General features: G+C 35.6%; 3 protein-coding genes and 1 non-coding gene across 4 annotated transcripts; 3 read left to right on the top strand and 1 right to left on the bottom strand.

Annotated features, from left to right (window-relative positions):
- Positions 1 to 6402: 6402 nt before the first annotated feature.
- LOC108451167 (aspartic proteinase CDR1-like) lies at positions 6403 to 8007 on the top strand. The gene has a single exon (XM_017748898.2). It carries the CDS (start codon positions 6482 to 6484, stop codon positions 7778 to 7780), a length of 1299 nt encoding a protein of 432 aa, XP_017604387.2. The 5' UTR covers positions 6403 to 6481; the 3' UTR covers positions 7781 to 8007.
- A 10988-nt stretch (positions 8008 to 18995) lies between these two features.
- Positions 18996 to 23458, top strand: LOC108450692 (uncharacterized). The gene is made up of 7 exons (XM_017748427.2): positions 18996 to 19557; positions 21049 to 21108; positions 21194 to 21442; positions 21665 to 21741; positions 22416 to 22492; positions 22936 to 23068; positions 23153 to 23458. The coding sequence occupies exons 1-7, from the start codon at positions 19107 to 19109 to the stop codon at positions 23306 to 23308; spliced, it is 1203 nt and encodes a 400-aa protein (XP_017603916.1). The 5' UTR covers positions 18996 to 19106; the 3' UTR covers positions 23309 to 23458.
- Positions 23459 to 24914: 1456 nt separating this feature from the next.
- LOC108450082 (uncharacterized) lies at positions 24915 to 37298 on the bottom strand. Its single transcript, XM_053028341.1, has 5 exons — positions 36944 to 37298; positions 35891 to 36117; positions 34925 to 35143; positions 25634 to 25904; positions 24915 to 25106 (listed from the first exon to the last, which is right to left on the bottom strand). The coding sequence occupies exons 1-4, from the start codon at positions 37041 to 37043 to the stop codon at positions 25698 to 25700; spliced, it is 753 nt and encodes a 250-aa protein (XP_052884301.1). The 5' UTR covers positions 37044 to 37298; the 3' UTR covers positions 24915 to 25106; positions 25634 to 25697.
- Positions 37299 to 54631: 17333 nt separating this feature from the next.
- On the top strand, positions 54632 to 54737 carry LOC128293604 (small nucleolar RNA R71). Its single transcript, XR_008283784.1, has one exon. It is a non-coding gene; the product is annotated as a small nucleolar RNA R71 (small nucleolar RNA).
- The last annotated feature ends 17352 nt before the right edge of the window (positions 54738 to 72089 follow it).

The following is a 72089-nucleotide window of genomic DNA, read 5'->3' on the forward strand; positions in this document are numbered from 1 at the left end:
GGCATTCCACCCACAGGCTGATGGTCAGTCTGAGCGGACGATTCAGACTCTCGAGGACATGTTAAGGTGTTGTGTCCTTGAATATCAAGGCAGTTGGGAAAAATATTTATCATTGGTGGAATTCGCCAACAACAACAGTTTCCAGACGAGTTTAAAAATGGCATCTTACGAGGCATTGTATGGCCGAAAGTGTTGGACTCCACTGTATTGGGCAAAGCTCAAGGAAAGCCAAATTCACGGAGTTGATTTAGTCAGGGAAACTGAAGAAAAGGTTAAAGTGACACGCGACTGTTTGAAAGCGGCGTTAGATAGACAGAAGTCATATGCTGATTTGGAAAGAAAAGAGATCGAATTTCAAGTTGGAGATAAAGTGTTCTTAAAAGTGTCTCTATGGAAAAAGGTATTGAGATTTGGCCGGAAAGGCAAATTGAGTCCAGGATTTATCGGACCATATGAGATCACCGAAAGAGTTAGACCACTAGCCTACCGTTTAGCGTTACTTTCCGAATTGGAAAAGATTCACGATGTATTCCATGTGTCCATGTTGCGTAGATATAGGTCAGAACCCTCTCATGTGATTTCACCGACAGAAATTCAAATCAGACCGGATATGACTTATGGTGAAGAACCGGTTAAGATTTTGTATTGGGAAGTCAGACAGTTGAGGAACAAAAATATAGCCTTGGTGAAGGTTTTATGGCATCAACACGGGGTGGAATAGGCTATATAGGAGGCCGAAGAAACCATGAGAAGTTAATATCCAAACCTATTTACTGGTAAGACTTTCTAGGACGAAAGTCCCTAAGGGGGAGAAATGTAACATCCCGATATAGGGCCTAGTTGGAATAGTGATTTTGGGACCATAAATATGACTTTAAAATAATTATTTCATGATCATTATTAGGTCTAGGGTATGAAAATAAGCATGTGTTAAAGTTTCATAAGGAAATTCTATGTGTAAGGTGTCCAATTGGATATTAAGGACCAAATTGAATAAATTGTAAAACTTGAGTTCTAGAAGCAATTTGTATGAAATTTCTTTGGAATGTTAATTAGAGGTCCTTAAAGAGTAATTTTCCCAATTTCTAAGTTTTTGGACAAAAATGGGCATGCATGGAAAAAATTTGAAGGTTTAGTACGAGAAGGCATTTTGGTCATTTGGTAATAAAATTAACAAAAAGGGAAAAAAGAAGCAAATTTCAGCCATTTCTTCTCCATGGCTACCGAAAATTAAAGAGTCTCCATAGCTAGGGTTTTCAACATTTTCAAGCTCAATAGTAAGTGCTCCCTAGCCCTATTTTTAACGTTCTTCTTATTTTTGAGATCTTCGTAACATGCTCTCTCTATTTCTACCTATATTTCAAGCTAGGGTTCATTTTTAAAAATTTACCCATGCATGAGATAGTTGTGTTTTGATGATTTATGGAGGAATATGAGATTTTAAAGGATAGTAAACAACTTTTATTAAGTTGTTTTTCATGGAAATGGCTTAAGGGACCATTTTGTAAAAGTTGTGAAAATGGGTAGAAAAATGTGAAATAAAAGAAAATGTGGGTTTCTATAGGCAAGAAAAATATTCGGCTAGGCTTGGGTAACTTAGAAATTTCATGCATTTCATTATACGAGCCTTAGGATTAAATTGTAAATGTGTGAAAAATTAGGGGCAAATTGGATATTTTGCCCGGGGGTGAGTCTTAAGCCGAAAATGAACAATGGGAGATATTAAAAAGTTATTTTTACTAATATAGACCCCGAGAAAGAGGTCGATCGTAGAAAACGAAAGGTTTCGGAATAACCGAGACACGAATCCGAAATGACTACCAGGTAAGTTCGTATAACCCAAAATAAACTCTTAATATACTTAAATATACATGTTCTTAAATGTTTGAAAATTTAGATATTCATTGCATGATAATCTATGAAATGTGCTAGTGTAAATGAAAAACGATAAATGTCCCGGTTGAAATAGAAAGGAAAATCCGATGGATAAATTATGGCTTAAATAACATGAAATCCTACATGTGTTACAGAAAGGGATTTATCCCAGGTGGGTAATTCGATAATCTCAAAATAGAAAGGATCTAGCCCAGACCGGTGTTCCTTAAGTGATCGAGCCTCCTAAAAAATATGGGTGCATTAAAGATTTAGCCCGGACGGGTAATCTGATTTAGGACTGAATTTAGCCTGGATTGGCAATTCAGATCCGAGCTTATGAGAGCAATTGTCATTAAAAGGGATTTAGTCTGGATTGGTAATCCTGACATTGCTCTATGGGTTATTACTACGAGGGATTTAGCCTAGACTGGTAATCCCGCCTAAGTTGTACAGTTCACAGTAGTGCGTACTTGAGATGATCACTGGTGTGACTTGACGGTAATTTGGGCTATCCATCGAGATTTCTGATAAATTCAATGGGATTAACATGAGAAATTGAGATGGAAATATTGAGTTGATGAACTCATCTAAGACTAGTGACATGATGTATTGTTATGAGACTAACTTGATGATCAAGTGCATGTGATAGGGAAACTATTTCATGCTTGTTAGAATTATTGCCTAAATATGGTTGTATGTTAATTAACCGGTAAATTTACTTTCCAGTTATCCAGACTTACTAAGCATATAAATGCTTACCCCTTTCTCTTTTCCCTGTCTTCTAGAGCTCGTGGACTCGTGAAGATTGGAAGATGGTTGGAGAATCAACACACTATCAACTTGTCCCTCTTTGGTATATAGATACTTTTATTTTGTTTAATGGCATGTATAGGGCTTTGGTTATTTTGTTATATGTGTCATTTTGCTTGCCAATGTAAAGGCTTAAATGGTATACTTATTCTTTTGTATATGGTCATGAGAAATGCTCATATTGATGTAGGTTGTTAACCTACTAATGATGCAAATGCTTCATGAGATATGATGATGAGGTTTATCATAGATGGATGATTGAAATGGGGTCTAATAAATTGGGAGTGGACATAGCATATAATGGTATATGGTTATAATATGGCCTAAGGGTAAAATGTAAAATGTGCTATGTTAATCCCTAATTCGAAAAGGATAATCTACAATGTACTAAATCGATGATATGAGGTCAACATACAATAAGTTGTGCCAAGGTTGTTTAAGAGTATAATTAGATCATATTAAATACCATTGAAGTCTTTAAGTGTGTATGGGTGATAGAGGTGACCAAATGCTTAGAAAACAGCCTTAATAAGGTCCACACAAGTAGATACACGGGCATGTATGTAGGTTGTGATGACACACGGTCAGACTCATGGGCGTGTTGCCTGGCCGTGTGTCCCCTGCACCTAAAATTTTAAGTCAGTTTGCATGGTAGTAAACACACGAGTAGAGACACGGACGTGTGTCTCAACCGTAGCCGTGTGCCTCAAAATGAATGATAATGTCATAAATAGAATGTCTGGGTTTTTGGACACGGGCGTGTCTAGGCCGTGTGAGGGACACGGGCCAAGGACATAGACGTGTACTTAGCTGTGTGAAAGCCCCTGTAGGTTCGAAATGAAAAATAAATTCAAATAATTCAACACGGGTGTGTCCCTAAGCACATGGGCGTGTGCTTTGCCTTTACACGGGCGTGTTAGGCATCACCCTAGAAATTTTACTAAAATTTTCAATAGTTCTCGGTTTAGTCCCGAATCGATTTCAATGTATATTTTGGACCTTGTAGGTCCATAAAAGGGACACTATGATGCTGTTTGATTGGTTTTAAATTAGAATGAAATTTTATAACCCGTATTTTTTGAAATGTCTGAGTATGTGTTCGGTAACGCCTCGTACTTTGTCCCGATCTTGGGTACGGGTAAAGGGTCTTACATTTAGTGGTATCGGAGCTACGGTTTAGCCGGTTCAGTCTCAAAGTCTACTGTTTAATTCAATATTGTCTTTGAATTTATCTTCTCCACTCAAAACCTCCAACATATATGTTATTGAAGTATGTTTTGGCATGTGCAACATGTTTTGAGAAATATGCTTTTTGGAAATATGTTTTTGTATGTGGAATATGTTTCGTATAAATTAAGGCACAATCAATATAATCCCATCTTTCTGTATTTCAAAATTTGCTCCTAATACGCTATGTTCTAATGCCACATATGGGAGTTAAATATCGGTCATGTCAACATGTATTCCATTTTGGAAACAGTTTCAACTGTACCACTAGTTTAAAATAGTGGTATAATTTGGACAGATACCACTAGGGTAATTTTGTTTCCAACCTTTTTCATTGGAGTGAAGGTGACCATAGCTGGTAAAAGAAATTGTATTACATATAATTATATATATAGTTGGCTTATACATGTTTATGATATGAAATTTAATTTTTGATTTTTGATGAATTTCCTAAGATCTTCTCATACATGCCCTTAATCATTGATTTTAGCCTAAATACTTTTACACTTGTTTAATCCAATCAAATGGAATATCAATTATGTTTGTGCTCACTCATTCTTTTACTATTTTATAGGTTTAAAAATTTGGTTGTGAATGTGGGATACTTGAAGAGTAACATTTTTAGATTTAACACATTTTCTTAAAAAGTTATAGGTGGTGATACTTGATATCTTTTCAAGATCAATGGATATCACTACTCAAGTTTTAATTTTGATTTGAACTCTATTAATTTACTTTGTTTAAGTTGAAACTTATATTCAAATTCGTAAATCCTATTAATGTTTATAAATTTACAATTTTTATAGAAAAAACGTGCTTAGCTTATTTGATTTAGTTCCTTTTACTAGTTAACTTAACATATTCGCGAGATTCCATCTCACGAATATGAGATGTCTATTAGGCCTCGGTTCAAGGCTTAACAAATTATGTTCTCAGTCATCTCTTAATTAATTGCAATTAATATTCCTACTTCTATTTTAGTGATACATTTTAGTTTTATTGAAATATTATTGAAATATTAAAAATATAACTCAACATTGAATAACTTATATGAAATTTTGAGAAAGCAAAAATATTTTAAAAGTGTAATGATTATTAGGCTCTCTAATTTTGTAAAAAAATTCATTTTAACTATTCATTTAAAGTTTTTTTTTAAAATCCTTAAATTTGCAATTTTTTATCAAATCATCTTAAAATAGATGGAAAAATTAAAGTTTTCTAACTTTGTTGACGTGTCATTCATATGGTAATCTACAGCAAAATTAACAAACGTCAAGTTTTTCGTCTATTTTGGAGTGATTTGATAAAATTGCAAGTTTAAAGACTAAAAAAGATAAAAAAATTAAATGAATTGCTAAATTTTTTTTTCCTGTACATTATGCCTATTTTAAAAGTATTGCTAATTAATTGCCCTTGTAATCACTAGCTTTTGTGAATAATCTTATTTAATTGGACCTAGCAAATTCTGGACTCAGCTCTCCTGCTCGCCCAAATTAAGCCAATATATTTCTTAACAAAAAGCGAATGATAATAACACACCCTTTCTTCATGAAATAAATCATGTTATTTTTCTTGCTTTCATAATCTTAGGCAACCATTCTTCTATTCTGAAGGTTAACTAAGCTCATGCTTTTCTTTTTAAATTTATCAATTTCATGTTGGTTTCCCTGCTTCCAGAATTGTAGGCTACATTTGGGCTTCAAGTTGGTGCTTTCTTAATGAAAGCTTAACAAAGAAGCAGACATCCTAATGATGACCACAACTTAAACCGTGTAATTACAATGAAATTGAAGTAATTTAGTGGTAAAAGACTAATAATAAAAATTTATATATATTTATATATTAAATTTAAATAAAATGATATTTTGTCATTTCAATTTTTATTTTATAACACCAGCATATGAAACAAATAAAAAAGGTTTTACAATTTTGAAAACTTTGAATTTAAATAAAGAATTTGAGTCATTCAAATTTTCTTTTAAATTTAAAGTTCTCATTACTTTTACCAAAACAAATAAATTTATTTTGAAATTCTGAAAAGTTAGATGAAATTAAAATTTCACTTACTCATCTACGGTAAAATATCTTGAAAATCTTTCTATTAAAACTTAGATTGCATTTTGTTTACTCTACTGAATTTCTATAAGTCAGATCAAAAAGAAAATCAATGTTTTTGTTAAAAATTTCATCTATTAGCTTGACATACACATGGCATGACATAGGCCACTATCTGGTTATTCTGTTAGTTATGTCAATTTTTAACAATATAAATTAACAAAATTTTTAACGGAAAAGACCAATTTACTTTTTGATCTAACATATAGAGACTAATTGTCTATTTTTTAATAAAAAGAAAAAATATAATTTAATTCTTTTTAACACATGTATCTCGATAAAATTTTTACCTTTCATCCAGCCACAACAATTTGAGCCAAAAAATTTGGAAACCCAATATAAGTAGAAGCATGTGCAAAGTGCTACTGCTATACACTTCAAACATACAGTAGTCATTTATCATATCATCTGAGCCTTATCTTTCTTCTCAATTATTTATTTATTTATTTTTAGAATGGTGAATCATCAATTGTTTCTTTTGCTCACTCTAATTTTATCTATCCTAGTGTTTCAATCAGAATCAAGGGTTAAAGCAAAGGCACCGTTTGGTTTCAGTCTTGAACTTATTCATCGTGATTCACCACTATCTCCCTTCTATAATGCTTCTCTAAACTCCTCAGAGATCTTAACAAAAAATGCCATTCATTCAATGGAACGATTCAAACACTTCCAGTCTTTGATCAACCAAAAGGTGGTCCAATCCATCGTGTTTCCAACTGAAAACTCTTATCTGACGAAACTCTCCTTTGGAACCCCACCTGTTGAATACTTCGCCATTGTAGATACTGGAAGTGACCTTACTTGGATACAATGTGTTCCATGTACTAAATGTTATAATTCTCAAGGCTCATCTCTTTTTGATCCTCAAGCATCTTCAACTTACAAAGCCTTTTCATGTGATTCACAGACTTGTCGAGCTTTTGGCGGAGAACAATGCTTGAAGACCAATGATTGTCAATACCATGTTACCTATGGAGATATGTCAAGCACCATAGGAATCTTGAGTTCCGATACTTTGAGCTTCGATTCCATAAATGGTCAGAAAACCACATTCTCCACGTCTATATTTGGTTGTGGACGTAATAATCAAGTTCAACTTGGAAACCTCGGGATTGCTGGAATTGTTGGTCTAGGAGGAGGGCCTTTTTCATTAGTTTCTCAGATAGGTCCTCATATTGATCATAGATTCTCATATTGTTTTGTTCCACGTTTCGCAAAAGCTAGTGGTAAACTAATCTTCGGGCAAGAATCAATAATCTCTCACCCTAAAGCTGTTTCAACTCCTCTTGTGTCCAATTACCCTCAAACATTCTATTACCTTACTCTAAACGGTGTTAGCATTGGGGACAAGACTGCGCATCCATCCTCAAGCCAAGGGAATGTCTTGATTGATTCTGGAGTAACATTGACGCTCTTGGAACCAGATTTGTATAGCAGAGTAGAGGCTATGGTAAAAGAAGCCATTGGAAAAGAGCCGGTGCAAGACCCTTCGGGCACATTTAAATTGTGTTATGGGGCTGACACTAACATCAATGTTCCGGAAATGGTGTTCCATTTCAGTGGTGCTGACGTTCGGTTGCAACCTGTCAACACATTTATGGTTAATGGGGACTTGGTTTGTATGGTGGTAGTCCCAAACAGTGTTAACACCTTTTCTGTCTTTGGAAACTACGCACAAATAAATTTCCAGGTGGAGTATGATCTTCAAAAGAGGGTTGTCTCTTTTGCGCCAACAGATTGTACCCAGATATAGATTTGCTGCTTTATTAATTATATATATTAATAAAGGTGGTTGATCATACTGGTAATATGAAACTACTTCAAATAAAGATGATGTTATGGTCAGTTATTGCTGAAGTTAAAGATTTTCCATTGGACCAATTTCATAGGTTCGAAATTGGTTTGGTTTGAGTTGTTTTTATTATAAAAGTTGTTATTACGGATGTGATTGAAATATTTGGGGATGAATGACAATTATAATATGAGTTTTTATTATAAGATCAATGAGAATCAAAATAATTTAACCATTGAATTAAAATTAATCACTTTAAGTCATAAACATAAGGCGAAAAAAAAAACCTCAACATTTTGGGCTTTTAATTTTGTGCCTTTGAATTTTTTTTATTTGGGCCTTCAAAATAACAATTTTTCTACAAATCAACCCATTTTTAATAAAAAACGTCAGTTGAATGTTAGTCAAGCACCAATCAACATAGATATCTATGTGGCATGCCATGTTGAAGGATAACATGACAAAAAAAAGTTAAATATAATAAATTAGAATAAAAACATAATCCAAAAAAAAATCCAAATAATTGTGACCTTAAAAAACCCAAAATTCAAAAATCCCAATTTGTGGAATCCCCAAATCTTGAAATCCCTAAAAACTTTAGTAATCTCCAATTTGAATCATGGATTGAGGAAATTTCCTAAATCCTTAATCCATTATTCCCAAATTGTCGTTGAATCCCAAATTCCTTATTCCCAAATTGTAAAATCCCATAATCTTTAGGAAATTGTTGTTTTTTTTTCCTTGTCACCTGAAATCATAGATTCAGGAAATTTTCTCAAATCTGAATCACATAGTTTGAATAGTCAGTCTAGAGATTGGGTATTGCATAGTTCCAAATATTGTTACTTCATCGCAAAAGGAATATGTGTACGATGGGGAAGCAGTAAAATGTCATTGCAATAAGTTAGCTCCAAGAAACACTTCATAGAGCGATTTAAATTCGGGGATGAGATTTTATGTTTGTTCAGATTTTTGGGTAAATGAAGAAGAATTTTATTTGCTACTAGTGCTCAATTTGGATGATTTCAAAAATTCCCCTAGGTTGAGGGTTTATGATTTAAAAAATTTTTTGTTGTCAATTTGAATGATTTGGGGTTTGTTTGTAGCATGGTGGTTGTGATTTCTTCAAGTGATATGATGGGCAAATGTGTGACTATGCAACTAAGTTATTGCGTCAATTGTGGGACAATGAACAAAATCTTTCAAAGGATAATTTAGCACTTAGAGAAGGTTATGGATTTGGTTGCATTTGATGGTAGCCATAATAGTGGCAGTAGTGTTGTTGACACTGAGGTTGAAGGAAGTAGACCAATTTGTGGCGTTGAAGGAGAATTAGCATTAAGGAACAAAATGTTGACCATGAAGCAAAAAATGAAAGTTATCAAGAATGAGAAGTCAATGTATAAGATATTATTTTCTTGCTCCATGTTATGTATTGTATGCATCACCATAAGTTTTTTTGTTGGCAATAGTTGTAAGATGCATACATATGTAGCTAGTAGTTGGAAATGTTGATTGAATGTAGAATGATCCAACATATGTTGTTTATATAATTTGGAACGTTGATATACATTATGCTTGGAACTAATCACCAATTTTGGTTGTTGTTTATGTAATTTAACATTATGCTTGGAATTAATGATCAATTTTGGTTGTTTATGTAATTTAATTTAGCTTAGTAAATAATGCAGTGAAAATAAACATAATAAGTTTGATCATTTAATCATATGATTTCCCCAATGCAATTGGGATAAATGTATTTTACAAAAGCTTTCCATAGGTAATAATTTAGCCTATACACCATTCATGCTATACCAACCAAAAACAAGTTGATGTAACATTTATAACATACTACTGTAAGTGAACTATACCTAGCTATATCAACCACAAAAAAAAACCAACATCTTGGTTATTAATTCAAAAAAATAACATTCTACCTTAGTGTATTCCAAAATCAGAAGGCTATAGGCTCAAAATGTGACAAAATGACATTCACTCAGAGCAATTATTTCTTCGATGATTTACTCATATTTCCTACAACTGATTCTTGTGTTCCCAGATGGTCGAGAGGAACTTTTCTCTTGGTATTTGGTGACTTTGGTATTCAAGAAATTTGTTCTACCAGACTATAAGTGTATCTTATATTAATATTCAAACAATATACAATGTTTGATCAATAGTAAAAGGAAGAAACCTCACATAAAATGTTTGATTCCCAGTATTCAAGTCTGTATACAACCCTATTACATGTATTTTGTCTTTCTTAGATTGCTTTCTCTTAGATTTATCTAAGGTGGTTGACCTTTTAATGGGAGATTTCCCATTTTGTTTGAGTGGTTATGCATCTTGCTGCAAAACATGGAACATAATAAAAGTGGTTAGACAAAATAAGTGTAAAATTTACTCAATATATATAAGTGAAGAACAACACTGTACCTGTTTAGCATGTTTGTTTCCTTTTGTGCAAAACCCTTGTTATGGCCATGTTGGCTACATTGAGTACATGTCATGAGTAGACCTTTCCTGCTCAAGTGGTCAGGCTTCAATTTCTTTGGTTCATCTTTGGCTATCCTTATATTCTTTTTGGGCCTTCCAGTTTTTTAATAGGAGGTAGCACTGGCTTAATACCAGTTTTTGCCCAATAATGTGGCCCATTTATGGGCTGCATTAGAAAAGAGTAAGCTTTCTTGTAGGTTTCAATGTGATGACATTCATGTTAAATAGTCATCTGGTTGAAGCCCTAGGTGATACATGGCAGCACAAGCATGGGCACATAGAATCCCACTAATTTGCCAATTTCTACATCTACATATTCTTTGACTTAGGTCCACTGTATATTGATAACTTCATTTCCTCAACTCACAACCGTTTTCACCATTCCAATTGCCACTCTATATAGTCCTTCTTATTGGCATCAAGCTTAGCTTTCACCAATTGTTCATAATTTCACTTTCATCCATTATATAACTTCATTTTTTGTACTGTCCTAGTCATTATCTTGGTCTTAATATCCTCAAGCATTCTGATAATGCTTTTGAACCCAGCTTCAATAATGTTTGAATTAAATGATTCACATAGATTGTTGTCAACTATATCTTATTTACAAGTAGTCTCCAAAAATGCCCTAGTCCACATCTTTAGAGACTTTCTCATCAAATTATCATAAGTATCTTTATCTTTCTTCTCCAGTGTTGTACATAGTTCCTCTCACTCCTTTTCAGTCATACATTTCACAAATCTGCCAGAAATCAAACTAAGAAGATTTCCCTAAATTCCTCATTGACCAATTTGCAAACATGTGCCTCGCACAATTCATATGTTCTATCCTTGGCAGTATATCAAAAATTGCAATCTCATGGCCCTAATTGTGTCATAATGAACCAGATAGATTGTTAGAAAAAGATAGTTAATTATACTTAACAGAAAAAACAAAAAGACAAGACCAAACCCAAATTAGTATATTTACTAACCTTTTGTTGGTCACTGATAATTGTGTACCTATACCCAATTTCCAACTCAAAATTAGTTGATAGGAAACTAAGAAACTAGGCCTATGAATCAGTGCACTCTAACCACAACCCATGCAATAAGGAACATCTGGTTGTTTGCGTCCTTTCCAACGACTGTGAGAAATTCACTCTTAAATGGGCATTTTAGGAAGCAACCATCTGGCCCAATGAGTGGCCTACACCCTGCTTTCAAGCCTCTTATTAGTGCATCAAAGCACACATAAGACCTCTTAAAATGAGGAGGAGAGTCTACGATCACCTTTTGAACAACCATTTTTATTATGCTTTCTGGCATCTTTGACCTTAACTCATGAGCATAGTCCCATAATTGACATAAGGGTGAGTACTCAAAATCCTATGGCATGCTAGCTATATCCAACGGTTTCAAGAGATTACAAGGCTAAAATATTCGCAAATACCACATTTAATTGTTGTTTTAATGTATGCAATCTCTGTTCATAATCATCAATTCATATCACAATTTTTTACACAATGCATGCTTATCAGATTCACGCTTAATTGCTCTTTAAGTGCCATAATAATGCTCATTGAGCCATCACATATCCAACCACATATGTATGTATTGAAATTAGTACATCATATATCACATACACGTATTCTCACATATTACCTGTCATAAGAATATCACATTCCACAATTCAACACAAATGTACTTACTAAAATTCCACTCACTTTCGCTGCATATTTACATTATTAGCATATCATTATCACTGTCATTTGGCATGTATATTATGCCCACAACACAACACAATTTACAATAGCCATCACATACATCTCATGTCACAAAATCGCATCATAATACTCTATCCAAAATTATTCACACAATCACACATTTTGCCAAAATAAATCAAGGGGAATAGAAAGCTTACACTCGGAACTTAAGATATGGCTTTAGGCTATTCCTAAGCTCCCAATTAACACTATGAATCGTGTCTCCTAACAGCGATTCCAAACACTAACCATTCATGCTTTCGCCTAGTCATCGATAGCTTAAACTTGTTTTTCCTTTCCTTTTGCCTTACTCATCGAAGGCTCCAACACTTCTGTATCTTCACGAAAGTTAACCACACAATGACCGTTATTAAAATTCAGCTATAAACAATCTTAAAACGATTAAAATGCAGGTCTAAATTAGTTCCTTTTGGAACCAAAATCTTCTACATGGCAAACTTGAAACTCAATCATCTCAATCGCCACTTATCCTCATTGCCTAAAACTAATTCCATTCATCTAATTATTTATTTATGATTGATTCTTAACGTTCAAACTACACAAAATTGCCTAAATTCATGGTTCCAAAATTTTGACGTAAAATAAACATTTTTCATGAAAACTTAATAAAACCTAAAAATCTCTTAACAAAACTTTAAGGAAAGTTTAGAAACTTTCTAATCATGTCAAAACAAGTTGAAAAACGCTTTGAAACATTTCTTTTATGTAAAATCCTAAATTTCGCCATTAATAATTTTCTGTTTTTATTCAAATATTTCAATTCAACAGATAAAAACGCAATTTAAAAGGCTAGGTATCATTAAAAAATAATAGGAAAATGAAACATTAACTTAGTTGATGAAGAATTGAGTGTTTAATAAAAGATCTAAAAAACCCAAAAGTTATGCGGATGAAAGAAATCAAAAGAATGAAGGTTATGAATCAAAATTGAATGAATGGGGTTTGGGAAGACAATCAATGACAAAACAAAAAGAATGTGAAGAACTAACATAGGTTTTGTGAAGATAAAGGGAGAAAATTGGGTATTTTTAAAGCTTTGGAAAAATTACTTTAAAACTACTCCTAAATTGAACCATTTTACAAAACAGTCCTTATTTTTCAATTCAAGGTCTTTTCAGCATTATTTTCAAATTCTGGTTTAATTTTTTCAAAAGCTGTGATCGAAAATAATTTTGGGTTACCATAATTCAAAATTTTTGAACCCACTTCGAGCCAAAATTCTTAATTTACCCTCGAAACTTTTAGGCCCAATTTTAAGGTGTGATACAATATCTAACTCAATCATCAGGTCTGTGAGTCGGATGCTATACTAACCCAAAAAATTCAACGAAATTTCAATTTCCAATTTAATTACATACTTAAACAACTAAAATTTTAAAATTCTAGTTGTTAATACAACTTGTACAAAACTGGTAATAAAATTCTTAAGACTCTAATTTCAGGATTTATTTACAATTTCTAGATTGAAGCTCATTAACATATGTAATCAACTTAGACCTTGAGGCGAGGCCTTTATGGGTGCCCTTCTATATACATGGGCAACTACTACACACCACTTAACTTTGGTTGAGTCTAGCTTGGTCCCTCTTGATTTGCCTGGGTCCTTATCCAACCTGCAATTAGGACGTTTATAAGTTCGAGAGAACTTAGTGAGATATGTACAAATATGTGTATAAGATCCCATAAATTTTAAGAAATTGGGTTTTCTAGTTCAGAATTAAACTCTCTGGCTTTCATAATAGATTCCACAAACCTAGTTGGCAAGGCCCATGCCTTGGGCTCTCTGAGTCATTCATTGGTAGACTTAGGTTCCTAATATATTATAATCATGGTTTCTCCGTAAGGTGAGATACCCAAATAATTTTTGTAAATGTAGGTCATTACCCGAATACATTTTCTTTTCCTTGGGGAAATAATGCTTACAATGTGACCTCCATAATAGCCACCATTTTCGTTTGTTCTTTAAGATACTTCATCTTCCATACGGCTCCTACCATAGGTAGAGCAACAAGATATCCATCGTTTTCCCATGGTTCTGATGAACCTCCGTTATCCACTATTCTCTGTTAAACTTTGTTGACCATTCAACCTTGAACAGTCATTTCCTCTAAGGAAGACTTTTATTAGGCTACCGAGCCTTATGGCTAACTCGTTATTGAATTACAATTTATGATTATATTCTAGTATGGCATCTTTCATGTCATCTTAGACCATGTGGGATCCACAACTCCCTTGATAGATTAGTTTTGACGAACATTATGTAGACGTCCTTATTTAAAGAGTTTCTTCCTCCTTTTATCCTAACTAGGGTTGATACGTTCCCTAGGCCCCATTCATTATCACCTTTGGTGTATTCTATTATTTTGGTAATCTATGTTCCTTAGATACACCAAGCTAATTCATTCTTGTGACTTACCATGCTAGTCATATCGCGAATTCTACTTTCAACCTTGGTGTCCCTCTTAAACTGCAAACTTTCCAATTGTTCTTCCATGTTTAACATTCTGGCAGACTTTCTCGTGTTTATTGTCCCGGTGGAATCTCGATGATGTCGTAGCTAAGCTACTCTTACACATATTTGTTCTATGTTTAATGTCCTGACAGACTCTCAAGGTTGCCATAGTCGAGCTATGGCCTTACACATTAGACCTCTTTTGAAGTGTTGCCCCGTAAGACCTTACTACCGTCGTGATGTCACCTCACACAACCTATTGACTATTGTCGTAATGTCACCCCATAGAGCATGTTGACTGCCACTGCAGTGTCGGCCCATAAAGCCTACTTATTGTTGTCGTGGTGTCACCCCATAGAGCCTTCTGATCACCATTGCGGTGTTGCTCTATAGAACTTAATAACCATTGATATTGATCTATCTCATATCAACCTTGATGCTGGAACACCTAAATGTCCCCCTCTACAAGGCCTGGGGTTTTGAACATCATGGCTTGCACTTAGTAACACTGTATGGCGGTATCTAATAGGAATTTTATTTTTCCCTATTCTTCCATTTCGCCATTCCTAACCTTGATACTCGAACATCACAGTGTCCCCTCTGCAATGCCCAAAGCTTCTCACATCACGATTTACACTCAGCAACATCGTATGGTAGTATCTAACAGAAATTCCCATCCTCAAATCCTAACTTCATCTAGCCCGTTTATAATTTTCCTTCCATACCATGCATGCAATATTGAAGCATACCATACACTATATTGTTATGCATATGCCACACCAATTATCCAAACAACAACTATCTACTATTAAGCAATCAGCAAACAATTGGCAAGTTTACACAACAACATCTAGCATCCAGAAGACAAGGTACAAAAGCTCACCTAAATTCCCTTATCTTTATCAGCTTAACTTGTCCAAACGCCAGAGTTTTCTTTATCCTAGTAGCTAAGCATGATAACCATTTATTGGTTAAACTAAAGGTGTTCAGCCCTTTTAAAACCCAAAATCCAAAATTATTTAAGAGCTTTTTAGAGTTACTACTTTACCCTTTCTTTAATCCACAGGTATAGAGAGGCAAGGAAGCTTACCAGTTTCTCAATTTCTTTACAACCAAACTTCAATTCAGACAACTTTTGCAACATGTAGAGCTTCTTCCAACTAAATCCTCTTCTTCTTTAGAGTGACTGAAGAAGACGATACTTTAAAGTGAAAATTTGGTAAACAGAATTGAGAAAATTCTGTCTCCACACACTCCTATATATATACGCACAATTTTTATCGACCATTTCTACCATTCATCCTTAATCATTTTGTCTCCCATTTTGGAACCAGTCGATTCCATCTTAACTGAACCAGAACTGAAATCCACTTAATCGTAATTCGACCATTAAAATTTTTGAATTTCTCGGTAGAGCCCAACAATTCACTAATCCTTTCAATTTAATCCTAACTCTTCCTAGATTTTGGGTTAATAAGATACTCGGGTGTTTCACATATGATAAAAAATCTATAAAAATCAAAGAAAAAATGGTTGGGGACTTAGTTGTAAAGATAATTGAAAGTTAAAACTAGGTTTCCAAGCTTTTCTTCAATGGCTTTCTAAGGTGGACGGTTGAGTTTGGAGAAGATGAAAACATCTCTCCACTCAATTTTACTTATATAGGTCGATTAAAACATAATTAAGCTTAATTAATATTAATCTTTAATTAACTTAAACTAATGACAATTAGCATCACATCCCACTCCCATCCATTAAGACTTGGTTTATTTTCCATTTTAAACCTTTGGATAATTGTTATCTAAGTCCTCAAGCCTTATTCTAGTTAAAAATCTATAACAATTAAACTTTTCTAATTTAGCCCATGAGCCTTAATTAGACACATTTTGCTAAATTACTCACTTAAGTTTTAGTTTAACGATCTACTAACTCCATAAATATCTCTATTTAATATTTCCGGACTCGGTTTATAGAAATGAGTTCTTAAAGCCACATTTTTCGACACCGATGGAAGTTGGATCGTTACATTACGTTAGTGCTTACCCTTTATTTTGCAATTTTAGGAAAATGGTTAAAAATTAAATTTGGTCCCTTTATTATGCTTAAATTTTTCATTTAAGTGCTACATTTTAATTTCTAGTGTAATTTGATCCTATAGTTTTATAATGTTATTAATTAGTCCAAATAGTTAATATCATTGATTTTTTTATTAAAACATTATTTGGTTGTATAATTTGAAAGCTTTGAGGGTCTTAGAGATGAATATATGACTTTATTTCTTTTAGGTTTGCTTTGCTTTTTATTTATTTATTTATTTATTTATAAAACAATGATCAAACTTTAGTTTTAGCCCTTGTATTATGTTGAAACTTGGGATTTAATCTAGATACCTTATTTTTTACATAATTTAATCCTTCTACTTTTATAATATTGTCTATTATTTTATTATGACAAGTTTGAATGAATTTTTAAGAAAATATCGATATAAACATTTTCAATCTTATTTTTATTTTTACATGATTAGCAAGTGTTTTTTTATATTTCAAAATGTTACACCAATAAATTAAATAGAAGAATTTTAATAGTGGTAACAATTGAACCTATATTATTAAACCTAAAAATATAGGATCTAAATTTTAAAAATAAAAGTAAGATTAGAATATATTTTAGCCTTCAAATTTGTACTCTACAATTTGGTACAAACAAATAACCAACTCAACGTGAAGCATAGGAATCATACTAGTACCTATATATAAAAGGAATATTAAACCTTCCCTGTGCTGACATATAGAATATTCTCTTATTTTTTTCTTTTTGCATTTTATAGGGAAATGATACAATTTTAATTTTAGTCCTTTTGCTACACTCAAATTTTTTATTATATAATAATGGTCAATTTTTAAGTTTGATCCTTGTGTTACCCTCAAGTTTAAGATTCAATTCTTATACTTCAACTTTTTGACATGATTTGGTACATTAATTTTTTATCACCCCTTACGGAAGGCGAGGGAGGGGAAGTTGTTTTCTAAATATCTTTTCTTGTCTTTTGTAGAATGTATATATGGTAACAAGCTTAGTCGAAGAAGAGTGAGGGCTCTATTGGCTATAGCACCCGAGCGTTCTTCTTATTGAGTGAGTGGTGGCTATAGCCCCTCGATCATTTCCTAAAGTGTAGGTCGTAGTGGCTATAGCCCCTCGAACATTCTCTTGCAATTATTGGTTAATTATAATACTCTATACCATTATGGTTTGTACAATACTTTCTTTAATTGTTGTTACAACCCATGTTGTTCCTAGTGTTAAATCGATAAGCCTCCTCGAGGTAGGTATATAGGGGTAACATTCTTTTCTTAGTCGTCTGAGCTTCACGTATTACTTGAGGCTAGGCTTCTTCATGCCTTTGCTCACAAATCCTTTTCAATTGACTAAAAAAATGTGCTATTTCCCTTTTTAAACCAATCAATATGGGATTCCCTTAAGTAGAATCATATGATGCCACTTAAGGGGCTTTTTTGTCCTTAGCGAGTAATTCATTTGATAGATTCATTCGCACTGTTATATAGCTCCTTTAAGGTAAGGGAATTGGTAGTACACTGTTGCTAAGGTCATGGGTTTAATAGAGGAAACTCAATGGGTATAATTGTAAACCCCTTAGGGTGAGGGCCGCCTCTCGCTCTGCTTCACCACCCATAATGGTATAGGAAATTCAAATACTGTACAAACCATAATGCTATGAGTACTGTAATTAACTAATAACTATAGGAGAATGCTCAGGGGGCTATAGCCACCGCAACCTACACTTTAGGAAATAGTCGGGGGGCTATAGCCACCACTCACTCAACAAGAGGAACGCTTGAGTGCTATAGCCAATAGCACCCTCACTCTTCTTCAACTAACCCTATTGCCATATATACATTCTAACAAAAGACAAGAAAATATATTTAAAAAACAAAATGTTATTGGTTAGCTCAAATACTTTATTTTGGTTAAAATGTTTATGTAACGTTTAAGATTTATTAAAATGCTATTAAAATTATTTGTTAAATTCAAATCCAACACAATGCTATTTTTTTATTATTATATTGTTGCTAAATGAGTACTTTTTAATTTCAGAATATTACAATTGCAAATTTTACAGTAGAATCTAATAATGTTTAACAATTGAATATAAATTTTAAATTTGAAAACTAAAAGGGCTAAATATTTAAAAGTAAAAGTCTCAATACTAAATTTTAAATATATAAAAATATAAAAACTTAAAATATAATATTCAAATATTTACTCTATAATTTAATAAAAATATTAATAATTAACCAAAGGTGAGTGTATATCTTAAAGTTGTAAATTCATTCCATTTATTCTTGCTTTTTCTTTTACTAACAAATATCTCAACAAGTGGCAAAAAGAAAATGTCAGGGAAAACATAATAAATATCCCAAAACATTATTTTGCTATTACATAATAATGGTAATTTTGGATTTGACAATGAGCCTTCCTTTTGTTTTTATTTACCATTTTTTGTCCATCGACTGTTCTTAAAACAATTTTTTATTTTATTTTATTTTTAATTCATATGGCTCTCTCTGTTTCTCCTCCTTCTTTATCATTTACCCAAAATTTCCCACACTTCGTTACTTCCCATTCGCTTCCTCTCTCTCAGTGTCATCCAATTTCCTTCCAAACACCACCACCAAAAAGCATCCATTACCACCCACCAAGAGCTCTGAGGGAATGGCAAGAATACGAGGAAGCAGTGAAGAAGAAGGACTTAGCTACTGCTCTAAGTTTCCTTATATCCATTGAAAAAGACAATAGCGACGACTCTGTTGAGGAAAATGGTTCCTTATCCACCCAGTCAGCTCGGTCACGAATTGGCGATCTGGGTTTTTTTGGTGGGTCTGTGAGGGATTGGGAGGTCTTGGATACCTGCCTTAATGCTGATGACATGAGACTTGTTGGCATGGCTTATGAGTTCCTTAAGGCCAAAGGTTTTTTACCCAATTTCGGAAGATTCAGTAGCATCGGTAAATTATTTACTTTCTCTATTCATTCAAAATTATGATGATGATGATAACGATGTTTGAATTTTTAGAAATTTTTGAATGCTGATTTGATATTTTGATTTCTGAATTTTGCTGAATTATGAATGCTTGGTGCTAATTTTTTTTTTCCTTTTTAGTTCTTTTATGTATTTTTCATGCAGTTGATAACATAATTGCATGCTAGAATATTTGTGATAGGAAAAAAGAACATGATTTTATACTTTTCAGGATTTTAGTGTTAGTTTTGGCCCAAGATGAAAAGAGAAAATATTCGAATTAATTAAGGCTTGTTACTTAATTTGTAACTTTTTAAACGACCAAAAGATGCATTTTTTCAGAGAAGCAAAAAACATTTTGGAGAGTAGGTCAAAAGATGTTCATAAAATCAGAGGAAAGTGAGCTCGGTGATGAATATATGGCAATATAAGGACCATTAATTCAAAAATAGAAAAAGAAGGATATGTGCAAGAGTCACAAAAGGATTCAAGGGTTACCAGTTTTTTATAAAGAAAACTCAGATTCACAAAATACTATCCAAACTTGCACCTGAAAGTGCCCATTATATCTTGGTTCAAGTAATATACATGTAATCATAAAATAATTTTAAGTAGATTTTGACATCATTGCCTGAGAGTTGCTAAGATAATTTCTTCTAGATAAAGCACAATGTGGTGCAGTTAGTTTAGCCATTGGCATTAGCTTACTTTACCTGAAAAGTTTGGTGTCTCTTTGGGCTATAAGATTCACCAGCAACATAGAACCAATTTCTATCCTTTTTGTTGGAGACAGTTTGATGTCTCTTTGAGCTCTTGATAGTTTTTATTTTCTCCTTTTGAGAATATGCATAATTTGGTGTTGCATCTTCTTCATATTGATGTATGGTATATTATTTATGAATGAATATTATGTCAAATAGATGTTTTTTATATAATTAAAGTGAAAAGCAAGTTCGACTGTCTTGTATTTGTTGGCTTGGTTTTCAAGTCATTGTTTGGTTCCTTGTTTCTAAAGAGCAATGCTTTATACCAGGATTCTAATGCTGCTATGCTTTATGAATGTCCTTAATTGGCACTGGTGATCTGTTAGATTAGTATTTCATGACTTTTTTGCTTATCTTACTGCGAGTCTGTTGTTCTTTTCAATTAGCAATTATTTTCATGCTTGACTATCAAAATGCAATCTTAATGATGTGGTTATTGTTATGTATGAGATGTTAATGTATATTTAATTTTGTCTTATGTTTCTTGGTTTGGAAATGATACATCAGTTCTCATTGCCCTGTACAATAATGCTTCAATGGAATGTCCTTACTGATGATATCTGAGCAATTTTATCCCAACTGCATTATCATATTGCTAGGGCTAATGATAGCCACATGAGGACATTTCCCTTCCAATACATTTATCTATAATACCTAAAATTTTATTCCCAAATAACTAAGATGGTCCACGAATAATTCCCTGCATTCTGCAGTTTTGGATGGCTCTAGGGATGTTACGCCTTCTGTGTTGAAGTCTTCTACTGGCCTAGAAGGTATATTTATTTTAATTTCCTGAAGTGGTCTAATTTGTCATATATGATCTCAACTGAGGACTTTTTTTTTTTTTTCTTATATCAGCTTCTAAATTTTCTCCAAAGAAGTGGGGTCTTTCTGGAAGCTCAAGTGTTGTATTGGCTGGTTTTCTTGGTGGGGTATCCTATCTACTTCAACAAGGAATTGATATCAGGCCTCAACTTGCAATCATACTAGGGCTAGCCTTCACAGACTCTCTCTTCCTTGGTGGTACCTGTTTAGCTCAAATCTCTAGTTATTGGCCTCCATATAGGCGTCGGGTTCTAGTTCATGAAGCAGGGCATCTGCTAGTAGGTATATGATCAATTGTTTGCTCTTAATGCCAAAGCAATTTCTGCATACAAAAGAAAACATTGAGTGCGAGCCTTACATATGAAACTTTTATGCCTATTCCATCACTACTGTCTGATTTCTCACATTTAGCACCTTCCATGATTTCATTTGATTATATTAGACTGTTCTTTGTTTGTTTTGGGTTGTTAGCAGCATAATTAATTATCTTTAGTTTATTCACAGCTTATCTTATGGGTTGCCCTATTCGTGGAGTGATTTTAGACCCAATAGTTGCAATGCAAATGGGAATTCAAGGGCAGGTATTTAAGTTATCAGTTTTTTCTTTTTGTGAAACCTTTTCTTTTCAATGCTATTGGTGCTGCCTTCTTTGTGGTGATGTGATCAATTTCTCCAACTTTGAGACAGTTTATCAAGATGAATATTAAACTACGGGCTTTAATGAACTAATATTAATATTAGAGGTCAATTTTGATATCTGAACAAAAGATTTAGAGGCTTTATTTTCAAGTGTCAGATCAAGTGGAATATATCAAAGGAACAAGTCCAGAATTTTGTTGGCTGCTTTAAGTTTATATGTTATATCTTTTGCTGGGATTCTTGATCATGTTTGAATTTCTTAGTTATTCAAATATCTCAAAAGTCTTCTCATTTTTACTTGTCTTTATATTACCTTGAACCATGTATTAGTTATCACATTTGAAAAAATAAGAACAAAAATCCTATTGCTAGGGTGGTCTCTAGGATGCCAGACTTGTGACTGGTGAGTTGGACATGATCATATCACCAGGTAAATTTTACATGAACATGATATTTTCTGTAACTAAGCCTTGGATTTTACCATCACCAGGCAATGGCTCCTGATAATGCACTGCTTTGTAATCCCTCAGCTTTCTTTAAGAAGAATTTTTACGGAACCTGACTAATTTGGATCAAAATATGTCAGTTGATCCTAAAATTCTGCACTTTTTTACAGGCTGGAACTCAGTTTTGGGATGAAAACATGAATAATGAAATGGCAGAAGGACAATTGAGTGGTTCCACATTTGATAGGTTGGTAGGACAAGTTGTTTCCATTTTTCATATACTAAACGATTGAACATGATTTTATTTGGTAATCTGATTTGTGAGCATGCCTTTCCTAAATTCAGTAGAAAATATTTCATGTTAAATTATCTGTTCAGAAAGCATTCCAAATGGGTTCTTTTTTTCTTCCAGCTTACGTGGTGAAACTTTAACTATGCTCTCTCATGATGATTCCTTGAAAAAAGCTTCTTGGTTTTTACTAGCTGTCCATTTTAATTCTTTGTTTCATCACCAGGCTGGTTCTGATTACCCCATGTTGATTCCGTTGCGAATGCCTGCTTATGGCAGGTTATAAAGTCATTATTGGAACAGCATCTATGCTATAATATATCTCTATTTTTTAATTATGATTAAGCGTTTAATGAAGGCCTAAGCCTGAAATATAATATGGGACATGATTTATTGTTCAGATACTGCATGGTACTTTTTGCTGGCACTGCAGCTGAAGCACTTGTTTATGGTGACGCTGAGGGTGGTGAGAATGATGAGAACTTGTTTAGAAGCATCTCTGTTCTTCTTCAACCCCCACTCTCGGTAGCGCAGGTACGATTTTGGCACTCTTAGTTTTCAAGTTTTTATGATTTTTTGATTTGAATATTGACTGAGTATGGCATTACTTTCGAGAAGATGTCAAATCAAGCAAGGTGGTCAGTGCTACAGTCTTACAATCTGCTTAAGTGGCATAGACATGCTCATCGAGCAGCATTCAAAGCTATGGAAAACGGTGCTAGTCTTAGTGTCATAATTAGGAAAATTGAGGAAGCCATGTCTTCCAATAGATGAAGTATGGAAGTTCCAAATCTTCTGGTTTTATGTTCACATTCTTATAGAGGTGATGATTTTGTAATCTGTTTTTTCTATTTTTTGTTGACCATCACTTAAAGGAATATCATAAATATATACTAGTTTACAAGAGTTTAGCTAGGGAAAGAAGTAGGAGTTTAATATAAGCTCTTACACTATTTATCTTATATTATATTCACAACACTCCCCCTCAAGCTGGAATATTGATATTGATCATGTTCAGTTTGTCACAAATGTAATCAACTCAACTCAAAGCTTTTGTAAATTTATCTTCTAGTTGACCTTCAGTTTTAACTTAACTTATAGAGATAAAACTTTTTTTTGAATCTTTTCACGAATGAAATGACAATCAACCTCAATATGCTTTGTTCGTTTACGAAATATTGGATTGGAGGATATGTGAAGAGTTGTTTGATTGTCACAACATAACTCTGTTGGTAATGTAGTTGTTTCCAAACCAACTTCACGTAATAGTTGATAGACTCATACAATTTCACACACAGATTGTACCATCACTCTATATCCTGATTCTGCACTAGATCGAGAGTTTACATTTTGTTTCTTACTTTTTCATGAAATTAAGTTTCCTCCAACAAAAAGCAGTATCCTATAGTACACCTCTTGTCAACCTTTGATCCTTCCCAATCTACATATGAGAAACATTCAATACTAGTGTGTCTATGATTTTTATATAATAAAACCTCGCCCTGGAGTCCCGTTCAAATAACAAAGAATTTGTTCCAAAGCCGCCTAATGTTTTACTGTTGGAGAGGACATGAATTGATGTACAACACTAACCGAATATGCGATATTTGGGCGAGTTAGTTTCCCAACCAACCTCCTATACCTTTCATGATCTTCAAATAAGTCACTATTTTCTTCCATCAGCTGTAAATTGGAAACAATTGCCACGGTGCAACTGCAAGGCTTAGACCCTGACTTCCCAATTTCAGCAAGTAAATCAAATGTATATTTTCTTTAGGACAAAAAAGCACCTCTCTTACTCCTTGTAACTTCAACACGTAAAAAATACTTCGACTGTCCCAAATCCTTCGTTTGGAATAGGGCTTGAAGAAAAGGCATTAAAGCTAAGATACCTGTACAATCACTCTTAGTGATAACAATGTCATCCACATAAACCCACTAATAAAATAATACCTCCATAGAGTGTTTATAAAACATTGTGTGATCTCAAGTACTTTTCTTCAACCTGAATTCTTAGACCGCCTCACAAATCTCCCAAACCAAGCACAAGGACTTTAATTCAATACACAGATTTTCATATTAGACATTCTTTTTACACTTCCCTGAGAAACAAACCTAGGTGGTTGCTCCATATATACTTTTCTTGAAGAGCACCATGTAGGAAAGCAATTTTAATATCAAGTTGATGCAAAGGCTACTCAAAAGTGGCTGCCATAGAGACGAACAACCAGACAAAATCTAACTTAGCTACTGGAGAGAAGGTATCTGAGTAGTCAACTCCATACGTTTGGGCATACCCTTTAGCAACCAGTTGAGATTTAACACCAAAAATTAAACAATGAAGTAACACCAAAAAACAACAATGAAATAACACCAAAAATAACCTAGAAAATGTAATCAACCAACCAAAATATCTACATATATATATATATGTATATCAACCAATAACATATTTAATTTTATAACAAACTATAAATTATAAGCTAAAAAATTGTTAACAATTAGGAAGATAACATAGAAAGCAAACAAAGAATCATCTTCCTCATCATTCTCATCATTCTCCCAATCCATTCACGATATAAAATAAGAATAAATAGTTAGATAATCAAATTGATGAAATGTTATAAAATTATAACAATAAAATAAGAATAATAATTATTCATTGAAAATCCTTTAGCTCTAAACCTAATGATTCTCTTTTATAACTTCCAATCTTTATCAACTCAATGAACAGTAATGCAACTGTATTCATAAGGTTTAAATTTTAAAAAATTAATTAAATGTTGATGTGTCCATCTATGTAGCAATCCATGTGTATGCTACATCAGCAATGTTAAAAAATAACTTTTCCATCCATTTTGAGGGCGATTTGACAAAAAAATTAAGAATTAGAAAAACAATAAATTAAAAGGAAGACTTAAATAAATTTTTTTTTTGTAAACTTGGATGGTCACTACTCCCATTGAACCTTTTTAGTTTAAATACCGGTAATATTTATATAAATAATAAAATCTTCATTGTCATCTTTTGATTTTTGTGAATGAAGAATACCTTTATTATTAACAAAATAAATAAAATTAGCAAATAAATTGGGACTTACTTTATTTTACGAAAGAAACTACTTGGTTGGTTTCGCAACATTTATGAATGCCCCTTGTCCCAGTCATTTATGCCCACAACTTTTGCGATTTTCATTAACTATTTGTCCCAATAAAGCATCTATTTTCACTTGGAGTAACTGATTCTCAAGTTTTAATTTCCCATTCTCCTCCACAAGCTTTAGTGCCCCATCATTCAACTTCAAAATTTCTCTTAATCGGGAATTTTCATCTCTAAGCTTTTCATTTTGGAGGCAAAGATCTGGACTGGCCTGAAAATAGTTCCAAATATAATATTAATAAATCAACAATTTGATCATAATCTTGAATAATCATATGTGTAATGTAACTAAATAGGGGAGAAAAAAGTCATAGTCATTTTCACTACTAACTACCATCATTTAGTTATTGAATTTTAAGACCAAAAAAAAAAAAACCCTAAAATCAATGTATAATAGGTTATGGCACTATTGTTTTATGGCAAGTGTTTTTTTTATTTATTATGTGGCATGTGAGCTTAGATTTAATATTTAACTTTTTTTGTAACGCTTCAAAAAGTCTAATATAATATCTGATACTGTTTTAAATTTGAATACAATAAAATTTCAACAAAATTTAGAAAATAAGTTAGAAAGAGAATTTTCCAACACTAATATTTGCACTTCGATGCCCATGTTTTCTAGTACGTTTTTGAGATGGAATATGGAAAATGAGAAGAAATATGTCATTGGATTAAAATCATTATGTTGGGATATTTTTATTATTTTATTATTTTTATATTGGATAATTAAATAGGTATGAAGAAAAATCTTCATACTTTTCTTCAACCAACGTCCATGAATAAGAGAATGAAGGAAACTTTGATTTTCTTATAATTTAGTCCCTCTTTGTCCAATTTCATATTCTCCATCCAAAACCTTTGATTTCTAAGTGAATTTTCAAGTGAAATCAAGTGTCTAGCAATATCAAAAGATTAGTTTCCAACATAGATTTTATAAGTTCATTGATGGAGGTGGGAGAAAGTTAAGAAAATGTAAGAAATCAAGGTGAAAAGGTAAGAAATCAAGAGTTCTTGTTATGGAAGGATTCAACGGCTATTATTTTTATATTTTGGTTAATTCTGTTAGTTCTTTTATGTTGGCTATATGGTGCGTTTAGTATTAGTGAAACGAGTCGTTTTGGGTTGGACCACTGTTATCAAAACGATGTGTTTTATTTTACTCTTGCTGTTGTTGTGTTGCCATATATACTGGTAACCGTTACAAAACAAAGATGATTTTGGAATTCTAAAGTTTCAGTTTCTCCTTCTTTCTTTGCTGTTTTCTTCTTAGTTCTTCTCTTTTTCTTTGTTCCAAATTTTATCTTTAACAAAGGTATCAGAGCTACTCGATCCTCATGGCCGTGGAAGGAGTGTCGACCAGGATACAGAAAGAGCTTGGTATGATGCAAGAGGAACTTACTCAGCTGCAAGCTGAATTTTCTCAATTGGACGCTAGGATTGATGCGAGGTTGAAGGATTTTCAAGAGGGACTTAAATCAGAAGTCCGATCAGAGGTACAATCTGAACTTAGATCTGAGCTTCATTCGTTGTTTGAGCAGTATTTTGGACAGGTTCCTCCTGTTCCAATTACTGGGTTGGCGTCGGGCAAAGGAAAGGGAATTTTGGGTTCTCCTCCTGGGTTCCTTGCAAAGGAACATCTTATAGTGTCTCCAATGCCAGATCTAGGACATTCGAGTATGTCTTCACGCGAAGGTACGGTGGAAAATGTAAATACTTCCTTTAGAGTGGACTGTTCGCATTTTGATGGTGCAAATTTTCAAGGCTGGTGGACTAAATTAGACCAATATTTTGAGGCCAAAAATATTGGTGAGCATTTTAAAGTCAGGGTGGTTATGTTACATTTAGAGGGGAATGCGTTAGATTGGCATCACTTCTTTGTACATAGTCATGGGGGTTGCACCAGTTGACGTGAGAGATATATGCTAGAGGGATTAAGGAGCGTTTTAGTTCTAACTCTTTTCTCGATCCCATGACTGAGTTAGTAACTCTCAAGCAACAAAGATCCATTGAGTAGTTTCATGATGAATTTTTGAGTTTGTTGAACCAACTAAGTTTACCTGAATCTTATGCTTTAAGTATCTTCATCAGTAATTTGAAGGCCGAAATTAGACAGTATCTTAGGTTGTTTAAGCTTCAGTCGTTGATGGAAGGCTACAACCTAGCTAGACAGATTGAAAACATTGTTTGTGGACCATCAAAGAAAGGTTTCAATACTGGTAGTGGATATAGTTCACCGAGACCTTTACTTCCTGTTTCAAGAGTGCAACAAGGAGTGGGGAGTTCGCCTGTAAAAGGGGGGGTTAGTGCAAGGTAATGCGGTTCAACGAATTGCATCTAAGTCTTTGTCACAAGCAGAATTGGAAGATAGACGGAAGAAAGGCCTTTGTTTTTGGTGTGGTTTGAAGTACTCTCTAGGTCATAAATGTTCTAAATCTCAATTGTGTCAACTTGTTATTGAACCAACCTGGGACCAAGGATTTGATGTTAAGAGTCCATCATCTGAAGATTCTTAGGATTATCCTAAGCCGTTAGACTCAATAGAACCAACTCCAGAGAGTCTTGTATTGTCGTTGCATGCTTTACAAGGGTTGCAAGGACATAATACCATGCGATTTCCAGCCGTTATTGACCACACTAAAGTAGTTGTGCTGGTGGATTCTGGGAGTACACACAATTTTGTTGACTTCAAGGTGGCTAAAAGGTTGAATTTAACAATAGAGTAGAGTAGTACCTTGCGAGTAATGATAGCGAATGGGGTTCGACTATCTACCCAAGGATTGTGTAGAGCAGTTTCATGGGAGGCGCAGGGCTATCATTTCACCACTGACTTTCTAGTTCTGTCTGTGAAAAGGTTTGATTTGGTGCTTGACATTCAGTGGTTGTTATCTCTTGGTCCAATTGTGTGGAATTTCTCTAACTTGAGCATGCAATTTAAGCACAAGAAACAGGATTGTGTGTTGCAAGGTATTGTACCAGGCTCAATTCAGATTGTTTCTAGTAATCAACTCACTAAGTGCTTAAGCTTGGTTGGTAATGGGCCGTATCTGATGTTATTATCTTCCACTGATCAAACTATTCTCACAATGCAATCAGCTCAGTTACCACCAGATTTGCAAGATCTTCTTGTTGACTTTGAAGATGTTTTCCAAGTTCCTACAGGGTTGCCACCACATCGACTGCAGGATCATCGAATTCCTTTGATGGATGAGTCCCAGGTTGTCAAAGTAAGGCCCTATCGATATCTAGCAGTTCAGAAAACGGAAATAGAAAAGTTGATCCAAGAAATGTTGCATGCGGGCATAATTCGGGATAGCAACAGTCCATTCGCGTCTCCTGTGGTGATGGTAAAAAAGAAGGACGGTAGTTGGCGGTTGTGCGTATATTACAGACAACTTAACCAATTGACTATCAAAGACCGATTTTCTATTCCAATCATAGAGGAGCTCCTAGATGAGTTGGGGCAAGCAAATTTTTTCTCCAACCTGGATTTGCGTTCGGGCTACCACCAGATTCGAATGCATGAGCAAGATGTGTACAAAACAGCCTTTAAAACTCATGCTGGTCATTATGAATTCTTGGTCATGCCATTTGACCTAACCAATGCTCCCTCGAGCTTCCAATCCTTGATGAATTCGATTTTTCGGTCCTTTTTGAGGAAGTCAATTCTTGTATTTTTTGATGACATACTCGTGTATTCACGAGAGTGGGTTGATCATTTGATCCATTTACGAGAAGTGCTGCAAGTCTTGCGATCTCACCAACTTTATGCTAAGAAATCCAAGTGTGCTTTGGAGCTACACAGGTTGAGTACCTTGGCCATGTGATTTCTCAAGGAGTGGTTAGCATGGATCGTACCAAAGTGGAGAGTGTGTTGGATTGGTCTCCACCGACATCAGTTAAGTAGTTACGAGGTTTTTTGGGACTCTCCGGGTATTACAGACGCTTTATTCAAGGTTATGGTCTATTGGCTAAGCCCCTTACTCTTTTGTTAAAAAAAGGCGTACCATGGCAATGAACAACGAGGGAACAAGCTGCTTTTGACCAGCTCAAAACGGCTATTTGTAGGCTCCGGTTCTTGCGTTACCAAATTTTCAAGAACCCTTTTGTGTGGAAACAGATGCTAGTGGTTAAGGGGTCGGGGCTGTTTTACAACAAAAGGGTCGGCCAGTGGCATACTTCAGTAAGGTATTGGGTGTGAAGTACCAAGCCTTGTCCATATATGACAAGGAAATACTTGCGGTTTTCTTTATCAAAACAGATCACCAGAACTTAAAATTTCTTTCAGAACAGCAAGCAAATACGCCTTATCAACAAAAGTGGGTTGCAAAGATGTTGGGTTATGATTTTTCCATTTCTTATCGCAAGGGTACTCAGAATACTGTGGCAGATACATTGTCCAGAAAACCTTATGCTCACACTTCTCAATTGTTCCAATGGGAGGGTAATGGGCATTTTCCTTGGTCAGAGGTCTAGGATCGCATTATGGCTTTATATGCTACAGATCAGAAACTTTCTCAGCTGTGCCATGTTGTACAAGAGTAGCCTCAATTACATCCAAGTACTCGTGGCATAGGACCTTTCTTCGCAAGAAGGGCAAAGTGGTGGTAGGAAATGATATACAACTTCGACAGTACATCTTTCGTCTCTTTCATGACAGTGCTTTGGATGGTCATTCGAGCATTCATACAATTCGACACTGAATATTTACATTGCTGTATTGGAAAGGGCTTTCAAAAGATGTTAAATAGTGGGTTCAGGAGTGTACCGTTTGTCAGCGTTGCAAAACTGAAACTACTGCTTCTCCTGGACTTTTGCAACCCTTACTTATACCTGATTGTGCTTGGGCTGTCATTAGCATGGATTTCATTGAAGGTCTTCCTCCATCCCAGGGTAAATCTACCATTCTTGTTGTGGTTGATTGCTTGACTAAGTACAGTCACTTTCTCGCTTTGGCGCACCCCTTTACATCTTTGACTGTTGCCACAGAATATCTTCAGCATATCTACAAGTTGCATGGACTACCAAATTCTATCGTTTCTGATCGGGATCGTCTTTTCTTAAGTCATTTTTTGGCAGGAACTGTTTCGCCATTTGGGAACCAAGCTGAAGATGTCTACGGCCTATCACCCTCAAACGGATGGCCAGACTAAAATTCTTAACAAGTGTTTGGAGAGTTATTTGCGCTGCATGACTAGGGAAAAACCATCAGCTTGGGTTACTTGGCTTCCTTTGGCAGAGTGGTGGTATAATACTACTCACCATTCTGCTATTCAGACCACGTCTTATGCAGCTCTTTATGGGCAAGAACCACTGTTGCACTTACCTTATTTGGCTGGTGCTTCTCCTGTTGCTACTGTTGATCGAACATTACAACATAGAGAAGTTATGCGCAAGGTCTTAAAGTTTCACCTCTCTCGTGCTCAGGATCGCATGAAGCAAATGGTGGACAAACATTGCTCGGAACGAAAGTTTCAGGTGGGTGACTTAGTGTATTTGAAGCTCCAACCATATCGCCAACATTTTCTCCGCAAGTTCAAGAATCAGAAGTTGTCCCCTCGATATTTTGGTCCGTTTTCGGTGGAAGCTCGTGTTGGACAGGTCGCCTACAAATTAGCGTTACCACCTGCTGCAAAAATTCATCCTACTTTTCATGTTTCCCAATTGAATAAGCATATTGGGTCAGCAGTGAGTGCTCCTACATTACCACCAGTTGGTTCGGATGGATCTCTTCTCAAGACACCGGTTCGAATTTTAGATAGACGCCTCGTCAAGCAAGGCAACCATGCTGCTGTGGAGGTTCTCGTCGAGTGGGCAAACACTTTTCCTGAGGACTCTACGTGGGAGAATTTGCAGGTTCTTCAAACAATGATCCTTTTTCGCGGACGGGGTATTTGTTATGGAAGGATTCAACAGCTATTATTTTTTATATGTTGGTTAATTCTGTTAGTTCTTTTATGTTGGTTATATGGTGCGTTTAGTATTTGTGAAACGAGTCGTTTTGGGTTGGACCATTGTTATCAAAATAATGTGTTTTATTTTACTCTTGCTGTTGTTGTGTTGCCATATATACTGGTAACCATTCCAAAACAAAGATGATTTTGGAATTCTAAAGTTTCAGTTTCTCCTTCTTTCTCTGCTGTTTTCTTCTTAGTTCTTTTCTTTTTCTTTGCTCCAAATTTTATCTTTAACAGTTCTCCTGTGAATTTTGTGATTTCTTGAAGTAGAGAGAAGAGATAGTGACTTTTTTTATTTAAAATTTGATTATATTCATATTGTGTTCATGAAGAGAAAAAAAGAAGCAATGAAAGTGTTGTAGACAAAGGAATGGAAGTGACAAAAGTGTGGAAGGGAGAGAAGAGAAGCAAAGAAAGTGAAATCTAGCTAAAGAAAGGTAAGAACTGCTATGAATTCTACTTGTTTTCTTAAGGACTGGATTGAAATATGTGATAAAATAAGTGTGGCGTATTTGAATTTAATTAAAAATAATATTAGCGTAAAGGATTTCCCTGAGAGTTGATATCTAGAAATTATAATAATTAAAGTGAGCAAGCGGCATTCTAATTGACATGAAAGTTGGAAGTATGAACAAGTTTATGTGCACATGATATGCAAGTTGTTTTGGGAAAAAATAGTAGTAGTGGTCTAACTTTAAAATTTATATAGAGTGAATTAGAAAGAAAATTTTATATGTCTAGAAATCTCAAATTCTAAATTTTGTACTAAGAGAAAATCAGAAGTTAGTGAAGAAGACTCAATTTATTATCCCTGAGTCGATTCAAAAAACAATTTGGTATTAACTTATTTTGATTTAAATTCTAAAATTTTTATGATAAAAGGCTATTGAGTCTACTTTTACATAGAAGAAATGATGTAAGAAATTCAGTTTTGGTGAGATAGGGTCAAGATGATTTCAGGCTATTGTATTTCAACTACGAAAAATTATTCAAAATTGTATAAAAATAATTAGAATATAAACTTTAAATGTATAAAAAGGTTAATGGGTATATTTTAAAGGGAAACAAATGAAAACATTATATGAACTTTGTATTTAAAAATAAATAATTTTTAGTGGAAGAAGGTCAAAACTGCTTACCAGCAGAACAAGGGGGAACAAAATAACTGTATTAATTGACTTGCTTAAAAAAATTGATCACAGTTTTTGTATTAGTTACAGGATGTTTAATTTCAAGAATTTCATATGAAACTTGATTATGAATTCCGATGAATGAGTTATGATTAAAACTATGACCATTACTTAGGGGAGTAGCTTGTTTTGAAAGTTAAAAAATAAATTTTCTGGAATAATTGTAAATCAAATGATTTGAAAACTGAATTAATTATATTAATTATGAATGAAAATGTGATGTATATTTTGTAAGTGGATTAAGTGTAAAATCATAAGAATTATTCGCATAATAGTGCATGATGTATTTGTGTCGTGTGTTAAAAGATACTTGGAAAGTGAAGTGTAATCTTATCATGAAAAGAATTTAAAAAAAAAAAGTGCATAAGTGAACAGAATCTTGTAATGACCCTAGTAAACAAGGTAGAATTAATGAGATATAATTAGCACGCCATAGGAATAATTGAGTGCTCCCATGTTATTTGCACTTCGGTGCCTGTGATATTCACTTTTCGACATACCCATATTTTCCAGCACTCTTGTGGTCCGTGTACGTCATGTTTATTTCATGTATCTTTTTCGATTCTTCTTCATTTACTAAGGGCTTTGTGACATAAATGAAGTTAAGTGAAGTAAATGTGCTTCGTGGAGTAATTAAGCTACGTGAAGCTAATACTGTGCATGAAAAGAACAAGGTACATGAAATGAACAAAGTGAAAATATTTTGTAAGTGAAAAATAAGTGGTATGTAAAAGACTATATCTTTGAAGCATGTTACAGGAATTAAATACTTGATATATCTATAGTGAAAAGATATAGACAAGAAATGAAATAAACTAGCATGTATAAATGAATAAGAGAATTTAAATGAAATAAATGATAAATACTTGTTAAAATATAAAATTCATGTGAGTACTTACTAAGTTTCTATGAAGCTTAACGCGTTGTGTTTAAACTCGTAATTTTATCGAAAGTGTTTGAGAACAAAGACTTTGAGTTAAGCTTGATGAATACATCTCATCATCAAGGTAAGAATCACGAAGTGTAAGTTTTCAGTTATGGATTTAGTGTGGCATGTACGTAAAAGTTGAATAAGTATACAAGTGGTAAGTAGCTAGTGCGATTGTATAAAATTGTGTGATGACCAAGTGGTAATGTTTTAAACTTTGTGGTATATTGATTAGTGTTTGGACATGGATGAGTGACATGATGACTTGTGTGATGTTTTTAGGTATTTTAAGGACTAAAAATACTTGAGAATATCTAGGGATGACATGTTTGATTCTTGACTGAAGTGTTTGGATTGAAATCTAACATTCCTCACTCGGGTTTAGGTTCGAGCTCGAGTAGGGGGTGTTACATTATTTTTGGAGTTTGTTACTTTCAAGTCTCCCAATGAGTGGCAAGTGTTAAGTTTCAAGCATAATTATTAACATTTTTAGGAGTCTTTCTTCTTACAAATTGAGATTCTTAAAGGATTTACAAGATTCTCTAAGATTACAAAATCAAATCTTCTGAGATTACTTTTCATGTTTACTATGGTAATCCTAATTTTACTTGAGTGGTTTATTGGCCCATCAAGGCTTCAAGCAGATGCACTTCTCCTCATGTTCCACAAATCGAGTCAGGTCAAGTGGATCAAATGAGCCACATTTAATCAATCGACCTCCATGGGACATTTTGTGTGCATTTGTCACGGGCTTTGATCCGCGGCCCATGACACTAAGATCATCATGACTTAGTCTAATTATTGGCATTTTTAATCAAAAGTTTGATTATTGACCAAGAAGATCTTTGTTGATTCATTCCATATTGAAAACTTTATAGAGCTGAATTCAAGGAGTTAGATGTTCACATTGATTGTACTTTTTGCAAGCCATTATATGATTATTTTAGTGCAAAAATTGTTGTAAGCAAGTTGTTCTTGTAGTTTATTATGAAACTAAGCTATCAAGGGGGAAAGTTTTAGTGAGGGAGTGATTTAGATTATTATTTTTATACTTTAGTAAGTTAGTTGCAACTAAACTTGCATAGCTTCCCTCCTAATTTAAGAGTTTTTCTTTGTGTATGTGTGTGGGGATGAGAGAGAGAGAGAGAGAGAGACTCACAAGACGATCGGAAAATATTTGGACAAGTGTATTTTGCGTCTCATTCTTAAGTCTCAAGTCGTCAAGTTGATATTTGATCTCGTTTAACTCGTTGGTTTGAGATAACAAGCTTTGATCTAGAAAAGCATTCCTCTCCTTCAAACATTGGTTCTCTGTCTTTAAATCTTCATTTTCTTTACCAAGAGTCTCCAATTCTTGCATCATTTGCTCGTTTTTCTTCTGCACAATATATATTAAGGTTAGTTGAAGAGAAAAGTAGAATTAATTTACAAGCATCCATTCGTAGTATATTCATTAAGAAAGAATAAAATAACGTAAAATTTATAATTTCATGGCAGATATTCAAAACAAGAGAAAGGATTTCATCTATTCATTAATGATTCTCACAATTAGTTGATTTTTACTAAACTAATTACATAACATTATCTTAATAGAAGTGCGATATATTGAGATGTCACGCCCATTTTATATCATTCTTCCTTTGGTAAAAGTATCATGTAGGCTCCTGTACTATGAGTTAGATTGTATTTTATTCTCTTTAACTAGAAAATGTACAAGTTAGTCCCTGTACATTAGCTCAAAGAGCAAACTGACCATCCTATTAAAAATTTCATCCATTTCTATTATTAAAAGTTTATCCATGTAAATCAAGTATGAGGTACACGTGGCATGTCACATGTTACTGTATGATTATTCCATCAATCACATTAACTTTTAACAGTATAAATGAGTAAACTTTTAACAAAAAAAATCAATTTGTTCTTTAATCTAATCTACACGAATTAGTTTGCTTATCTTTTAGGTAGAGAAAACAAAATACAATCCAATTCCTAGTATAAGGGTTTCTATGATAGCTTTACTTTCTTTCTCTTCAAGTAATATCTTCTATTGTTTTATAACTCTGGATTAAAATTTTTGTCCTTTATATCGGCCGATCTTACACAAGAGACAGCGACAGTGAATTACCTTGCATCTTTCTCTGTAAGCTTTATCTGTTTTTCTCTTCTTTTCAGCTTTTTGTTGATCTGCATTACCCACAATTGAAGCTGATGGCAATGACCATTCCTCGTGTACACTACTTGCTGCTGATTGGAAATAATGTTGTCCACTCAAATACGGAGCATCAATCTTATACATTTGTTGTACAATTTCCATAGTTCCCTCTTCTGTGGACATAACATCAGTTCCCTCATCTGTGGACATAACATTCAAATGAAAATTTTGTTCAAAAAAAAAAAAACATTCAAATGAAAATTAATTAAGCAATTCAATTATATTTCCTATTAAATGTTGGAAAACTTGATGGAACACTAAAAGAAAACTTATCAATAAATCAAAATTTTGAATTTAATAACAATTTAATAAGTAATCAAACATAAATTTACGTTTGTAGTTTTTATATTATCATATACACAGAGGTGAAGACAACGGCTTGACTTCCAAAAACGGTAATTTACAATAGAAGTCCTTTAAAATTTGTCAAATTATAAGTTAGTATAATGAAAAATTATATTGAACTCCCAAAAATTTATTATTCGTTTCTGCCTCTAAAGTAATTTTCTGATTTTGCCCTGCATATATATACATTGTCAGGACATTTTGATTATAAACTTGAGCAGCAAAAATATTCCAATTCTTTAAAGTCTAAATGATATTATAAAATTCAATTAACTATTTATAGTTACTCTAATTATTATTGTGAGCTGAGAATTTTCTAAAAACAATTAAGCTTTCTACAAGTTAAATTTACAAAGATTTATTACTTAGTTTGTAAGCTGACGATAAAAATGAAAAAGAAAAAATAAAAATAAAAAAATTAGGAAATTTATTTGGGAAAATGAAAATCATCAAAATTCTGAAAATTAAGTTTAGGAAGTCATTGGAGCATGGATTATTACTTAATTACTTAGCCTGAGAAGTAGAAAACATACAACAAAAACTTGAATAAAGCATAAGATCATCACAAGACATTTGCAGAAAAAAATAGCTCATCAAAATAGGCTCGTATTTAACACTTACATGAGTTAAAGCTGTGCTTGTGAGGGCGTTGAAGGATGTCTTCTCCAGTATTCTTACCGGCACAAGTGCTATAAAAATTTGGTTTCCCGAAGTTATCCATGGATTAACCACTCACTTTCTTCTCTTTTCTTTTCTTAACTAAATAGTTCACCCTTTTTTTTTCTTTTTCTGGAAATATATCTGTTGAAATCTACCAGAGATTTATGAAGCAACTCAAAGAGTCAAAAGGGAAGTGCAGGATGTTGATCGATCGTACGATAACTTGGCGTTTTCTCTATCGTGATCGCCCAATACTCAATGATAACACATGAACCCCTTCAAATGGGACCACTTAATTTATTTATTTTGGATAAAAAGATAATAGTGGAATAAGTATTCCAAGCAAACCGGTCTTAAATCCCGTTAAGGCAAGACCCAAGATAAAAGGGATAATGCACCATTGGCCCTTCTACTTCGGGCTTGTTCTAATGTGACCCCTAAACTTTTAAACTATTCAATTAAGCCCTTGTAATCTATTTCTGCTTATTAAAGTGGGCCCTTGATCTTAAGGGTGTCAATTTTTTGCTAACATGACGCTTTGTCCAATAAGAGCGCACCATGTGTATAGATGACGTTTGATTGTTTGACTGAGACCCTTATGAATAATTATGTCTCTGTTTATTTTGAAAAATTAGACATCTTTCTAGTAATATAATTTGCATTATTTGTTTGAATTATTATGAAACTAAAATGAAAGTGAAGCAGGTATTAAATGAAAATGTTAACAAAACACCAAAAGAAATTAAAGCATATGTAATATTATGATAGGCCATTGAACTTGAAGATGCAAAAAAAAAAAATTAAAGATACATTATTCAAAAATTGAGATACCCAAAAATGAATCACTGCACTGTGGAGAATTGAAAGTGTAATATTACATTCTAACAAAAAAAAACCACTAATGATTTAAGATTTGAAAGTTTTGATTCAATAAACTTAGAAATTGAAAAAGGAAACAAATCCATAATTTCAAAATTTCATCATCATCTTTTTCATGTGAACTACAATTTCACCATCTTCTAACCAATGCCATCATCCAAGTAACCCACAAAGGATTCTTCATTCTTTAAAAGTTAAAATTTTGGGAAAAGACAAAGAACACTAAACAAATTTGCTTTACTTTTTTCATAATAGCCATAAACTCTCATCTTCAACAAGAAAAAAAAAAGGAAGTTTAAAAGCCTAACTTTAAAGGCCAAGCATGGTTAGTATTTCTTAGTCCCTAAACATAATCATCATTCTTCTCATTTTGTTTACAAGTTCTCTACCAGCTTTCATTATGGTATAGATGTTATAGAAAAGAGAGGAATAGGAGAACGGGAGAGATAAACAAAATTTGAGAAGGAGAAAAGAGAGAAAGGGAAATGTGAATAAACAACCACAAATTCATCTGCTTTTCTTACACTATTACTGTATGCATCTAAGTAGAAACCCTAGCAGACCTAGCTTTTACAATAGCATCATAACATCTCATAGTACGTAAAATAAAACCAAGGCAAAACGTCCTATATTACTAAAGCTAAAACTCATCATTTTGGTTCATGCAAGAACAAGTAAAACGTACTAAAAATTTTATTCCATATCAGGTACTTCTTCATTCCTAATGATCCTTGTCCTTAAGGATTAAAGTTTGGAAACTGTTGGTAAAACTCGGGCCATGATTCCCATGTCGAGCCCTGTAGAAAGGTGTTTGTCCATTCAACCAAAAATTGTGTGCATGCATGATTTCCCTTTTTTATAATCCTCCGATCCATAACTCAAACAAGTACTCTAGGTAAAGCACCATCAATGCTTACCAAGGGTAGATGTTGCTGTGAATGAGCCTTACCTATATGTTTCTTCAACTGTGACACATGGAAAGTGGGGTGGATTCTTGACCCTTCTGGTAGCTTCAATCGGTAAGCGCCTTGGCCAATATTTGCATTTACAACAAATGGGCCAAAGTATTTGGGTCCCAACTTTTGGTTCAGCACATGTCGAACGGTAGTTTCTTTGTATGGTTGGAGTTTTAAGTACACAATGTCCCCCACTTAGAAGGACCTTTCACTTTGTTTTCTATCAGCACATTGTTTCATGCGGTCTTATGGTCTTTTAAGATGAAAAAGGAGGAGCTTTTTTATTGCTTCCCTCTATTGCAAACTTCTATCCACTTTATCCACCGAAGATGAGCCAGCTAAATAAGGCATATAGTAGGGGTGTTTGGCCATAGAAGGCCTCGAAAGGTGTCGTTTGAATAGCTGAGTGAAGGGTTATGTTATACCACCAGTCATCTAACAGTAACCACGATGCCCAGTCCCCTAGTCATTCCCTACACATACAACGGAGATACCTTTCTAAGCATCGGTTGAGTACTTCGATTTGACCATTGAATTCGAGGTGATAGGCCATCAAGAAATGAAGCTTAGTTCCCAGTTGTTTAAATAGTTCATACCAAAAGTGACTAATAAAGATTTTGTCTTGGTTTGAAACAATACTTTTTGGTGCTCCATGCAACTTGTAGATGCCATTTAGATATTCCTGAGCTACTATCATGGCAGTGAAAGGATGAGATAGGACACAGAAGTGGCAATATTTAGTTAATCTATCCAACGCAACTAAAATTGTATATTTCCCCTTCGAATTCGGTAATCCTTCGATAAAGTCCATGCTTATTACTGACCACGTTCTTTGAAGGATAAGATGTAACACCTTAAACCCGACCTAGATGTCTAGACCAAGTCTAGAGAGTTACATCAATGTTACTAAAAAATCACATTTATAACATAGTCAGAGTGAACCATTTAACGCATATTATCCTACACAGTAATTAACTGAGTATATAATCTCTTCCAACATCATTATATCTTAGAATATCGTAATTCCAAATAATAGTACTTAGATGAAAGATAAAAGTAAAAGCTTGACTGAGCTCCCGTGGCACCGACTCGTTCAAGTCTGAGAATCACCTAAAATCTAATCAATAACAAAGTGAGTTGTGAACTCAGTGCGTAAGAGAATTTTCTTCAAGTAAAACACATTTATCAAATAGTTTCCAAATTTAAGGATTCGGTTTAGTAACAGGAGCATTTCAGTTCAGATTCCAAATAGATTAGTTACATATGCATAAACAAGTTCAGTTTCATATACAGAACAGATCAAATTTAGATGTAGATATTCCTAACCCCTATCCGCTACACACTATCTTAGGCTATCCATAGCTTAGCTGCTAAATCGTAATGTGGCGAAGCGTTAGAGTTAGATTTATATACATTGGCTTAGCCACTAATTAAGAGCAAATACTTCCTTCTTCACAATATTCCACCCCATGTAAATGCAGAGTATAAATATCCACAATATGTATTCAGTCGTTCTAAATTGTTTCACAAGTGGATAACACAGTTCAATATCAAAATAAGTACTATAGTACACATATAATTATGGTAGTCATAAGTTAGTCACAGAGTATCAGAGAGTTCTCATACAATCAAATTCAGATAATTCATACACTGGGGAAAACAATATTAGTCTTAGGTAACACTCACAGCCTTGAAAACATGTTTCAGACTCTATTTATATGCCACACAACCTAGACACATGCCCATGCCCTTACCCGTGTGGTTCATATGGCCTGGGTACACGCCCATGTCTTCTACCCGTGTGGTTTTAAAACATAAACAAAGAGTTACACACCTGTGTCCTTGCCTGTGTCACTCTGGCTTCGGCACATGCCCATATGGTCCTAAGTCACAAACAATGAGTTACACAGCCTAGATACACGCCCGTATCCTTTGCCCGTGTGGACCCTGCACTAACATGACCACATACGGCCTAGACACATGCCCATGTGCCTTGTCCGCGTGGTTCCAAATTGATGAACAGTTAGTTACACAGCCACCCACATGACCTGGCACATGGGTGTGGCATCAACAGTCACCATTTGCAGCGATCAAAACTCACAAAATTAAGGCTTTCGGCACACACCTGATGTAACTTTCGAAGTAGCAACAACGTAGGGATTCTCTAATGCCTAAAACGGATAGTTAACAGTTAATTAATGATAGATCATCATTGATACTATGTTTTAACGTGACATCGATAGACTTTGACAAAATCTCAATTCTATTTAACCATTACCTTCGCGTACAAATAAAATTCACGAATTACGAACGTTAGAGAGACCGTCATTCTCGAAACTTCCTAGTAATACCAACAATTAACTTACAAAAAGAAAAATCTCGTCACTAATTGTGAAACTAATTTCATGGAAAAAGAATGACAATCGATTCACGGAGTTTTCCAAAACAACTTACTGACAACAGTAATAGGCAAAACATAAGTCTAAGTAGATGCTACGAAGTAAAAAAGAATAGGATCGATAATACGACAGGTGGAACAAAGCAGAAGAAGAAAAAAGAAAAAGAGTGAGGAAAGGAAGAAGGAATGTAAATTTTAATTAGTTTAACTTCTAACAAAAAATATGACAGTTAGCAAAATTTTCTTAACGCATACGCTGGGATTTGAACTCGGGACCATATAGATTACTGACAGATGCTTAACCAGTGAACCAACAGGCTCATTCTTGACATAGGTTCACACAAAATTACACTTAATTATGTAATGCATGAATAGGGGTTATTTTAAAATGATAGAACTCTTAATGACGCGACTCAAACTCCAGACTTTAATCACAAAAGCATAACATAAAACCACGAATATAGAAATTAATTTACTGCAGATTCTCACAATTAACTTCTCAAAAATTTGGGTCGTTACAATTCTATTCCTCTAAAAGAAATTTTAGCCTCGAAATTTACCTAACTCAAACAAATACGGATACTGCCATCAGATCGATTCTTCAGGTTCCCACGTAGCCTCCTCAGTACCATGGTTCTGCCATAGAACTTTTACTAGAGGAACATTTTTCTTCTTTAGTACCTTAAATCTGAACAGGTTTTTCCTTAAATGTTAAATCTGATTGCAACTCGATCTCATCAACAGGAACAATGTGCAATGGATCAGATCAGTACTGCCTCAACATTGAGACATGAAACACATCATGAATCTGTTTTAGCTCCAGTAGTAACTGTAACTGATACGCAACTGGTCTGAGACGTTTCAAGATGTGGTCAGGCCCAAAAAATCGCGGGCTCAGCTTGCGCTTATGTCCAAATCAGCTTGCCCTCAGAAATACCTGATCATCGATAGAAAACTCGATGTCTTTTCTTCTTAAATTAGCATAAGACTTCTGCCAATCGGTTGCGGCTTTCAGAAGATCTCGAATCACTTTCACAGTGTTCTCAGTTTTAGAAACTAGTTTAGGGCCTAGAACCTGACGTTCATTTAATTCTGTCCAACATAATGGAGTATGACACCTGTGACCATACAAGGCCTTGTAGGGAGCTATCTGAATACTAAACTAGAAGCTATTATTTTATGCAAACTCAACCAACGGTAAATACTCCTTTCAATTACCTTGGAAGTCTATTATAAAACCTTGAAGCATATCCTCTAGAATATGAATAACTCACTCAAACTATCCATCGGTCTGAGGGTGATATGTAGTACTGAAATTTAGCCAAGTGCCTAAAGCCTCATGGAGTTTCTTCTAGAATTGAGATGTGGATCGCGGATCTTTATCGAAGATAATTGAGACTAAAATCTCGTGTAGTCTCACAATTTTAGCAATATACAGTTTAGCTAACTTCTGTAGGGAGTATGTTCAGATAAGTATGAAGTGAGCAGAATTGGTTAACCTGTCAACGATAACCCAAACTGAATCTTTCTTAGTGGGGGTTAAAGGCAATCCGCTAACAAAATCCATCGTTACCCGCTCCCACTTCCACTAAGGAATCTTGACTAGCTGAAGTAGACCAAAAGGCAACTGATGTTTAGCCTTAACCTTCTGATCCGTTATACAGTAGGATACAAAAGCACTGTTTCAGCCTGGGCCACCAATAGAGCTCTCGGAGTTCCTGATACATTTTGTTCCCACTAGGGTGCATAGCATAGGGGCTACTATGCACCTCTGTAGGATCGATTACCTCAACTCTTTATCGTTAGGTACGTAAATCCGACCTTTGAAACACAAAAACTTGTCACTATTCAGGTTGAAATCAAAAGTTTCATTCGAACCAACCTGTTGCAATCGCCAAACTAAGGACTTATCACTCAACTGTTTAGTTTGAATATACTCTACCAAAGTCGGTTTAGCCTGTAATTTGGCTAACGACCTACCATTCTTAACCAAACTCAGACAAGCTAACATGGCTCTCAGATTAGTCATCGCTTTACGGCTATGGGCATCAGCTACCACATTAGCATTACCCGGATGGTACTTTATCGTGCAGTCATAATCTTTAAGTAACTTGACCCATCTATGCTGCCCAAGATTTAAATCCTTTTGCGTTAACAAATATTTTAGATTCTTGTGATGGGTGTAAATGATATACTTTTCACTATACAGATAGTGTCTCCAAATCTTCAGAGTAAACACGACCACAGCTAGTTCAAAATCATGTGTAGAGTAGTTAGCCTCGAGTGTCTTAAGCTGTCACAATACGTAATCAACCATATTACCATCTTGTTCAGAACACATCCTAACCCAACGTGTGATGTATCACTATATATTATAAACTCCCGACCCGATTCTGGTTGAACCAAAACAGGAGCTTGTGTAAGAACAGACTTGAGCTTATTGAAACTAGACTGCTGTGCCTCAGACCACACAAACAGAGCATTCTTGCGTAGCAACTTCGTTAGAGGTGACACAATTAGAGAAAATCTCTTAACGAAACCTTTGGTAGTAACCGGCTAAACACAGGAAACTACGAAGCTCAGATACATTTTTCGGTTGCTTCCACCCAACTATAGCTTATATTTTCTTGGGATCGACTCGGATCCCTTCCACTAGGGGTGAGTATTCGATCGAGTTGAGTCAAATCGAGTAAAAAAATTTTGAGCTAGTGAGTTGACAAATCCTATTTTAGCAATCGAACTCAATTTAAATTTTTTTCAAATCGAATTGAATCGAATTGAGTTAAAAAATTTCAAGTCAAATCGAGTCAAGTTAACGAATCTTATTATTTATACTTAATGTTGCATTTAGATGGATCGATTATTTAACTAGTAGATGAAGTATAAGATTATTTAACTATATGAACAATATAATGATTTTGCCTTTTAACTTAATGGGTAAACATTTATCAAAACGACGTAGTTTTGTCTTTTCTTATTCGGATTTTTGAATAATTTGAATTGTGTAATTCATATTTGAGTTAAACCAAAAAACTTAATTTTTTATTCAGTTGATCCGAATAACTTGATTAACTCAAAGAGCTCAAACTATTTAATTCAAAATTTGAAATTTTTTATCAAGTTTTTCAAATCGAATCAAATTTTGCTCACCCCTACCTTCCACAATTACCACATGACCAAGAAAAGTAACTTCTTGTAACCAAAACTCGCACTTATTGAACTTAGCATACAACTATCTTTCTCGGAGTATCTGAATTACAATGCGAAGATGATTATTATGCTCAGTTTCAGTTTTAAAGTAAATCAGGATGTCATTGATAAAAACCACTACAAATTGGTCCAAGTACTGTTGAAACACCCAATTCATTAAATCCATAAACACTGCCGAGGCATTCATCAAGCCAAAAGGCATCACCAGAAATTTGTAGTGTTCGTAACGAGTCTTGAAGGTAGTTTTGCACACATCAGTCTCTTTGACATTGAGCTGATGGTAACCAGAGCGTAGATTAATTTTGGAGAAAACAGATGCCCATCGAAACAGGTCAAACAAGTCATCAATCCTCGGTAATGGGTACTCATTCTTTATTGTCAACTTGTTTAATTGTTGATAAACTATACACATCCTAATCAACCCGTCTTTCTTCTTAACAAATAACATTGGTGCCCCCATAGAGACACACTCGATCGAATGAACCCCTAATCAAGAAGTTCTTGAAGTTGCGCTTTCAGCTCGATCAGCTCCTTGGGTGCCATACGGCATACTGCAATGGACACCGGAGTAGTACCTGGTAACAGATCAATACCAAATTCCACGTCTCTATCCTGAGGTACTCTAGGCAATTCCTCGGAAAAAACGTCTGGGATTTCCCTCACGGTGCGAATATCTCCCACAGAAAGCTTTATGAAAATAAAATTGGATACATAGGCAAGGTATGCCTCACACCCATTTCAGACTAACTTGTCTGCTACAAGAGCAGAGATTACACTAAACAGGTAATCCCAATACTCACCAATCATGACCACCTTATTATTCTGATCCGTTCTTAGAGTAACTCTCTTAGTTACACAATTTAAAGTGACCCGATATCCTACGAGCCAATCTATTTCTAGAATCAAATCAAACTCATTAAAGGGTAACTCTATCAGATCAGCTGAGAATACCATACCCTAGAGATCTAAGGGTACCCGCATGTATACTCTATCAACTCGAACTAATTGACCCAAAGGACTAATCACAGAAAATTCTCTAATAGTATTTTCTGTAGTTAAACCCAGATTTGCAGAGACAACACTATCTATATACGAGTGAGTAGAGCCAATATCAATAAGAGCATAGTACAGAATAGAATGAATAAAAAAGGTACCCGCAATGACATCAGCATCATCGCTCTCCTCGCGGTGTCTCACCGAATAAACCAGTGCCGATTGACGAGCCTCAGTCTAGCTTGCACCTTTACCCAGTGCTTTCTATCCTCTCCCCGAACCATTACCCCCTCTACTAAAACCATGACCTTTAGGTGGTTGCTGAACCACTCTCAAAGGCTGAACAGAACCTAGAGTCGAAGTTTGTGCCATAGTTGGCACCTGATCTGGTCGACTAGGGCAACCCCTAACTCGATGCTCCATTGACCTCCAATGGAGGCACGCTCCTAACTTCCTCCAACACTCGCCCGGGTGATGTTTCCACAATCATTGCACAGTTGAATCTCGACCACTACAGCTGGTGCCTCGGCCCTCGGGGGCCCGTCAAACCTTTCCCGTTTCTTTAGGCACTAACTAGAACTAGAGAGACCTGAACCCCTCTTAATCTTACTCTGATCTCTCTCGCGGTCACGCCGCTTACGCTCATTGCGCTTTACCTCTTCCACTATTTTCACTTTATCAACCAGAACCATAAAAATCTGTTCCCGCTGAAGAGCTATCAAAACTTGCAGATCATACCTCAATCCTTCCTCAAGCCTCACGCACATGTCGTAGTCAGACGCTACCAAGGCCCGTGCATAGCTATTCAATTGTAGAAATTCGATTTCATATTCTGCCATAGATCGGTTCCCTTGAATTAAGCTCATAAGCCCACGTTAGCGAGCCTCAACATAACTCGCCCCCATGTACTTAATCTGGAAGGCATTCTTGAAATACTCCCAGTTAACCTGCTTGGGCCGAGCATCTTGCTCAACTATTAGCCATTACTAATAGGCTTCGCCCTAGAGTAGAGGCACAACCCCCCTCAATTTCTGAGTAGGGGTACAATCCAAATCAGTCATAATATGCTCGGTAGCTTTAAACCAATACTCAACAACAGTAGGAGCGACTCTTATGATACCTCTAAACAGTTTAACCCCATTCGATATAATTCATTCAGGAACTGACCCTTGGCCTCCCGATCCAGAATAGGTCCCTCCGACCCACTCTAGTGCTCGAATCATTACCTGAGACTGTGTGTTGTCCCCAACCATCAAAGTCTGGGACTCTGTCCCAGTAGTAGGAGTACCAACTGTCTTGCTGATCTCCAAGTTGGGCATACTACCCATAGGGGATGACTTTATTCAAGCTCCTCCTTGGTGTCCTCAACGCCCCAAAAAACCACACCCACAACTACTACGTGAACTCATTATGACAAACTAGCTACAATGTCAGAGTGCACATATCAGTTCAGACATCCAACATGATCGTTTCACTAATTCACATCAAGACATTTAACAAGACAATAAGTTAGGTAATACAATCATTATAATAGAATATAATACTTACAGGATTAGCGTCGAAGGCTCGGTCATTTGCTAAAGTTTTAGTTTTGAGATTAATTCAGATACTAAGTTACCACCTAACTACTTTTATCACACATTATGAGCCCAAACACAGACTGAGTGTTGACAAACTTGACTCTGATACTAGTAAATATAATACCTTAAACCCGGCCTAGACTTCTAGACCAAGTCTAGAGACTTACATCAACGTTACTAAAAACACCACATTTATAACTGATCGTGAGGTTTCGTGATAGGTTTTAAATATTTATAATTACTCGTTCTTGAACTAACTATTATTACGATGTAGGCAAGTGTACCTATCGAACAGTAGTATAGTTTTAGCAAGACCGGATTGTTAAACCCAAAGGAACCAAAAGTACTAGTAATGACTGTCTTTTTATTATCTAGCCTAAGAATAAAAAGAGTTCTTGTTTTAATTAACTAATTATCTAAACTAAGCACTGAGAAAAGAATTGGGGAATTGCTTTTGGGAAAATCATTGACTTGAGATAATACCTAAGGAAAAATCCACTTAGACTTTACTTGTTATTCTGGCTCCAAATTGAACGATTTATTCATTCAACTTATTCCGTAGAGATCCTTAAGTTATGTTATTATCCCTACTCAAGACTAATAACATCTAATCCCTAGATTGAATAACCGATACTTTTCTCTAATTAACATTCTAGGGTTGCATTAACTCGATCTAGGGATCCCCTTATTAGGTTTTACCCTAATCCGGCAAAATCTTGTCACCCTATTTCTAGGAGCGCAATCAATTCCGCTTAATTATAATAAAAGTACTCTTAGACAGGGTCTATTCCTCCTCTGAATAAGAGCATGTCTTGAATCAGTATCCTGGGATATCAAAACAAGAATTAAGAACACATAATTAAGAACAAGTTAAATATTTATCATACGATTCAGAAAATAATAACAAGATTCATCTTAGGTTTCATTCCCCTTAGGTATTTAGGGGTTTTAGTTCATAACTAAATAAGAAAACATCTTAGAAGAATAAAGAATACAAAAAATAAAGAAAACACAAAACTCCTAAAGGGAAATTGAGGAGAGATCTTCAGTCTTGATGATGAATCCGGCTTCTAAGATGGATCAATCGGCTTCCTTGGAGTAATTCCTTACTCCTCCTTTTCCGTCTCCCTTTTTCTCCTCTTCTAGGGTGTATTTATAGGGTTTGAAATGCCTAGAAGCCCTCAAAAGTGGCCTTTTTCGAATTGGACTTAACTTGGGCTCTGTAGGGACAAGCCCATGTGCGATTACTTTAGGCCGTGTTCGAGCCTATTAGAATGGCACGGCCGTGTTCGATGCCCGTGTGAGTCGTGCTCCAATTCTACCAGATTGACATGGCCATGTGGTCTGCCCGTGTGAGGAGGTCCAGGCCGTGTTGATTTTGTACTTTGGCCCATTTTCTCCGTTTTTGGCCCGTTTCTCGTTCCTTTCACTCTCCTGTACTCTCCTAAGTGTAAAACATGAAATTAAAGCATTAGAAGCATCAGATTCACCAATTCTAATGGAAAATCATCCATAAAATGCGTTAAACATAGGGGAAAATATGTATAAATTACGGTTTATCAAATACACCACACCTAAGCATTTGCTTGTCCTCAAGCAAAATCCTCAACTCATAATCAAAATAAATTCTTCTCAACTTATAATTTCTATCAATAATATCTCAAATTAATCCATAGGTAATCATACATTGAGAATTTAACTAAAAGAACATAAAAGTTTCAATCATTCTAAGTTGAGCATTTTATTCCGAAAACATAAGTGTCTCTCCGCATCTAAGTAATTACCTTTGATTCAGAATATCATAGAGTTTCACATCCTCACTAAAGATTCACTCGAATCACTCGAGGTGTTTTTTAGGACAATAAAGGAAGCACTCAATAGTTAATAATGGAAAGTCATTACCATAGGCTTGAATGAAAATCAAATCTCCACCACTATAATTTAAGATGATACATCAATTAAAAGGTCTTTAGAGGTTGTAATGAGGCCTAGTTAGGGGGTGTGGTCACAAGCTGAAAGAAAGGGTTAAAATCGAGATTGAATTGAAAAATTGCCTAACTCGAAAAAAGTTAATTTTCACTTGCGTATAACAGAGCTTTTTCTCAGAATATGGAATTACTAATAAATATACATAGTTTTTTTTTAAGAACAAGTCAAATAACATAGACTAACTGTTAAGAACAAAACATAGCTAATCAATCCATTCAACTCAAATCTTGACAAAAATAGGTATTAATTTAGGGGATTTCAACAATAATGGGTTAAATTGATATTAATACAAGGAATGGCTTGTTAGGCTCAATGGGGTTTACTAGGGGTTAATCGTAGAGGTAGGCTTTTCATGGCATGAGTGGGTTAATCCTAAGTGCCTTAATCATTTTGACATATCAAATCAAATGGTGTGGTCTTGACATGCATAGTCAAGCAAGTTCTAGAATAACAGTTTAATACTGATGCATTCAAAGCAATAATAAAAGTGAGCATGAAAGGATGAATAGATGCTCAAAAGGCTCAAAAATCTCTAAAAAAATATGGCTTTTTGATATTTAGACTCGTGAATTCCAATTCAAAGTAATACCTAAACTTGGGGAAACAACCTATAATTTTAAATTCTTTAAAATCAACTTATCATGCTTGATTCTCTAATGTCTTAAAGTTTAAATAGTCAATGCATAAATCCCTATGTTTTAATTCAAGATATATCAATCAAAATCATAAACCAATCAAAATTTATCCTAAATATGATATGAGAGCTTTTCAAGAGAATAAGGTAATTAATTAGGGATTTTTCTGATAATGAAATGAATGCCTCTCCCCACACTTAAGATGTACATTGCCCTCAATGTACAAAGATAGGTATTATAAAATAAAAATAAGATAGGGAGAGAAGTGAAACTTCCTGTATGATGAATTCCTCGGACTAGAGTTTTGGAGAGTAATCGGTTCGAGAGTGGAGGAGGATACTCCTGCGGTCGTAGAGGTTCATTAGGCCATAAGTCCTGCGCTAAAAGAATATTATATCTAGTGGTAGCTATGGTCGTGGTCAAGCAGGACATGGCAGTTGTGGAGAACCTTTCCCGGTGGAGTTTTTGTTCCTCTGTGATGATGAGCTTAAGAGCTCTATATAACTGTGATAAAATCAGGAACTTTTTTAGGGGATGTTAGGAAAAATAATTACTCAAAAAGAAAAACTGAAATTTTAAAATAAAATTTCTAAAATCTAATAAAAATAAATAGTTGTTTCAAGAAAAATTGAAAACATAAAATAATAAATAAATATTTCTAAACATCTTCATCTTTGGATGGTTCGCAAGGTGGGACTGGCAATGAGATGTGGAGGTGCTGACAAATCTGCTGTCGAGTAGCATCAATGTTGTCAAATGATTGAAAACACTGATGCTCGAATCGGATGAGATGCGCAGAGATGTCAGCATATGAAGCTGCCGCATGAACTGGACGAGAGAGTGGTGGTGGCTGAGTCGGTGGGTCCTCGTTCTGTGGGGGGACATTATCAGGAATGTCCTCGTAGGTCTTCTTCTCGGTAAATTGGGGGAGACGATACTAGGGAGGATAGGTTCCTTGGTGCCTCTCAATCATCCTCATGCTAAGCATGCTTGAGATGCCTTGTGGAGACATCTGGCCAATAAAGGTGAGGGATGATTCTTGGGCCACGGTGTTGAGGAGCCCGAAGTGTCGTGTCAGCCTAGTCACGTAGGGGCCAATAGAAATGACCCCCTTCCGATGTCGCTCTGTCTGGTGCTGAATCACAAGGGCGATGAAATAGGCAAGGTCGATGACGTACCCTTATGACATGCATCATAGGAAGTAGACGTCGTGGGTGTTGACGACGCCAGTGCTCTCTCACCTCCCTGTAATCGTGTGGGCTAAAATAACGTGTAAGTACCTCAGAAATGGTGGGAGAACTGATGCATTGGAACGGCTAGGATTGTACGAGGCCGTCTATGGGCCAAAGTGTGCCAGCACTTCGAGGGAGAGAAATGTATGTGGCGACTAAGAGCATGTAGTTCATTCTCCTTTCAAAACTCCTCCGTATATAAGCCTAGAGCAGTACCAAACTCTGGGACGCTTAGCTGGTAGATTAATCTGCCTAGGCGAAACTGGACTGTGCTGGGATCATCATACCTTGTCATTACGGTCTAGAGATGGAACGTTAAGCATAGTTCCATCATGAGCTCGAGGTATGTTGGCTCAATAATCCCAAAGAACATCTCCCAAGGGTCAGTGGTTAAGAGAGCCCGAATCGCGTCAGCCATCTGGACTTGTTCTACGGTAGCCCAATCGATGCAGGCCCGCAATTAAGGGTCGGGCCCGAAGTATTTGAAACAGTTCTTCTTGGGGCCCTTGGGGAAACTGTAGGAGAGGGTGATGGATTTTTGCGGTTGGGCCTGCGGAAGAGGACGCTCCCTTCCTCTTCTTCGAAGCAGGTACGACAGTTTTCTTTCCTCTTGACGATGACATGGTACCTGGAACTAGAGTCATCAAGTCATCTTGATGAGTGGTCGAAGTAAAAGGAATACAATTTCCAACTAAAAAGTAGACTTTCAGCCACAACAAACATAACTAATATAATAATTTCGTGACTTTGTCATTGTATGTAGTAATGACATGTGTAAAAGAATGAAGCTTTCCTAACAACATGAAATGTATAAGAAAAAATTGAACAATGTAAATTACATAAGAGATATTGGAATGGGAATATCATGAGAATAAGCATGGTAAAATCATGGGTATGAAGTTTCCTAATCACTTGATTTAACATGCAATGTATAATAACTAACTAAAAATGCAATTTAAATGATAAAGTAATGAACAGAAATGGAAAATAGTTCAAAAGAAATGGAAATTATTGTAATAATAAGCATTAGTAATAAGTAAAATAGAAGTGAAAAGAGTAAACAAATGCTAAGGGAGAGAGATTGAGTGTCAAAAATGGGGTGAGAAGCGGCACACGGGCGTGGCAAGGAGGCCGTGTGGAATTGCAACGGCTAGGGTTAGGGTTTTTGAGTGGGGAAGACAATGAATAGTGTAGCCTATTTATAGGTTTTGGGACACACGGCCATTGGACAAGCCCGTATGCCCCAATTTTAGCCCGTGTGTTTCGCGTTTTTCCTATTTTGGCGTGTCTGAAATTCTACACAAGCCCGTGTGCCTCGGGTGTGTTGGTTCACACGGCCGTGTCGCACGACCGTGTCTAGCTTCGTTCGCTTCTCCCATACCCGTGTGTTAAAGCCCTACGCCCGTGTGTTAAAGCCTCACCCCCGTGTTAATTAAACAGGTTCGACCACGGGTGTTAGACGCAGGCGTGCCGCACGCCCATGCTATTTTAACTTGTTCGTCCATGGTTCCTCCACACGGGCGTGTCGCACACCCGTGTTGTTTTGGCAGGCTCAACCACAGCCATGTCGCACGGCCGTGGCATTTTATCGTAGCCCGTGTTGGGGAAAATCTTTTGCCCTGTTTTCACACGGCCTTAAGCACGCCTGTGTGATTGGTCGTGTCTATGTGGAAACACCTATATTCAAGATTTCTATTAGTAGGTTAGGAGTTAAATACCCAAAATTTAAAGAAATGTATAATGTTAGTGCTCGGGTTGCCTCCCAAAAAGCACTTATTTATAGTCTAAGCTCGACTTACCTCTCTGTTGTATGGTCACTGTGGTTCGAGGATTTTATACTCCACATTCTTGCTATCAATCTCATCAAAATAAAGTTTTAATTGGGTGTTGTTTACCTTAAAAGTGCCGAACTTGGGAAGACTCACCTCCACCGTACTGAATGGAAAAATATTGAGTATCGTAAGAGGGGTTTCCTCATTTGGTGTGGTAGTGACAATGTGAGGATTTGCAGCATCTAGTAAGACTTTATCGCCAACCTTAAGTTGATTTGGAGAGGTATTGGCCTTGTTTTGACGTAGTTTCGATTTATCATATGTTCTCGGTTTGTGTGCTCACAATTTTTCTAGCTCCTCTATTCGTAGCCTTCATTCTTCATGAATGTGTCCTCTATCATTTTTGGAACATGGCTCGTGAACTTCTTTGAAGCTCAACTTTTGCAAAGTCATATTGTTAGTTTTAATAGATTGGTGTGGACTATTAACTTCAATGTTCGATGTGATGCCAGAATTACGAGCTTGAAGGGTGATCGTGTCATCTCCTACACGAAGTGTGAGCTCACCTGTACCAACATCAATAATTGTTTTAGCAGTTGCTAAAAAGGGCCTCCCTAAAATCAAAAGGGTGTTATTATCCTCCTCTATGTCTAGAACAACGAAATCAACGGGAAATATGAACTTATCTACTTTCACTAGTACATCTTCAATAATACCCCTAGGAAATCTTATAGTTTTATCTGCCATTTGAATGGTCATCCTAGTTTGTTGAGGTTTCCCAAGACCTAGTTGCTTAAACATTTTGTAAGGCATGACGTTAATACTAGCCCCTAAATCAGCTAATGCATGATTTATATCTAAACTACCAATTAAGCAAGGAATTGTAAAACTCCCTGGATCTTTCAATTTGTAGGGTAGCTTATTCTGTAGAATATCTGAGCAGACTGCGTTTAGCTCCACATGCGACGCTTCGTCCAACTTCCGTTTATTTACTAAAAGCTCTTTTAAAAATTTCATTGCATTTGGCATCTGCGACAAAGCTTCAATAAACGGTAAGTTAATATGTAATTTTTTCAAAAGTTTGAGGAATTTACTGAATTGTTCGTCTGAGCGGTCTTTCCTTGTCGTGTTAGGGTATGGGACATGAGGTCTATATTCTTCATTCATCATTTTGTTATGACTTACCTCACTTTCACCTTTGCTCACCACAGTTTCTTGCATCAATTCTGGCTCAGGTACAATGAATCCTTCCTTATCTTGAGTACTAATTGCGTTGAGGTGTTCCCTTGGGTTAGGTTCAGTATTACTTGGTAAGCTACCTTGTGGTCGTTCGGAGATTAGTTTGGATAGCTGGCCTATCTGAGTTTCGAGTCCTTGGACTGATGCTTGTTGATTTTTAAGTGCTGTCTCGGTATTTTGGAAACAGGTTTCTGACATTGGTATGAATTTTGAGAGCATCTCCTCAAGGTTCGATTTCTTCTCTTATTGATAAGGTGGCTGTTGAAAACCCTAAGGATTTTGTGGCTTTTGATTCCCTTGACCACCCCAGGAGAAATTTGGGTGGTTCCTCCAACCTACATTATAAGTATTATTGTATGGGTTATTTTGAAATCTAAAGTTATTGTTACCCATATAGTTGACTTGTTCCTCTTCGGTTGTAAGATTGAAGGATTGATATTCTATATGCACACCTCTTCCACTTGAGTCACACCTCATTACTGGATGTACCTGCGTAGAACCAAGTAAACCATCAATCTTTTAATTGAGAAGTTCTACCTGATTTGATAGCATAGTAACTGAGTCAACGTTATAAACGCCAGCTGTTTTTGTTGGCTTAGTCCTCATGACTTTCCACTGATAGTTATTCAGTGACATTTTTTCAATGAATTCATAACCCTCTTCAGGTGTTTTGTTGTTGATGGTTCCACCAGCAGCTGCGTCAACCATTTGCCGAGTTGAGGGATTCAGACCATTGTGAAATGTTTGTATTTGAAGCCAAAGCGGTAACCCATGGTGAGGGCACCTTCTCAGTAAGTCTTTGTATCTCTCCCATGCATTGTAAAGTGTCTCTAAGTCCATCTACACAAAAGAAGAAATATCATTATGTAACTTAGCCATTTTTTCCGGCGGAAAATATTTTAGTAAAAAATTTTCGGTCATTTGTTTCCAAGTACTGATAGACCCTCGTGGTAACGAGTTCAACCACTGTTTAGCTTTGTTTCTCAGTGAAAAAGGAAATAACCGAAGACGAATGGCATCATTAGTAATGCCATTGATTTTAAATGTATCGCAAAATTCCAGAAAGTTTGCTAAGTGAGCGTTGGGATCTTCATCCTGCAAACCATCAAATTGAACAAACCGCTGTATCATTTGAATTGTGTTAGGTTTCAGTTCAAAAGTATTTGCAGCTACAGCTGGTCTAACTATGCTAGACTCAGTTCCTGTTAGAGAAGGTTTAGCATAATCATACATAGTACGTGGAGCAGGATTTTAATTAGCCACAATTGCAGGAGGTAGCTGATTGCCTTGGTTTTCAGCCATGTCATCGGTTGGAAGTTGAGTATTGTCTTCTTGCTCGTTCTCTGTGTATCTTAAGATGCGCCTTATTTCTCTTTGGTTTTTACGAGCTGTGCGATCGATTTCTTCGTCAAAAAGTAGTGGCCTTGATGGGTTTCTTCTAGTCATAAACTATAAAAACCTGCCAAGAGAAAGAAAAAGTAAATTAATTAGTAATAATAAAAATAATAAAATTAAATTAAATTGTAAGAAAAATAAATAGCTAAAGTAATAAAAATTTAGCGTTCCTAATGTTTTAGTTCCCCGGCAACGATGCCAAAAACTTGATCGCGAGGTTCGTGATAGGTTTTAAATATTTATAATTACTCGTTCTTGAACTAACTATTATCGCGATGTAGGCAAGTGTACCTATCGAATAGTAGTATAGTTTTAGCAAGACTGGATTGTCGAACCCAAAGGAACCAAAAGTACTAGTAATGACTGTCTTTTTATTATCTAGCCTAAGAATAAAAGGATTTCTTGTTTTAATTAACTAATTATCTAAACTAAGCACAGAGAAAAGAATTGGGGAATTGCTTTTGGGAAAATTCATTAACTTGAGACAATACCTAAGGAAAAATCCACCTAGACTTTACTTGTTATTCTGGCTCCGAATCGGACGATTTATTCATTCAACTTGTTCCGTAGAGATCCCTAAGTTATGTTATTATCCCTATTCAAGAATAATAATGTCTAATCCCTAGATTGAATAACCGAGACTTTTCCCTAATTAACATTCTAGGTTGCATTAACTCGATCTATGGATCCCCTTATTAGGTTTCACCCTAATCCGGCAAAATCTTGTCACCCTATTTCTAGGTGCGCAATCAACTCCGCTTAATTATGACAAAAGTACTCTTAGACAGGGTCTATTCCTCCTCTGAATAAGAGCATGTCTTGAATCAGTATTATGGGATATCAAAACAAGAATTAAGAACACATAATTAAGAACATGTTAAATATTTATCATACGATTCAGAAAATAATAATAACATTCATCTTAGGTTTCATTCCCCTTAGGTATTTAGGGGTTTTAGTTCATAACTAAATAAGAAAACATCTCAAAAGAATAAAGAATACAAAACATAAAGAAAACCCAAAACTCCTGAAGGGAAATTGAGGAGAGATCTTCAGTCTTGATGTTGAATCCGGCTTCTGAGATGGATTAATCGGCTTCCTTAGAGTAATTCCTTACTCCCCCTTCTTTGTCTCCTTTTTTATCCTCTTCTAGGGTGTATTTATAGTGTTTGGAATACCTAGAAGCCTTCAAAAGTGGTCTTTTTCGAATTGGACTTAACTTGGGCTCAGTAGGGACACGCCCGTGTGACACGCCCGTGTACGATTACTTTAGGCTGTGTTCGAGCCTATTAGAATGGCACGGCCGTGTGCTATGCAAGTGTGAGTCGTGCTCCAATTCTGCCATATTGACACGGCCGAGTGGTCTGCCCGTGTGAGGAGGTTCAGACCGTGTTGATTTCGTACTTTGGCCCATTTTCTCCTTTTTTGGCCCGTTTCTTGTTCCTGTCTCTCTCCTATGCTCTTCTAAGTGTAAAACATGAAATTAAAGCATTAGAAGCATCAAATTCACCAATTCTAATGGAAAATCATCCATAAAATGCGTTAAACATGGGAGAAAAATATGTATAAATTACAGTTTATCAATAACACAGTCAAAGTGAACCATTTAACGCATAGTATCCAACACAACAATTAACTGAGTATATAATCTCTTCCAACATTATAATATCTTAGTATATCGTAATTCCTAATAGTAGTATTTAGATGAAAGATAAAAGTAAAAGCTTGACTGAGCTCCCACGACATTGACTCGTTCAAGTCTAAGAGTCACCGGAAATCCAATCAATAATAAAGTGAGTTGTGAACTCAGTGCATAAGAGAAGTTGTTCAAGTAAAACACGTTTATCAAATAGTTTTCAAATTCAAGGATTTAGTTTTGTAACAGAGCATTTCAGTACAGATTCCAAACAGATTGGTTACAGATGCAAAAACAAATTCAGTTTCATATACAGAATAAATCAGATTTAGATGCAGATATTCCTAACCCTAATTCGCTACATACCATATTCGGCAATCCCAGCACATTGTTAAGGGCGTTCAATGCCTAGCCAACCCTACACACTATAAAGTGTCTATATGACATGTTTATAGAAATGCATCTTAGCTGCTAAATCGTAATGCGACGAAGTGCTAGAATCAGAATTATACGCACGGTGGCTTAGCCATTAATACACAGCAGATACTTCCTTCTTCACAATATCCTACCCCATGCAAATGCAGAGTACAAATATCCACAATATGTATTCAGTCATTCTAAATTGTTTCACAAGTGTATAACATAGTTCAATATTAGAATAAGTATCACAGTATACATACAGTTATGGTAGTCATAGGTTAGTCATAGAGTATCAGAGAGTACACATACAATCAAATTTAGATCATTCAAACACTAGGGAAAACAATATCAGTCTTAGGCAACACTCATGGCCTTAAAAATAGGTTTTGGGGTCTTATTTATATGCCACACGGCCTGGATACATGCCCTTGTCCTTGCTTGTGTCGCTCACATGGCCTGGGCACACGCCCATGTCATCTTCCTGTGTGGTTTTAAAACATAAACAGAGAGTTACACGACTTGGACACATGCTCGTGTCCTTGCCCATGTGGTTCATAAGGCTTGCGCACACGCCCGTGTGCTTGCCCATGAGGTCTTAAGTCACAAATAGTGAGTTACACGGCCTAGACACACGCTCGTGTCCTTTGCTCGTGTGAGCCCTACGCTAATATGACCATATATAGCTTGGACGCACACCGATATTGTAACACCCCAAACCCGGCCCAGACGTTATAGCCAAATCTGACGTGCCACATTGGAGTTAAAAATCCGTGTTTCGTTTTAGTGTTTTAAAAGACATATATTTCTTTGAGTTAACAAAGTGTATGGAAGCTAGGCACCGTGTAGGTATCCGAGATGAGAGGAGGTGAGCCATGAAGGTCGCTTAAGTACCAAGCTCTTTGATTGGATCCAATCCTGACATGCCCACAACCATAGCCACACTTTGTTATATCGAGTTTAAATTTGTTTAAGTGGACGTCTTTGATAAATCGATTAATCGTGGTGTTGAGATATTTTGAAAACAAGTATCGCTTTGAAAACACGTCCTAAGTCTAGCCCATTTGAACAATTATCAACCAGGTTTGAAGTTATTAAAAATAAAATAATCCCAGAAGAAATAAAAGAAAAGTTAAAATGGCCTTATTACAACCCAAAATAAATAATAAATAAAGGAAATTAAATGAAAACCAATGCTTATTTAAAGGTCCAAAAGCGATCACCGTGGCCACTCTGAATCCCCTCCGACCCAAGTCCCCATATCAAGGCTCACCTGCAAGGTTAAGGAAAGGGGGTGAGTTTGGAAACTCAGTGTGCAACAAGCCCCTTTCAGAGCCCAAAACAATGATAGCCTGTTGGGTCTAAGCCCAAATCCAATTTCAAACATGTACTGGGCCATAGCCCTTTTCATATTTCATATTTCATAACACTGGGCAAGCCTTTTCAAATTTCATATTCTTGGTCAAGCCTTTATCAGAAAGCAGTATGGCCCATAGGCCCATTTCAATATCACATATAATGTCAATGAAAGAATGCAAGCCCAATTGGGAGACTACTCAACCCACCATCCGCTACTCTCCACCGTACCAACCAAAGACACCATGTGGGGATTAACTTGACCCACCCCGCCATAACTCTCCCTTGGCAAAGCATAGTGCTTTATCATATATCTAGAGGCCTAGCCTCTTTTAATAATCAGGGCAAAAGCCCTTTTAATAAGCGGGGCATAAGCCCTTTAATAAGCTGGGCATAAGCCCTTTAATAACAGGGCATAAGCCTTTTTCACTTCCTCCATTCATATAAAAACCCAACCCAATGCATTTATGAATACATCATGTGCATATCATACATATCATGTGCATATCATACATGTCATGTGCATATCATACATACCATGTTTATCAAAATTCCATGTATTAAAATCATACATAAACCTTAGGGGTATAATGGTTATTTTTACCTAGGGGCAAAACGGTCATTTTCATGTTATAAGGGTAATCTTGTAATTTTACCAAAAATTAGGGTTCCCATGTTCATTAACGGTTACTAACAATTCATGGGTGCAAACAGTGATTCTGGCCCATTTTTTAGCGAAATCGAGTTATTGGACCTAAAACCCCTAATGGCCCTACTTAGCCGATTTTGTCATCTAGGCCTATTCAGCCTATATTCCATAACGGTTTTATCAGTCTCTATGCGCAATTTAACAAGTTTCCATATTCTACCAATTTTACTCAAATGGGCCGAATGCCCATCGAGCCCCCATTTCACCCTCGAGGCTCAACTTACCGTGAATGCCAAAAATCACGCTCTTACCTTTTCCAACCTTCCCGATCATCATCTCAACGAATCTAACTGACTAATGAGCATTCGCTTGCTCACAAGTCCTCGAAATGCCAGAGTTTTGGCATTTCAGCTTTTCGGCATTTATCGCTTTAAGCTATGAAAAAGGGTTCGTTACACATCTGATTGCGATATTCCTCGTCGAGATCTCCTATGTGATTTCTCCTATAATCAACCGTTAATAGATTAGACCATGTTAATATTAAACCAAATCGAAAACTACCTATTATCATCACTTACACATTCGGCCACCATCCACAATGGCCCTTGGGTTCATACCTTTGCCGAAGTTGATGACTAGATTTAGTCACTCCGATGATCCAAGCTTTTCACACACTCCTCGATCGGTAGCCTTTAATCCTCACTAGCACCAACAAACCAAATAACACCAAAAACCCTTTTAGCCTTAGTCGACAGAGGGGTTTTCAGCTTTTCTTAAACCACAAGATACAAATGGAAAGAAGGTTCGAATACTTACCAAGAGATCTACTCGTTGAAGAACGTTCCAAATACCTTCCTACCCCATATCCGTTGTGAATCCAACTTAAACGTGCGTAGAAAATAGATCTAAATATTAATTCTCGAATCACTAAAATATGAAGCTTTCGGCTTTTCAGCAAATATTAATCTAAGCTATTACGAAGGTTAGTACACACCTGTTACGGGTTGAAGTTGAAACGTTTCCAAAATCAATCGCCTACGATAACCACCATCTGTCACTCAAACTTAACTAATCCAATATCAATATATGTAAATCCTAAGCACATCAGTCATACGAAACATAAGGGCATATTCGTCATTTTACCATACAGGGGTATTACGGTCACTTTACCCTACAGGGGCTTTACGGTCTTTTTACCTAATAGGGGTATTTTAGTCATTTCATCCTACAAGGGTGTTTTGGTAAATCTACAAACCAAGGGTATTTCAGTAATTTTGTAAACCAATGGTATTTCTATAATTTTTAGAAAGTCAAGGGTATTTTTGTAACTTTATAAACCAGGGTTATTTTGGTAATTTTACAAATTGAGGGTATTTCGGTAATTTCACAAACCAAGGGTATTTTGGTAATTTTACAAACTAAGGGTATTTTAGTAATTTTGTAAATCGAGGGTAAAACAGTAATTCTGTAAATTAAGGGTAAAATAGTAATTCTATAAATCGAGGGTAAAACGGTAATTCTATAAATCGAGGGTAAAGCGGTAATTCTATAAGTCAAGGGTAAAACGATAATTATGTAAATCAGGGGTAAAACGGTAATTATGTAAATCGGGGGTAAAACAGTAATTCTGTAAATCGGGGGTACTTTAGTAATTTTACAAGTCGAAGGTATTTCAGTAATTTTACAAATCGAGGTATTTCAAAGATTTTTACAAACTAAGGGTATTTGGTAATTTTAGTAAACTAAAGTATTCTAAACATGGATAACAATACTAATAGCTCTAAAGCCCATTCTCGGCCCAAATGGGCCCACACGCTCGTGTGGTCTGTTTAGCCCAAATCTAGCCACAAATATTAGATTCACCTAGCCTAGCCCAATATTTACTACACAATCAAACAACTTATCCAATTGGGCTCAGAGGCCCATTAGGCCCACATGACCCCTTTCGACCCATCGGGGCCCGAAGTAGCCATCCTACAGCTAGAGTAGTAAGAAATACACACCTGATAGAAGACTGGAGTTAATCCACACTCCGAGCACTCTTAGCCGACGCCCAACCCAAATGAGCACACCATACAATGAAAGGGATCACCAAGAAAGGTACCTCTACTCTCCTCATGGTTCTCTCTATTTAAAGCCACCAGCATCCACTCTTATGTTAGCTTCCGATGTGGGATCCCTCCAACATTAGAGTTTAAATTCAACACCAACTCTTGCCGCCCTGTTAGCAAAATAAATGCTCCTTGCTTGCCATGGGATTCGAACCCATGCCTCCCTCGATGCTCCACACGCTACTTGCCACTAAGCCACAAGGCTTTTGTGTCATATTTTATCCCCAATTAATTATAAGGTCTAAAGGCCAAAGTCCAGTTCCTTTAAAAAAAACAAAATAAATTGCAAGAGCCAAGGCTTGAAACCGTGCTCCCATACAACTTTAATGACGCCACAACCACTAGACTACAAGCTTCATTGTGTCATTTATTTACCACAATAATTTAAAACCCTCATCCAAGCATCCAGGTTTTTTTCACTTAATACCAAAATTTTTGCTAAAGCCCAAGTTTGAATCCAAGATTTCTCCAACACTTCTCAAAGTCATTAACCACTAAAGCAAACATTTAATTGTTTCATTTCATTGCACAATTAAATACCTATATACAACCTCCTTACGGACCCCCACTCAAGGCCCAATACTTCTAGGCCCAAATTCGGGGTGTTACAGATATGCCTTGCTCGTGTGGCTCCAAATCAATGAACAGTGAGTTACATGACCAGCCACACGGCCTGGCACATGGACATGTGTGTAACGACCCATATTTCACAGGCACCGAAAAAGTGAATTTAGGGCTTTCGTCTTAGGAAAACGAGTCTGTAAATATTTATTAAAAATATTTATGAAGTTAGTTATGGGTTGAAGTAGATTTTGATTAGGTGAATTCAATTTAATTAGAAGTAATTAGATGAAAGGATTAAAATGAGTAGAGCATAAAAGCTAAATAATAGAATAAAGAAATGATAAAGGATTAAATTAGTAATTAAACTAAATTAGTGACATGTGTAAGATAGAGAATAAATACATGTGTATTTAAATTATTAGTACAAATGTATATTATATATATATTTACTTATAAATTAAGTAAAAGATATTTACTTATAATTTATAATTATTATTATTATTATTATTATTATTATTATTATTATTATTATAATTTACAAATGGTGACAATTGTATAGTGATAAATTAACACATGTGTACATGTGTGTATAAATACACACATATTATTTTTATTTATTATTATAAAGATATTTATTATTAAATATTAATTAAGAAGATAATGCAATAAAATAAAGGATAAAAGAAAAAAGAATAGAAAAGGATACAGGGAAGTCACGAAATTGGGGAAAGGAAAGAAAGGAAAGAAAAGAAAAAGAGAGAATTAGGGTTTTAATGCTTGAAGTTTTAATTGGTAAGTTTAATTAAGCCATTTTCTTGTGATTTTGATGTTTTTGAAGTCCTAGAGTTGAATACTTTTGAGTTTATGTGGAAATATTGAAAATTAATAGATTTCTGAGAAGGGTTTATGTTGAGCAAATGATGAAATTATGGATTAAATTGATAGAATCATTGATTAGAATTAATTAGAGGACTAAATTGTAAACTAGGCTATAAGTTTTGAGTTTATGGGCTAAATTGAAAAAAGTTTGAAATTATGGTAAAATGATGAAAATTTGATGGTTATATTGAAGTTTTGATGGAAATTGAATAAGAAAATTATGTGAATTGTAAAAAGGAAGAAGATGAAAATGGTTAGGACAAATTTGGGATTTAGGTAAAAGTTGCATGAAAAGTTATTATTTTATATAAAATATGTATGTTATTAATTAATTGTACTTATGCTAATTTTCTTAGCAAACAAGGAAACCGAGACGTCGAATACAAAGGGAAAGGAAAAAGTGATTGAGGAATAGCTCGAGAAAAATATCGATTTGTATTATCATAATTCAAGTTATTTCTTATTAAATGTTTAATTTTAATATATGTGTATGGAATTTGAATGTGAGATAAATATTGATATTTAAGTTGAATATGAATTAGATTTATTTGATGAATAAATATATGTATGTGAAATTGAATTGTATGATTGAAATGAGTAATGTTGGTATGCATATGAATTTGAATTGAGAAATATGTGAGAAAATGTGGTCAAAGTGCAATTGATGTGAATTGACTGAAATAGAAGAAGTAATCTGATACCCTATTAACTAGTTGGGCATAGTGGATATATTTGGCATGCCATAGGATTGGAAAGGTTTAGGGATACTTCGACTTTGAGTCGATGAGACACTTGGTGTGTCATTATTGCTTCGGATAGATTTGACAGTATGCTTCGGCTTAGCTGATGAGACGTTGGTCGTCACTTATTTGCTTCAAACTATTCGATGAGGCATTGGTCACCATTCTGGTGTGTTTGGTTGGATCCGTGTATCCGCCAAAGTCCAAGTCATGTTAATAGGGGAAATTAAGTTGAACAATAAACTCAAATGAATTTGACTAATTGAGCTATTGAATGAACTGAGAAAGTGATATTGTAAGATGGAATGTGAGATGAAATTTGTAAAGAGATTGAAGGTATGAACCAAAGGTTCTTGAAGTGTTCATATTTGAAATGTGAATTGAATAATTATATGTGGTTGAGAGATGTATTAAAGGTTCATGAGTTATTTGAAATCTCATTAATGATTTATTGGATCTATCATTGGAAATGATATAATGGAAATATCATAGTTTGGTATGAATTTATATATTTGACTTGTATGTATGATTTGCTAATTATCTATGTATGTTATGGTATTTTATTGTTGTTATAATTTGAATTATGATAATACCACTGAGTATTTCCAATACTCAGCGTACGGTTGTTTCCCGTGTGCAGGTTAGGTAGAGTTGAAGTTCAATCAAGCATCCAAGTCAATCCTGAGCTCAGCTTAATTTTGGTGATGCATCTATCTTTTAGAATTGTGGCATGTACTAGGTTTGGTGTTTGTCACTTGTAAATGTTTTATATTTTGAATGTAAATGTGGTGCATAATCCTTAAGAGGTAATGAAATGAATGAATAAAAATTTGCTAAGTTTGAAAGGTTTGATGAATGTTATTTGATCAAGATTTATAAGTAAATGTTTTGGGCATGAATTAGGTGTGTATAGTATGTGAAAATAGCTTAAAAATGGTGAAAAATTAGGTTTTCACACGGCCTAGTCACATGGACGTGTGCCCAGGCCGTGTGGCAAAGTCAGACTTGCCCACTGGTTAGTCCCACGACCGTGTGAGTAAGTCAGATCTGCCCACGGGCTGGCCCCACGACCATGGGAGCCCCACGGGCATGCCACACAGGCACGTTCTAGGCCACACGGGCGTGTTCCCCTATTCTCAAGGAAAAGTTTCCAAAGTTCCTGATTTAATCCCAAAACACTTCCTAAGTATATTTTGGGCCTCATAGGTCTATATTAGGGACTTTTAGGTGGAATTTGAGAAATTTTAAATTTAAATATAGATTTATGACTTGGTGTTGTTTGTTATTATCGTCTAATTCTGGTAATGCCTCGTAACCCTGTTCCAGCGACAGTTAGGGTTAAGGGGTGTTACATTTTATTGGTATCAGAGCTATCAGGTTTAGCCGATTCTCAGACTAAATCGAGCTCGTATGTGAGTCTAGAAGTACATGCCACAGTCAAGTCAAAACTGAGTCGGGATTTTTGGATGCTGACCTATCTAATTGTTTTTGTTTTATAGATTAAAGATGCTTGATGATAACCTTGATGATATAAATGAAGAAATGTTCACTAGGGATGAAGAGTCGTATGATATAGACGAAACAGAGTCAGCTACTCACAGTGTAAATCCAGTTAGAAACCAACCCCCTAATGTAGGAAGAGATGAAAAAGGTAGAAATGAATCTGAATTAGTAAAAATATTAGCTGATGCTCTTCAGCGAGCAGTGGAGTCTATACCTGCTACTACGACTGTATCTGTTGCTAGACGGGCCCCAATTAAGGAACTAAGAAAATACGATGCCACAGAATTCTAGGGTCTGAAAGGAGTTGATCCGTCCATAGCTGAAAATTGGATGGAGTCGACTAAGAGAGTATTGCAACAACTAGAATGCACCCCTCGAGAAAGTCTGTTATGTGTTGTATCATTACTGTAAGGGGAGACTTATGTATGGTGGGAATTAGTGGTTCGAAATTTACCGAGAATCAGATAACCTGAGATCTATTTCAGAAAGAGTTTCAAAATAAATATATCGGAGAAATGTATATTGAAGAAAAGAAGCAAGATTTTTTGATGTTGCAACAGGGTGACATGTCAGTAATAGATTATGAGAGGGAATTCTCGAGACTCAGCAGATACGCCTCAGAGATTATTCCAACTAAAGCTGACAGTTGTAAGAGATTTTTACGGGGTTTGCAAGATGAGATCAAATTACAGTTGGTATCTCAACGTATTACTGAATTTGTTGATTTGATTGAGCGGGCCAAGATGGTAGAGCAAGTCTTAGGATTTTCCAAAAAGCCCGAAACTTCTAAATTGGTTGGGAAACATATGAGAATTGCAAGTTTGAATCCTTTACCTAAAAGATCCAAGGATTCCAGAAGTGGATGGAGACCCAGTTTTAGATCAGATAAAAGAGAAAAGAGTTAGGGGAAACAAACTACAGTATCCATCGATAGTGTAAGAGGTCCGTCCTGAGATGTTAATATTCCAGATTGTGGACATTATAGGAAAAAGCACAGAGGTGAATGCTCGAGATTGACCAGAAGGTGTTTTAAATGTGGATCTATAGACCATTATATTAAAGATTGCCCAAAGAATGATAGTGCTACACATGTGACATCACAGAGATCAGTCTCTACTCCTAGAGGTAGAGGATCGGGCAGAGGTGGATCAGTATCTAGAGGAGGAGGTACTAGAAGAGGGAATGACATAGTGACCCAGCAGTCTGATGCTAGGGTGTCGGCTAAAGCATATGTGGTTAGAACCCGCGAAGAAGGTGATGCTCATGATGTGGTAACAGGTATATTTCTATTATATTCTAAGCCTGTTCATGCTTTAATTGATCCTGGATCTTCGCATTCCTATTGTAACACCCCTAACCCGTATCCGTCTCCGGACTAGAGTCACGAGGCATTACTGAACAGAAACATAATTCTGGACATTCACATATTCATATATATATAAAGCACATGGTTAATTAAGTATCAAACATACATTATTAATCATATTGCATTTGCGAATCATACCTCAAAATTTAATCAAATTTATACCATTAAAATATTCACATTTTTATTAGCAAATAGATACACATACATATACATATACTTTCATTAAAAACCAAAGCATTATGACGAGCATCATTCGAATAAACAACATGTACATATATATATACACATAATTAACATTTTGCTAAAGTTCATATAATTCCCAAAGTGTATTATTACACAAATCATTATTCATTTGGTACATTATCTTTATATCACTTAAAATCTATATCAAACAAAACAATCTCAATAGATAATCTTTATTTAACTTTATTAACCATATCTATATAATTAAATAAATAATCACTTTAAGTATACATACACTTTCCATGCAAACCGAACCAATTTCTATTCATTAATACAAAACATACCATATAACATGCATATCAAAATATACTTTAAACTAACTTAACATTTAACATATGAACTCATGATATAATTAACTGTACATGTACCATAATCGAATTATCTAACACTATTTATACATACACTGACCGATCTATCAATCACAACCAAGTCCAATAATCATATTTAAGCTATTTCCAACACATATATCACCCATCACATAAACCTACCATTCATTTCACATAACTTTAAAATCAAAACAAAATAAACCATTGCTAAACATAACCACATCCAAACTTTTAAGATAAGCCATATTCGCATGGCTAAGTTTATACATATCCAAAGTTGAACAAAATATTTCTTAGCCTATACATGCCATAAGTTTGAAACTAGACTTTTAAAAAATACCGAAAGTTGACAATAGTATGGATGACTTCGATAACGATCCCCGAGCTCGTAACTTACACCCAAAATCTATAAAATAGAGTAACAAAACCACACATAGAGTGTGACAGCCCAAAATTGACCCTAGTCGGAATGTGGTTTCGGGACCACAAAACCGAGGCATAAAAATAATTTAAAATTTATTTTGATGCCTATAATATGTGTATGCTCATGTATGACATTTTTGATGATTGATTTAGTGTTATAAAGGTGAATTTCACTAGAAAGGGCTTAGTAGTGAACTTTGAAAGTACGATAGGAAATGTGTGATGACTAATTAAAGCATGCATGCAAAACAATGGACTTGCATGTCAAATTCCCCTTTTATAGGTGGTGGCGGCCATGACCAAGAAATATGGGCTAAACATGTCATGAAACATGTTTTGTTGGGCATTAGGGAGAAATAATAAACAAATAAGCATGGGTAAGAAAAGAATGAAAAAAATGTGTGTGAGTGTGGTATCTCCCCATTGCCGTGAGTTGTAAAGGAAGAAAGAAAAAATTTGTTCATCCTTTCTTTGAGCCAAAACTAAGGGGAAGAAGAGATTTTGCTTCATTTTATTTGTTTAGAAGAGATCTAGAAGGAGATTTGGCTAAACTTGCACCAAGATTAAGGTATGTATGAGGTTGTGTCATGAGATTCATGCATGTTTTAGTTGCCAACTTGATGTTCATGTTAGCCATGGTTCAAATCCTTGTTATGCCATGGAAGTGGTATTTGGTCAAAGTTGATATTGTGATAAAGCCATTGCATGCTAAGTGTGAAGCTTGATGATGATGCATGCAATGATGGATTGTCTACTCTTGAAATTTCTTTGTAGCCATCTTGAGTAAGACTTTGAGTTTTCTTTTGTTTAACCATGATTGAAGTTGAAAGGGGCATGATTGTGATGTATTCGCCATGATGCATTCATGAGCATGGTTCATGCTTCTTGCATGTTAGTTAGAATTTGTGTTTTGGATGGCTATGGACGCCTTGAAATTGACCATGCACATATATGTATATATATGTTTGCACATGATGTTTTGGTTATGAAGTAAGTGATGAATATGTTTGTTTAAAGAAGAAAATGTTGAAGAATGTTTGTGAAATTGCAAGTACATTCGCCTAGAATACCTATGATGTGGAAATCTTGGAATTTATTGTTGATTTGGTGCAAGTATGACTAAGTATAATCGGCCATATGAGTGCTTGATGATGTATTATAAGTATGGAGCCACAATATGTAAAGCATTAACTAGTAAAATGCATGCTGTTTTTGTGTGGTGTTAAGTGTATAATTGGCCTCAAATTGGACATGTATGTTCGGCCTTAAGTAGCCGATTGATGGCCTTAGCTTTTCCTTGATGCTTGAATGGATTGTATTGAATTGCTTGATGTAGTATAAAATGTGCATGACCATTGTGTACTCAAGCTAAAGGGTGGCCATATGACCATTTAAACTCCTTGTCATATTCGCCATAAGCTAGCATAATGAGGTATTAATAAATTAAATTTGTTTGAATTAGCTCAAGAGCTTAGAGGGCCACAATTGGACAAGGGGAAGGAAAAAGTGATCGAATAGCCGTAAAAGCCGTTCGACAACATCCGAGGTAAGTCCTCAAGAAGTGACCCTACTTGAATTATGTGAAATGAAATATGAATGTCTAATGATTATTGATGTATGTGTGCATGAGCAATTGAATGATATCCGGCTAAGTCCCAAGACGTTATTGCTGGAAATTATATCCGGGTTAAGACCGAAGGCAATTGTGCTAGCGGCTACATCCGGCTAAGACCAAGGCATTCGTGCGAAGTCGTTCTATCCGGGCTAAGACCAAGGCATTCGTGCACGTGGTTATATCCGGTTGTATTCAAGAAGCTTGGGCTGGAGGTGAGTGTTGGTTGCTGTAATGAATTCAATTGGTACGCTCGAAAAGCCCAAAGAATAAGGTATGTTTATCGTGCATTGGAAAGTCGACATGTTTGAGCAACATTCGCTCGATCGACTAACGAATTTCAGCTATTGAATTGGTTGATACCTTGTGAAAGTATATAATGATGAAGTGTGAAGTAAGAATGATTATGTGAATGTGTATTAATGAAATGATGCATTTGGCCATGTGAATGTATTGCTTTAATTAAAGCTGATTTTATTCCTTGAGACTTACTAAGCATAAAAATGCTTACCCGGTTGCTTTGGCTCTCTGTTTTATAGATTGTGCTCGATAGCAATCGGATTCGGGATCATTAAAGTCGAAGTCATCTACACTATCAAAGCCTCCATTTTGGTATAATTTTTGGTTGAACTTTGAAATGGCATGTATAGGACTACCCCTTGTTGGTTCAAATATGTTGTGATGTATAGGTGTACGGCCATGTGAAAATGGCTTGTAAAAGTGAAGTACGAACTTAGACCATTTGCGGTTTGTATATATATATGGTGTCATGATGTGATTATGGATTGGAAATGGGAGTGTTGGTCACATGATCAGCCATTGGTATGGTTAAAATGATCATATGTGAACCTATGTATGGCAAGACTAGTTGGTTCATGGAGTCTACAAAATAGGTAAGACCTACCTTAAAAACAGATGCTGCCAGCTGCAGTGACGTGAATGTGAAAAATCACCAAAATTTTTAGGAATGGTATTAAATAGTGAATAAGCTATGTAAATGAACCTTGATGAGTCTACTATCATATGGAAGAAACGAAACGGTCATAGGAGTTACACGTTAAGAGATATTAAAGCTATGGTGAGACAGGGCCAGAACGGTTTCTGGGTCCCCTGTTGCAACTTTAAAAATTTACTATAAATTATCCAGAAAGAATTAGGAGTCATGCATTATATGTGCAGATTCCATTTTGAGTCTAGTTTCATTAAAAACAAACGGCACCAGTATTAAAGCCCTGTACAGAGAGATATTCAAGTTGTAACGCGCGAAGGTCAGAGCAGTCGATCCCTGTAACATGAGTGACTTTAACTAATAAACTGTACCAATTGGCCCGACCAAAAATTCTAGAAATAAATCCATGGATGGATATATGAGTCTAAATTCAGGGAAAATTTACGAAACCAGTTTCCGAGTTTTGAAACTTGAGATATGATTTTTAAGGCGACAGTGACGCAGTTTTCCAGCCTGACTGGAAATGTCAATTTGGTGGGCGAAATATGTGGATTTGGTTTGTTAACCCCTCATGTCCGACACCGGAAATGGTCTCGGGTTCGGGGTGTTACAATTTTAATGGTATCAGAGCCACGGTTTAGTCGATTCTAGGACTACCGTGATGTGTTTGGGGTCTAGCTATACATGCCATTAAATGATGAATCGATAGTGTGGTGATTTCTGACAATTTGACTTTGTGTTTGTTTATAGTAATGGATCCCGATCCCAACCGAAAGCGATAGCTGATGATGTGGAGAGTGTGGTGCCTGCTCCGCGCAAGGGACAATGCCGCGGACTCTCAACCTATGGCCAGCAATCCGAATGATGAGGCTAAGCAAGCCTTTTATAGTGTGGTGAATGAATGGTTTAACCAATACATTCGAACTAACACTACTGTTCCACAACCTCCATTCCCGACAAATGCAAACCTCAAGACCTACAATACCTCCGGTAATTGACCAAATAAGGTCAAGTAAGCCCCAATCGATAGGATTCAAAACATGGGGCCACTGAATTTAAAGCTATGGATGATGATGATGCCGAAGCGAGCTGAATTTTGGTTGGACAACACTATCCGGTGCTCGATGAGCTATCTTGTACACCGATGAGTGCTTAAAGTGTACCATCTCCTTGCTACGTGAGTCCGCCTACTATTGGTGGAGTACTCGACTTCGTGGTGCCTAGAGAGCAAGTGACTTGGGAATTCTTTCAAACCGAGTTCAAAAAAGTATATCGATTAGAGATTCATCGACCAAAAGCGAAGGGAATTTCTTGATCTTAAGCAAGGTTCTATGTCGATTATCGACACGAACGAAAATTTGTGAGGCTTAGCCAGACGCAGCGAGAATGCATTTCGCTCAAGCTATTATGTAAACGCTTCGAGGATGGGCTGAATGATGATATAAGGATGTTCGTTGGCATTCTCGAGATACGAGAGTTCGTAGTACTTGTTGAGCGAGCTTGTAAAGCCAAGAGCTTAGAAAGGAGAAACAAAAGCTGATGTGGGAACCGGAGAATTCGAAGAGGTCCTCGGAAAGTCTCTTCAACAAGTATCGAAGAGATTTCGAGATGACGTGAGCGGTCTAGAGGCGCCACGGGCTTTTCTAGACGAGGACGCGATCGACCCCGTGACCACACGAGTCACTTCGATCGCCGATGGTGGAAATGATCGCCGAGAGAGGCGAGTGTGTCGCATTGTGGCAAATGGCATTCAGGAGCTGTTGGTTCCGTGATCGCCTCTGCTATAAGTGCGGATCGGCCGACCACTTTATGAAGGATTGCCCGAGGATGCTTGAACAAAATGTAAGTCAAAGTGGAAACCCGGTGCTACCATCGCCGAGGTAGGCCACCTAGAAATGTGGGCAATGTTAGTGGCGGTTAGAGAGGATCTAGAGATGCTACCATCGATCTCGAGGCTCGGGCTCTGCTAGGACTTATGCCATACGCGCACGCCGAGGATGCCTCTCCAAATGTCATTACTGGTACTTTCACTCTTTTCAATACTAATGTGATTGC

This window comes from Gossypium arboreum, chromosome 5 (assembly GCF_025698485.1).
Source record: "Gossypium arboreum isolate Shixiya-1 chromosome 5, ASM2569848v2, whole genome shotgun sequence".
In the NCBI taxonomy this organism is placed as follows: Eukaryota; Viridiplantae; Streptophyta; class Magnoliopsida; order Malvales; family Malvaceae; genus Gossypium; species Gossypium arboreum.

Bases quoted from the DNA above. Each gene is read 5' to 3' on its own strand.
- LOC108450692 (XM_017748427.2), top strand. From the start codon at position 19,107: ATGGCTCTCTCTGTTTCTCCTCCTTCTTTATCATTTACCCAAAATTTC. The intron at 19,558-21,048 runs GTAAATTATTTA...TGCATTCTGCAG, and splicing joins CGGAAGATTCAGTAGCATCG to TTTTGGATGGCTCTAGGGAT. The intron at 23,069-23,152 runs GTACGATTTTGG...ACTTTCGAGAAG, and splicing joins CCCCACTCTCGGTAGCGCAG to ATGTCAAATCAAGCAAGGTG.
- LOC108451167 (XM_017748898.2), top strand. From the start codon at position 6,482: ATGGTGAATCATCAATTGTTTCTTTTGCTCACTCTAATTTTATCTATC.
- LOC108450082 (XM_053028341.1), bottom strand. From the start codon at position 37,043: ATGGATAACTTCGGGAAACCAAATTTTTATAGCACTTGTGCCGGTAAG. The intron at 35,144-35,890 runs GTAATTCACTGT...TATATTGTGCAG, and splicing joins CTTACAGAGAAAGATGCAAG to AAGAAAAACGAGCAAATGAT. The intron at 25,905-34,924 runs GTGAGTCTCTCT...AACTATTTTCAG, and splicing joins AAATATTTTCCGATCGTCTT to GCCAGTCCAGATCTTTGCCT.